This window comes from Arachis stenosperma, chromosome 8 (assembly GCF_014773155.1).
Source record: "Arachis stenosperma cultivar V10309 chromosome 8, arast.V10309.gnm1.PFL2, whole genome shotgun sequence".
Classification (NCBI taxonomy): Eukaryota; Viridiplantae; Streptophyta; class Magnoliopsida; order Fabales; family Fabaceae; genus Arachis; species Arachis stenosperma.
Window position 1 is genome coordinate 17892106 of NC_080384.1, and position 72089 is coordinate 17964194.

General features: G+C 33.9%; 1 protein-coding gene and 1 pseudogene across 7 annotated transcripts; both read left to right on the forward strand.

The window, feature by feature from the left end:
• Nucleotides 1-7440: 7440 nt before the first annotated feature.
• Nucleotides 7441-38590, forward strand: LOC130943465 (BEACH domain-containing protein B). Of its 7 annotated transcripts, XM_057871355.1 has the most exons (43): nucleotides 7545-7661; nucleotides 7837-7916; nucleotides 7995-8053; nucleotides 8128-8445; nucleotides 10009-10072; nucleotides 11192-11411; nucleotides 12099-12275; nucleotides 12706-13026; nucleotides 13947-14169; nucleotides 14692-14760; nucleotides 15140-15601; nucleotides 15765-16080; nucleotides 16752-17216; nucleotides 17348-17506; nucleotides 17633-17782; nucleotides 18239-18394; nucleotides 18600-18641; nucleotides 18777-19121; nucleotides 19998-20171; nucleotides 20365-20525; nucleotides 20630-20948; nucleotides 21410-21848; nucleotides 21954-22281; nucleotides 22429-22617; nucleotides 26881-27136; nucleotides 27352-27543; nucleotides 27626-27841; nucleotides 27970-28146; nucleotides 28999-29111; nucleotides 29240-29701; nucleotides 29814-30027; nucleotides 30498-30719; nucleotides 30841-31311; nucleotides 31403-31714; nucleotides 31820-32266; nucleotides 32348-32394; nucleotides 32515-32608; nucleotides 33384-33590; nucleotides 34692-34817; nucleotides 34920-35291; nucleotides 35411-35642; nucleotides 35938-36705; nucleotides 38079-38590. In XM_057871355.1, exons 4-42 carry the CDS (start codon nucleotides 8327-8329, stop codon nucleotides 36627-36629), a joined length of 9750 nt encoding a protein of 3249 aa, XP_057727338.1. In that variant the 5' UTR covers nucleotides 7545-7661; nucleotides 7837-7916; nucleotides 7995-8053; nucleotides 8128-8326; the 3' UTR covers nucleotides 36630-36705; nucleotides 38079-38590. The 7 variants fall into 7 exon arrangements, with proteins under 7 accessions (XP_057727337.1, XP_057727336.1, XP_057727338.1 ...); XM_057871353.1 differs by lacking the exon at nucleotides 7995-8053 and having other exon boundaries at nucleotides 7540-7661; XM_057871352.1 differs by having other exon boundaries at nucleotides 7837-8053.
• A 17972-nt stretch (nucleotides 38591-56562) lies between these two features.
• Nucleotides 56563-57816, forward strand: LOC130945504 (F-box/kelch-repeat protein SKIP6-like; annotated as a pseudogene).
• The last annotated feature ends 14273 nt before the right edge of the window (nucleotides 57817-72089 follow it).

The following is a 72089-nucleotide window of genomic DNA, read 5'->3' on the forward strand; positions in this document are numbered from 1 at the left end:
ACTCCTACAATCCTTCCAACTCATCTAAAAAGAAGATCTCAACAATCTCCATAAAAGGGAGTAACTAACCTACCAGCAAAGTTAGAACTACTTAAAAAATGGTTATTAACTCTATCTTTACACTTATAAATACCCTGACATCCTCAGATATTCTTCAAACTCTAATCTACTAAAAACCTGCCTAAAACCCTTGCTAATTTAAATATTGGAGTCCCTTGCAAGTACCACCCCTGCCTTTGCTTACAAAGAACTCTGACAACTTCACCTCATCGAAGAAGACTTCGAACCAATCCCTCATAGGAATCTAGACCTCATTTTCAGGCCCAAATCCATCCCTTTCAGGTAACCTTTAGAACATTAGCACCGTTGTTAGGGACATGGTAATCAACATTGCACAATGGCGGACAACATCCTATAAGACAGACACACAACTTCTAACTTAGAAGCCCATATAGAAGAGCAACACAAGGACGATCGCGCACTTGTCATACCTCTCTGCCTCGACAAGGGAAAGGGTGTTGCTGGAGATATGCATCTTTTAAATCAAGGAGGATGAAGAATAAGCTCAGAAGTCCATCAATTGGGAAGATCAGGAGAAAGCGATTATACTGAGCTCATGGGATTGGTTCATGGACATCAAAGTCGGTTAGAGCAGCTTGAGAATGAGCTAGAACGACAACGTGAATCAGAATGAGCTTTATGAAGGGAGGTTCGACGATGAAGAAAATTGGAACAAAAACTCGAAAAGTTGGAATCCGACCTCAAGGATAGGAGAGGCTGAGCTGATTGAGAAAAAACGCCTTTAGGATGCGAAGAACCATTTATAGAAGAAATCATGGGGGCTAAAGTTTCCAGAAACTTTAAAAGTCTAGGCATGGACCTCTATGATGAAATGATTGATCCAAGACACCATCTTAGTACTTTCAAAAGTTGCATGTATTTGGCAGACGCATCGGATGCAACTCGCTGTAAAGCTTTTTCGACTATGTTATCCAAGGCGGTAATAAAGTGGTTTGATAGTTTACCACCCAGATTGATCACCTGCTTCGACGATTTGGTGATAAGTTTTCTTACCCGATTCTCCATTCAAAAAGAAAAGATCAAGCATGTTTTGAGTCTTGTGGGAGTAAAACAAGAGGTTAGAGAATCTCTGCGAATCTATATGTAAAGGTTCAACAAAGCATGCTTGGAGATTCATAACCTACATATCCAAGCAGTCATTATGGGGTTAGTCAATAGCCTCAAAGAAGGCCCGTTCTCGTAATTCATATCAAAGAAACATCCAATATCTTTATATGAGGTGCAAATAGGCGAAGAAATATATCAATATAGAAGAAATAACAAGACTAAGGGAACCTATATTAAGATAGAACAGCTAGTATCAAGTATGAGGTAAGGGAAAAGAGACAAAGAAAAAGGGAGATTACAACTCGAAAAGACTTCAAAGATACCATTCTTATACCCTGCTACGAGCCTTCCTTGTCAACGTGTACAAAAATTTGCCACATTGAAAAGATACCTCCTCCTAGACACATTAAAAGCAAGAATGGTAGAAATTGGTTAAAATATTGTGAATACCACAAGATATATGGCCATTCCACCAGCAAATGCTATGGTTTAAGGAATGTCATTGAACAATTGGCCATAGAATGTCGGTTAGATAGATATCTTGCTGAGAGGTCGAATGATCACAACAAAAGGAAAAGAGATGAAGACCAGGACAGGCGAGGCTGACCTTAATGAACTCCTGAAAGGCACGTCCACATAATTGTTGGAGGGTTCGCAGGAGGGGGATAACAAAATTCTCTCGAAAAAAGCATCTAAAAGAAGTGTACCAGGTTAGTAAAGATGTTGAAATACCCGACCTACCTACAATCACCTTCACCAAAGAAGACACACGATGAGTGATGCCTAGGCACGACAACCTGTTAGTAATCACAATGATACTCGCTAATGCAAATCTTCACAGAACCTTGATAAATCAAGGGAGTTCGACAAATATCCTATTTAAAACAGCTTTTGAGAAGCTAAGCCTAGAGAAAAAGGATTTGAGAGCATACCTATATACCCTCTTCAGTCTGGGAGATACTCTTATCCGACCTCTTGGGTTCATCTCTCTTTACATAACCTTTGGCAAAAGCAAGAACCTTAAGCATAGTCTATATTGTGGTAGATGTGGCGTCTGCTTACAACGCCTTATAGGTTGAGCAACATTAAACCAACTTGTGGCAGTAGTTTCAATTCCTCAATTCTGTATGAATTCCCTACTCCTAAGGGAATAGCAACCGTGAGGTGAGATTAGAAACTATCAAGGAGGTGTTATAACAAAAGTTTGAACCTACGGAGATGTGCGACAGGAAAAGAAGTCAATACCATAGAGCTTGAAGGTGTCTGAGTTAGAGAAGAATTGAGAGCCAAACTTGAAGAAAAGATTGAAGAGGTTCAAATCGGGGATGAAGTCGAAAAGACAATAAATGTGGAGGGCTAACCTAGAAGAACAACTGAAATAAGAACTTATTAAGCTCCTACGAAAAAATTCCAACCTCTTCATTTGGAAAGCCTTAGACATGCCTAGAATTCATCCCGACCTCATGAGGCACAAGCTTGCCGTTTATCCAGGCTCATGACCTAGATAACAAAGGCGACGAAAACTTAGCCCTAAAAGAGCCAAAGTAGTAGAAGAGAAAGTTCAGGCGCGACTAGAAGTCGGGTTCATAAGGGACGTAATGTATCCATTATGGCTCGCTAGTTCTGTACTCGTGGAGAAACATAACGGAAATTAGAGAATTGCATTGACTATACCAATCTTAACAAAACTTGTCCCAAGGACCCTTATCATTCACCTAGTATCGACGCTCTTGTTGACTCAGCTTCGGGCTATAAATACCTGCCATTTATGGATGCATACTTGGAATATGATCAAATCCCGATGCACAAGCCGGATAAGGAGAAAATATATTTCATCACTCCTAGGGCAAACTATTGCTACGTAGTAATGCCATTCGAGTTGAAAAATGTTGGGGCAATGTATCAACGGTGAATGAACAAGGTGTTCTTACCTCACTTTGGGAAATTAATGGAGGTCTACGTAGACGACATGCTTGTGAAGACTAAGGAGGAAGCCATCCTACTGTTCGACCTTGCAAAAGTGTTTAACATGATAAGGCAGCATTGGATGAGGTTAAATCCCATAAAGTGCACATTTGCAGTATAGGCAAGAAAATTTATGGCATTCGTGCTCACTCAAAGAGGCATTGAAGCTAACCCAAATAAATATAGAACTATCATGGAGATGAAAATCCCGACCTACTTAAAAGAAGTCCAACAACTAAACGGTAGGCTGGTAGCTTTGTCTAGATTCTTGGCTAGATTAGCCTTGAAATCCCTATCCTTGTTCGCAATCCTTAAGAAAGGGCATTAATTTCAGTGGACCCAAGAATGTGAACAAGCCTTTCAAGATTTCAAAAACTTCTTGAGCCAACCACTTATTCTTACTAACCCGAAGAAGCAAAAGAGCTCGTGTTATACTTAGCAGTTGCAGACAAAGCATTAGCCTCAGTCCTCATCCGAAAAGATAAGGAGGGGTAGCGACATGTTTATTTCATGAGCAAAGCATTACAAAGGACATAATTGAACTATCAAAGAATAGAAAAATTCATATATGCCCTCGCTTTAGCCTCTAGAAGACTGCGACCTTATTTCCAAACTCACACCATCAAAGTCCAAACTAACCAATCTATGAAGCATATCCTTCAAAAAATGGATATTGCAGAATGAATGTTACAATGGAATGTGGAATTGTCCGAGTTCGATCTAAAGTACGAAACTTGGACATCTATCAAGTCGCAATATTTGGCCAACTTCCTTGCTAAATATACAAGAGAGCTACAAGGGAGCTGTACAACTTGAAACCTATATGTGGATGGCTCATCAAACAAAAGGTAGTAGTAAGGAAGGAATCATTCTTAAGAATTAAGAAGGAACTCGAGTAGAGCTTTCACTAAAATGTGAGTTTCTATCTTTTAACAACCAAGTTGAATACAAAGCTATGATCGCAGGCTTGAAGCTATTCAAAGAGGTCGGAGCATCAAAAATCACATGTTTAGTGACTCCCAAGTGATAACTTCGAAGATAAATTAGAATTATCAAGCCAAAAATCCTAACATGAAGAGGTACTTGGAGAAAACACTAGAATGGTTAGCCCAATTCCAAGAAGTGGAGGTCAGACATATAACTCGGGAGCTCAACTGACGAGCTGATTCCCTCTCCAAACTGGCCAGCACCAAGCTAAGGGAAATAACAGAAGTATGGTCCAGGAAACTCTCCGCACACCATCAGTAGCCAAAGAAGTCGACAAGTCAAGCACACTAATGATCTCCAATTTAAACTTGGGTTGGATGAACCCCATTATCGAATATCAAATTTGATGTCATCCCTAAAGAAGAAAAGGAGGCAAGGAGACTAATAAGGGAAGCCCAAACTATACTCTAGTTTAAAATGTCTTCTATAGAAAAGGAGTGTCTACACTCTTACTAAAGTGTGTCTTGACCTCTAAAATGGAAGAGGTCTTAGAAGAAATCTGTAGTGGCATCTGTGAAAATTATTTAGGAGCAAGGTCACTAGCTAAGAAGGTGCTACAAGTTGGTTTTCATTAGCGACCTTGTAGAAGGAAGCGGCCAACTTCATCAAGAAGTTCCCACTCTGTCAAATGCATGCCAACTTAGTAGGGATTGACTACTCCACTAAGTGGATTGAGACAGAACTTTTGGTATCCATCATATCTCAAAGAAGTCAAAAATTTCTCTACAAAAATATTATCACCCGATTTGGAGTCCCATACTGCATCACTACAGACAATGATACTCAGTTTACTGACTCGATCTTCAGAAGCTTGATGGCAAGCCTTAAGATCAAACATCAATTCACTCCATTAGAACACCTTCAAGCCAATGAGCAAGCAAAAGCTACAAACAAAATTATACTGGTAGGGCTCAAAAGAAGGTTACAATGTGTGAAAGAAACATGGGCAGAAGAACTCCCCCAAGTTCTATGGGCATATCGGACAACTCCTCATTCTACAACTAGAGAATATCCGTTCCGACTTGCTTATGACATAGAAGCCATGATTCCCATAGAAATCAACGGAGAAAGTCCATGAGTGAAATTCTACAATAAAGTGAAAAATATTCAAGCTCAAAAGAAAGAGCTTAACCTCCTTCCAAAAGTTTGGGAACAAGCTCGGATAAGGGAGAAAGCATTGAAACAAAGGATGTTTACAAGATATAATTAGAAGGTCATTAGAAGAAACTTCGCCACAAACGATCTTATTCTGATTAGGAATGATATCGGAGTATAGAGATCGAACGAGAGAAAGTTGATTGCGAATTGGAAGGACTTTACAAGATCATTGAAGTTTTAGAAAAAAGGTTACTACAAAGTATCTGACATGTAAGGGAATCAGCTTCCTAGGTTATGGCACGCATGCAACATGAAGAGGTACTACAGCTAGAAATCAAACTTTACTCTCTAGTGTTCTCTTTTTTCCGACTTCATAGTTTTTATTTTTCCCGAAAAGAATTTTCTTGAAGGGGGTTTTAACAAAGCATCATAGCAAGGGTTAGGAGTCAAAATAGGAAAACTTTTAGTAGCAAATAGCATCTGTAATAATTTCTATTAATGATATTTATTTTTTTATGTTGTTTATTCTACTATGCCCACTAATTAAAGCTCAGCAAAGCGCAAAAATCATTGTCTGACGTTAATGGTCGGTGAGATAAAGCGATGATATCCAAATTAGTGTAAGAAGTTATATAAGCAGATTGTGGTTCGACCTCATCAAGCCACTCGTACAAAAACATGTTGGCAAAAGAGGCAAACCTAAAATGAATCGCAAAAGTAACTTGACAAAACAAACCAAACCATGACCGATCTTTTAAGGATGGCGTAGACATAGTTCTCACAATAAAGAGAATACAAAAACAAGTCAAACCTGGCCTCACAACAATTTGTTTGAAATGGATTAACGAAGGATGCCAATTTCACCTCATCAATAACCTGGCCTCACGGTAATTTTATCCCCCATTTAATGAGACTCATGGTTGCCAATGAAACCAAAAAGACGTTCGAACGGTTACGAAAAGACGTAACATCCAGATTAAAAAACACGTCGAGAATTCGACTTGTCCTCCATGAAAGACCATAAAACCTGACTTGACTGAATAAAAACTACAAGAGATCAAGACTGACTTAGAAATGCTTAGGACTGACCTAAATAAGCTCGACCTCAATCGGTGTCCTGACTCAAAATTTAGCTTGGTCCAAAATGAATAAAACCCAATTAATACTCTACTGATAATGTACTGATGTACACTACCATCTACCGGACCTCATAGAGGTTGGATACGACAACATGGGTCTAACTCTACTTACCTGAATACGTAATTAACTCCTACAATCTCTCCGACTCATCTAAAAAGGAGATGTCAATAATCTTCCTAACAAAAGGGAGTAACCAACCTACTCGCAAAGGTGAAACTACTTAAAAGGTGGTTATTAACTCTACATTTATAAATACCTTGATACCCTCAGGTATTCTTTGAACTCCAATTTATTAAAAAATTGCCTACAATTCTTGCTAACTTAAAGTATATTCTTTGAACTCCAATCTACTAAAAATTTGTTTATAATTCTTGCTAATTTAAGTATTGGAGTTCCTTGCAGGTACTACCCCTGCCTTTGCTTACAAAGAACTCAATCGAAAAAAATGTCAGACCAATTTCTAATAAGAATCTGAACCTTACGTTCAGATCAAAATCCATCCGTTTCAGATAACTCTCGAAATAGTGTTTTTGTTATATTTATATATGTTGTTGTGCAATTTTTTCAATAAAATAATTAGTTATAAAAATAATAAAATAATTCTGAGTGATATTATAATAATATTATTCTTAAATTGATGATGGCACTTTCTTTTAATTATGCTTTTTTATCTTTTTCTAAAATTATTCGCAATTTGTATAGACATAAAAAAATAAAAAATATTAATATAACTAATAAGAAATAAAAATAAATTAAAAAAATAAAAGAATATAATTAAAAAAGAATAACCATTATCAATTTGAGAAGACACTATTATTTTTTTAATAAAATAATAAATTTATCAAATCATTAAATATATATATATATATATTTATATGATATTTATTATTAATATCTATTTAATATGTCAATGAGTTATAATTTAAATGATATATTTTTTTATATTCATTTAAGAGATCAAAGGTCAAATCTCCTAATTTTTGTTAAAAAAAAAAATCTACTTAGCATATTTGCTCTCTTAGCCTGGTAAAAATCGTTTTGACGGAAACCAACCCCACTAGGGGAAAAAATGGAATTAAACCATTTTCCAAGGTTCGCTTTTCAACACTTTCCTAGTTTCCTCTCTTACACGGATTCTTCATTTCGTCCGAGTTCCGATTCTTGGAATAATATTGAAAACAAAATAAATAATAAATAAAGATAAACAATTCTCCTAATTCCATTACCGACGCTATTAAAGAAGCTCATAGAATTATCTTAAAAATATATTAAAAAAGAAAAGAAAAATCGCTATCTCCGATCTCCATCGCAAACCCTAGAACTTCATCATCTCGTCTTTTCAGGTACACTTCAAATCGATTACTGATCTTGATCATTATCAATTAAGTGATTTTTTGTTGTTAGAAAATAGTACAATTTTGGATTATTGAAATTAAAATGTGTCGAATTCGGATACAGATGTATCTGCTATTTTGAATTTACTAGCTCTTCAGAGTTTTTTTTTTTTGAACTTTCGAGAATCTCGAGGGATATTGATGTTAGAGCTGTTTAATGAGTGAAGGAAGTGCTTCGTTCAGCTGAGAAAGGGATGTATTGAAGTGAGTATGAGAATATTGCTTGGTCATTTACTCATTTTCTCAAGTTAGTTCGTAGTTAATATTACATGTTGTGTTTAGTTTGTTTCTCCTTAGAACACAAGTTGAAGGAAGGATCATGGCATGGTGACTACGACCAAGTAAATTTTTTATATTTGACATTATTGGCCCGTGTTAATTTCCTGAAGCTTTACTTTTCTTACCTTGTCAGCAGGTTTGGGTGGCGGTTTTATCATTTTTAATCAGTGGTGGGCCTGGTGGCGTTGGTGGTTTTTAAGCATCTGTATATTTTTTGTTATCTTGCAACTCAACTTGATTATTTGAGCTAGAAACTTAGTCACTCGGGAATGGTCGTTGAAACTTGTAATTGTATCACGAAGTCTTGATGCCAAGTGGGATCTCCGTGAGGGAGGATGAACATCGTTAAGGGTGTTGCTGACCTTATCCGAAGAACTTCGTCGGGCCAAATTGGTGAACCTTCAGGTTACCAAGCTCAAAAATTTTCTCCTCCTGGACCAAAGATTCGCTTCAGGTAACAACACTATATAACTAAATAATAATTAGTTAACAATGAAACATTTCTATATAGAAATTATGCTGATGTACAATGCATGCCATTCATCTGTAGATGCAACAAACTCAAGTTTGGTAGCTTTCCATAAGTTACGTCTATCGTTGTGCTTGAAGTATTTAACTAATGGTCTAGGTTGCTTTCTTTCATAATTAGCTAGAAGTGTTGGAAATGGAGTTTTATGTAACCTTGAGTGGAGTGATCTGTTCATAGAGGCTGAATTGTGTTAGAAACCGTCTGGCGGTTAGTAATAATATAATATCATATTAGTAATATGGAGTGTGACGAGCAGCCATGGGTGTCCAAGTGGTGAGGAGATGACTCAGGTTTCGATAGAAAACAAAGTAGAAGTTACAAAAGGAACTAGGATAAGCTGCTCAAATCCATTTGGATTTAAACAATAGCTACTCCGTAGAATGACCCTGAACAGAGCGTTAGTGATACTAACAGCATAAACCTATCTCAAAGCATGTTTATGGGTGAAACAAGACCCTGAAAGATGTTTGCACTCTGCTTGAACTGTATGAAGTATGAACCAAATAATAAGTAACATGTTGCCAAGCAATTTTCTCCTATCTATTCTTGCAGTCTTGGCAAACTATACTGAACTTTCGAACAATGTTCTAGAAGTAGCAATACAATATCAAGAATTATCTTTTGCAAGAGATTCAGCTGTTGATATAGGCAAATGAATGACTTTACATAACTTAGCAATCACAACAACAACATATGAGAAGAGAAGAGATTTACAAAAGTGGATATAGATATAGCACATATAGCTAACCTAAAGGGATAGACCGTGTAACGATACTGGGGAGTCCCTTTGAATGTTAAACCCTAAAGAGAAAACCTTAAATAGAACATCAACTGTGCACTTAACGGATGCTAAATAGGTAATTCTTTTCCAAACAAAATCAATAGTGGAAAAGGAATCTTCAAAGATACTAGAATTCGCTTCCAATCAAGGACATCAAAGCATTAGAAAAAAAATGAGGGTTTCCATATAATTTTCGCTTCTTTACACAAGCCAAAACCTTTTATTAGAATTGAGTGGCCTAACCCAGCCCCGAAAGCTAGCTTAAGGGCTAAGGGTTGCCTAGCACTTATAAATGCTATCATTGCTATATTCTCAAACAATGTAAGACTTCTAATACCTCTGAACTTAGTGAAGTTGAGACTAATGTAAGTTCATGTACAATCCAAAATGGATCTCCAAAGATACCCAAAATACTGAACCAAAGCGAATTCAACACAGGGCAACATAGAACGAGATGGACCTCCATTCAGAATCTAAACCGCAGATTCTACACATATTGGGCAACAAAGTAAGGAGTATCCTACACATCAAGAGCTTGTCACTAGCATTAATCTAATTAGGATCTGCAAACAAAAGTTTTTTTCCATAATCCGTAGTTGCGACCTTAATTAGCATGCATATATGTTAGCATGCGTATATCTTAGTAATCTTGTTACCATCCATTTTGCTTTCATTTGAGTTCTATTTAATTTTATACTTTTTCCCAGTGATGTTGGTGATGAGGCAATTGTAAATACTCTATGGGAGCGATATGAGAAAGTTGATGATAAGGTATGCTTGGAGTTATGCTAATTAGTTTTATAATTATTGTACATTAAATTTCTGAAGCTTGACAACCTTTTCATGAGCTATATATATATATATATATATTTGCATTTAAGTCATGTATGGTATCCAGGTTATTCTTTTAAATTTTCTATGATTTCTTGGTCTTGTACAGATGATAGATTCTCTATGTCGATTCTCTTCATCTCAAAAATGTTTTTTGTCTGTGCATTCTCTGTCTTCTTTTGTAATCTTGTTGTCTCACCACTTCTAATAATTTTGTTTGCGTGAACACCCAAATTAATCCCTATCAATTTTTAGTTTTGATAAATTAGTCCCTAACAGAAAGGAATTGACAATTTAGTTCTTGATCTTTTTAAATATTAGGCAAGTTAGTCACTAACAAAATATAAAGACAAGTTAGTCCCTTATCTTTTCAATTTCTTGTCAGTTTAATCTTTCTATCATATTTATTTCTATAGAAAATTAGAGATTCATTAAGATGATAAGAAGGATGATACAAATTGGGGATAAGGGTTCCCCTATACAAAAGAAAAACAAAACAAAATATTTATCTATAAAGCATAGCTTTCAATCTCTCAACATCTCTGAGAGGGAAAGTCCCCTACAAAGAATGTGAGCTTTACACCAAATAGATGCTAAACATCGAATCTTACTCTGTAAAATATGCTTGTCAGAAATCTGCCACTGAAAGTTCGTGCATTACACCACTGATGCAATTATCAGGTTAGGCCGTCTACATTACACCCTTTGTGTGTGGCCCTTTTTTGGACCCTGCATGAGATGGCAGAGATGCTTGTGCACGACACTGTCCTTTTTTATTATGGACTAATATGTACGATATTTTAAAATATTAAGGACTAATTTGTCAATTTTATTTCTTTGAGGACCAATTTGCCGAATTCCAAATTTATTAAGGATTAATCTCTGAGGCTACTCATTTTATTTTGTAATCCCTTTAAATAAAGGAAGATGAGGCATATGTGCTTTCTCAGTTGTGGGTTGCTGTATTTCTTGATAATGATGGTTTCTATCTTACTCTATACAACAGTAGTTATTTATTTAGCAACTTGGCCGTATAACATAATTTTCTGAATGTTTTAGGTGGAGAAAAAGAGGTTGCTTCACGTTTTCATCAAGCAATTTGTAGTTGCCTACAAGGACTGGCAACCTGTAAATTCCGGTATATTGTTAGAGTCTGCATCTGTTGAGAACTTACAATCTGCTGATGATGTGGTTGTTGGCTGCTCAGCTGGACATCCCGTTGAAGTTATTCGAGTATTAATTGATGAGATTACTCAGCTAAGCTCATTGGTCACTGAGTGTAAGTTGCAAATCATTGTGTCATCATCATTGTCATCATCATCCTCTTCTTCTTTTTCTTCTCCATCACCTTCTCCTTCCTCCTTTTTAAGTCTATATCTGCTAGAAATATGGCCAAAGTGAAGTGCCTTCTGAATAACTTGGATAATGCTCGTCCTCAGGCTTGCTTTAGGTGGAGTTGAGGAGATCCACTCTATACACTGTAATATTAGAGCTTATTCTACAGATTATTTTTTTGCCACTTATACATGTCTAGTCCTGTTTATGCTACAATCTAGATGTCTAGTTGTGGGCACAGGGTGTGGGTATTAAGTCAGCTTGGGAATCATTCCCCATTAAGTTAACTTGGATTGAGTCAGACCCTGAGAATTCTACTACTAACATCGATTAAGATGTAGTCTGGCTGGGTTTAAACTTTAGTGCATTTTATAATCAATAATAAGCATCAGGCCTTTATTGTCTGTATGTAAAGTAAATGGAAATGAGAAAACAGGCTTTATAGTTATTTCCCATTTCTCCTATTGGGAACAACTATCTTATTTTAATTTGCCAAGTCAGAATTGAGTCCCATTTCATTTACTTGATTTCATGATGATATTGAATTCTTAAAAATTGTAATTTTGGTTACTGATATCGTAACTGCTAACAGTAATTTACAATAATTTTAGTTCTCTCTTGTTCTTTTCAGTGAGCACCAGCGTGGTGCAATCCCCAGAAGAGTTATCTGGGGCCACTACCAAATCATTTATTACATCTGAAGGATATTTTATTTTGGATGCACTAAAAATTATAACCCGTTCATTATATAATTGTCGTGTCTTTGGATACTATGGTGGGGTTCAGAAACTTACAGCACTAATGAAAGGTATGATCCATCTTACATGTCTAAGGGTTTTTCTTATAATTTATGGTTTTGGTAACTCTTTTCTATGATATTATGTCAAAATATTTCTATATTTCCACTTGTGATTTTTGGGTTTTGCATATTGTTTCTTTATAGTCCATGATGTTGTCTGTTTGTATTTTGTATTTTATTTTGCACTTTGGATGTTGTATTGCCATGCATTTTTGAGCTGGCATGGTTCCGAAAATTAGATTTACTTCCATTAGAAGTATATATATGAACTCAATTTCTGGTATTTAATAGGATTCACTTTCTAAAATCTATCTTACTTCCCACTCTACACACTTGCATTTCAAAAGTTAACTTTCGTTGTTACAATGGATCGTAATATGCATTTTAAAAACAATTGAAGTCGATTTTTACTCTGGTTTCATTTTGTTAATTGTTACAGGGGCTGTCGTACAACTTAAAACCATAAGTGGTGCCCTTTCTGCTGATGAAAGTTTGTCTGTCTTTGTGGCAGATAAAATCAAGCTTCTCCAACAAATTCTGACATATGTTGTGTCAATCATTTATATTTTCATTGATTTAGGATATAATATAGACAAACAAGATGAGTTGTTCTGCCATCCTGTAGGCATTACTTTTCATGCTGATGCTCCAATCAGCTCTTCAAACAGTTCAAGGGATTTATCTACTGAAGCAAGGCTACATTGGCGACAGAAAGCAGTTGTTTCTGTGATGGAGGCTGGTGGTCTAAATTGGTTAGTAGGTAAGGTAGGAATCTATTGTTTTGTTACTTGGAAAAAATATGTGCTCCAAATAATTATACATGAATGAGGGTACAAATAAATTCTTTAAAGTTGGTTAAATACATTTATAGGTCACTGGATTTTTCACACACATTAGAAGGTCTATTTCAATTTTTTCTATTTTACTTTTACATAGATTCACAACAGGCTGTGACTGGCAACTATTATCCAAAGGTCATTGTTTGTTGTTATAGGTTTTAGGAATGTTGATTGTATATTTTTGTAAGTGGTGTCCTATAATAATTTTTTTTTGTCCCAAAGTTTAAATTTATATGTAAGGACCTATTAAAGATTTATATAGTTACGGAGTTAACTTATAACAAAGTATTTGGAAATTTGGTGAAATTGTAGGACTCAATGGTTAAGGTAATTTAACTTGATGTTAATGGCTCCCCCCTCCACCTAGGAAAAAACCTTAGGCTTGTTTGGTTTCTAGTTTGTGGAAAAAAAAAGTGGGATTAAGGAATTAAAATCTTGTTGCCTGAAACAGAAAAAAAAAAACCCCGGGGGGGGGGGGGGGGGGGGAGTAAAAACGAAAAATATAAATTTTAATGGATTCGGTCCCTGATTCTGCTGTAATATCAGAAATCAGAGATGAGGATTAGGACAGGGCACGTGTGCCTTTGTGCACCTGTGTCCTCTTATTGTGTAAGCATACAAAAGTCTAGGTGGAGTCTTCTCGAGTAAAAATAGAAGTTAGACAGACCTATTTGCTATTTATTCCAACTTGAAGTTTGAGAAAGTCAATTTGATATTTAATTGCTCCGTGTTGATTGTATTTAATGGGATGTTCACAGACCTCTCCTAGATATCTAGACTTATTTTATATCTTCTTTTTATGAGTGTCCATATTGTATTCATCAGACTTGATTTGTCACAGAGCTATTACGTGTCATCAGAAGATTCAGCTTGAAAGAGCTGTGGATGGATGATTCACTTCAGTACTTGAGCTTGAAAATCCTATCCTTGGCCTTGGCTTTAAATCCCCGGGGTCAAAATCATTTTAAAAGTATTGGAGGGCTGGAAGTGCTTTTGGATGGTCTTGGATTTCCATCGAATTATGCTAGAGTTTACAGTAAATTTGTTTTGGCTGACGGATTGAGGTAATGTAACTTCAGTGGGTTTGTTTATTTATTTTTTGGTTTAGTAGTTTTTTTTTGGGGGAGGGAAGAGAGAGAGGGGGGGGGGGGGGAGTGGACAGTGAGAGGGTAATGTATCTTCACGAGGAAATAAAAGGAAAACATATAGGTTCTACTAGATTGGGCCAAGTAAAACTGCATGTCAATCTCTTTGCTTGTCTACCAAAGAAACCACATCTGAAAAGGTCATTTGCAGAACTTTTTCCTGAAAGAAGCTAGGAAGGTAACCCCACTCCAATTACTGTCAAAAGATGAGGAAGTTTCCTTCAAAAAATCTAGGATTATGTGGGATGTCCAAAGTGTGCTTGGTGTTGGATTTGATGAGTGGTTCTTTCCCCATAACCCTCTTTTTCCTTAGGTACTCACACATTCCTTTCCAGCCAAATATGCCAGTTGCCAGAACATGATCTGCACAGTTCTTCTGCACCTCTTGAAGGTTGAGTCTTTGTGGATTATTAATTGATGATGGGTGTCATGGTTTTGCAGGGATGATAAACCACTGCAGAGAACTTTCCAGCTTCATATTCTTGCTCTGGAAGTTTTGAGGGAAGCTGTGTATCCTTAGTTCGCATATGTTAATTTCTGAGGCTCTACTAATTTGCAAGCACAGTTGTTTTGATGAGTCCTTTTATGTAAACATCCCTATACTACTTAAAATCTATAATCTAAGTAGCAGAGAAATTGCATCCACACCATTACATATGAAAGTTCCAAGAAGTTACATGCATATTAATCTGAGCTGTATTTCTCTGTTTAATATTCATTCATGGTTTTCTTAGTTTTTATTCTGTGGCAGCTAGGATGATTATCCGTCGTGCATGTGTTCAAATTTATGGGGTAGTTGTTGCCCTATTTTTTCCTTAAAGAAGACTGCCTGGTGCTTGATTCTCTTGCTCAAATTTTATGTGACCTTGAGACCTTGACATTTAAACAGCTATGGAAATACAAACAACTTGCAATTTCTTTGTGAAATTGGTAGGGTGCATAAATTTGCAAATAGCTTTTGTTCACCAGCTTTTGTGCTTCAAGATTTGGGGCAAGAGAAGGGTCATCCTCTGCATCAGGCTGTTGGTTTGCTTGATCTTGACACTAAAAAGGAAGAGAATGGTGTTAAACCCAATCCCGCTGCGTCATCAGCTAGCCATCCAACCCATGTTTCCTTTTTTGAGTTTTGGAATGATTATGTTATAAGGTTGAGCAGGGGTCTTTGTTCATTTCTTCTAGTACCTGAAGGCTCAAAATCTCTTACGGTCCAAGTATGTTCTAGTCGATTGTCATTGCCTATTTCTTCGGCCTATTGTGAACTGTCAATCAAATGGGTCATAAGAGTTCTATTTGCAGTATTTCCTTGCATCAAAGCTTGCTTAAGTCAGAATGGGTCGCCAAGTTATTCAAGGTTGATTTCACTAATTGGCCGTGAATTTCTTTGTACATCTGCTTAAAGTTCCAGTCTGTAAAAGCAGTAATTTGGGAACTATTTCTGTTATTATGGTCGTGGAATTGGTGCTTTCATGTATTGAACTAATTATGTGGTATTGTTTTTCTCATATTTACTGCAGGGTTTTTGTCACAATTCTACAGAACACAGTTCTTAATGCATTCAGAGACATTCTCTCTTCTTCTCCTCTCTTACTTGAAATTTTCCGTGAAGAGGGAATATGGAATCTTGTCTTTTCAGAAAATTTCTTTTTCTTCGAATCAGTTTCTGATGAATCTGCTAGACAGATACTTGATAACGATGAGGATTCTGAAATACTGTCTGCTCCAAGTAGTGTAAGCAACATGGCAGAAGTTAGTGGTGTCAATAATCTACAGTTAGAAATAATTTCATTTGTGGAGTTTGCTGCCACTTCAAGTGGAAATGCACACAACATGGTGGGTTCTCTCATTTGCCCCTCCTAGATTCTTTCTGTTAATAATTACTTCCATCATTTGAAAATGAGGTTTGGTAGAAGCTTCAAATCACCTTTTCTTAGATTCACCTTTGTAATATATGCTTGTGTCCAGAGCTTTTGTGACATGAACTGGATCACTGGAAGTTTCATGTGGTTTATATAGATCAGTAGATTGGAAATGACACCATTTTAGCAAAGAGGTGTAGTGATTTGTGAAAGATATACACTGGCAATGTAGTCTCAGCTGCATTGTCGAAACTAATTGTTATATTTAATCACCTGTACCACATATTTGCATTAACTTAACACTAGCAATGTTGTTATTTGACTCTGCCCATTTTTATTTTGCTAAACTATGCTGGCCTTTTTCTTTCTTTTGTGGGAGAGGGATTCCGAAAGTGAAATCAGTTATTTCGATACCATTATTCTAACTAACCTCTAACTCTGTTATCTTGTGTGCCTTTCTTGATGATTTCTATCTATTGATTATCTTGATTTGAGTAAAGATGTATAGTCTTATGGTGCTTGCATTTTTGTTCTTTGTGATGTGTAATTCTTTCTGTCTTTCTCATTGTTTCAATCTAACTCTTCTGTATCAGAAATTGTATGTGGGAATTTTCTAATGCATTTCTACATTTGGTTCAATGACAGGCTGAAATGTCTGCTATGCTGGATGCACTTGAACATTCTGCTTATAATCCTGAAATTGCTAGTGTTCTTTTGAGGAGTTTGGTTCGCATTTTGCAGCTCTCTCCAGAAAAAACAATTGCTTCCTTTAATACATTGGATGCAATTTCCCGGGTTCTAAAGGTTGCTTGTGTTCAAGGACAAGAGTCTAGAAGATCTGGTATCATGAACCCCTCCAATGAGAATAGTAGCATGGAATTATTATCACTGGTGCATGACCAATATAAATCCAATTTGTCTGAGAGTGTAAAAAGTTGGTTTAATTGTATGAAATTATGCCTGGAGTTCTTTTCCAAGTTCTCAGAAGCTGTTGAAGACACTAGGAGTTTGATCTTGCATAATTTTTCATGCGTTGATTGCTTGTTTGATTTGTTTTGGGTAGAAGGTTTGAGACAGGATGTGCTTAGACACATACTTGATCTAATGAAGGTATTGTGTTTTATGTATCCATATGTCGTGATTTTTTTGTGTTAGGATGCAACTTTGGAATCATAGTGCATGCCATAACTATTATGTAAATTTTTCGTATTATATTATGTTTAACACTGCTCTTTTTACAGATTGTACCACACTTTGAGGAAGATAAAAAAGCAATGTTACAGTTATGCTCTAAGTATTTAGAAGTGTTCACTCAAATAAAAGAACGGGAAAAAAGTTTTGTTGATCTGTCTATTGATTTGTTGGGTGGGATGAGAGATTTGCTACAGGCTAACCAAGCAGTATGTTCCAGCATTAATTTTTGTCCCAACTATATTTTGCTAACGTCTTCACATGCATCTGGCAATTTAACTGATTTTCTTTTTCGTTTGTTTGTTTGGGGGTGGGTGGGATTTGTATTGTTTCAGTACTATCAAGCTCTATTTCGTGACGGGGAATGCTTCTTGCATGTTGTATCGCTGCTTAACAGCAACCTTGATGAGCCAAATAGGGAGAAATTAGTTTTGAATGTCCTCCAAACACTCACTTGTCTGCTTGCAAGTAATGATGCTTCAAAGGTACTGATTTTCTTTTTAATTTGTGTTTCGTTTCCCTTAGTTATTGGCATCAATGTCTTTCTCTTTATTGTTTTATTTGACACAAGCACAAGTGGCATCAAAATTCAAATTGCTGTTTCTTAATCCAAAAGTGAATTCTTTTGTTTTCCTTTACTGTAATGTGATCATATTTGCTGTTTTAATTGCTTAATCTTTTTCAAACTAAAATAAAATATTCTTTGTTCAAATTGAATGAATGATGAATAATGAAAATTTGGTTTCCAATATTTGCACTGATTGCCAATTTGATGATTCAAATATCAATAAGCATCATTTGTTTAAGTCAGGTCTAATCCTTTTTTCATTTTAACCAGGTTGGATTTATATATTTATTTTTCTTTTCACCTCACCCTTCACTTGAATTATATCATTGTATCTCCCTTAGAAATTCACTTCGTATTTTTTAATTGCTTCCAGGCTGCATTTAGAGCACTTGCTGGAAAGGGTTACCAGACAATGCAGAGTCTTCTGTTAGATTTTTGCCATTGGCATTCAAGTGAAAGCTTTCTAGATGAATTGCTTGATATGCTTTTTGACGGAAAATTTGACATCAATACTAGTCCAAAGATTAAGGTGATATGCTATAGCATGGCTTCCAAAAACTGTTCGGTGAATGTGCATTGTTTTCGTTTTTGATTCCTATTCCTAGAGCATGGCTTCCAAAAGTGGCATTTGTTGCACAAAATGCAGCATGTTATGTATTTAGAACTATTGTAATTTATTGAAATTTCATGATAGTATTTTACTTATTGTTCTGTTTTTGCATTTTTGATTTCAGAATGAAGATGTAATAATATTATATCTATCTGTACTGCAAAAGGTTTGGAATTCATTTTCCGTTGCCTTCTCTTCGTCAATTGTTAATTTTCTTGATAACTTTTTGAGTATTTGATTAATCTCATTTTGAGAAAATAATACCATCTGTTTTATTTCTCGCTGTCTTGTGATTGGGCAGAGCAGTGAGTCTTTGCAGCATTATGGACTAGACATGTTTCAGCAACTGCTAAGAGATTCCATCTCCAACAGAGCTTCTTGTGTCAGAGCAGGAATGCTTAATTTTCTTCTTAATTGGTTTTCTCAAGAGGATAATGATAGTGTAATCTTTAAGATTTCTCATTTAATTGAAGCCATTGGTGGGCATAGTATATCCGGCAAGGACATCCGCAAAATCTTTGCTCTACTGCGAAGTGAGAAAGTTGGGAAGAGGAGACAATACTGCTCTGTTTTGTTGACAAGTCTCTTGTCAATGCTACATGAGAAGGGGCCAACTGCATTCTTTGATCTTGATGGAAGTGATTCCGTAAGTACTCAAGCTATTCTCTTTTGTGAAGGTTTATGACAAATACAAATAGAACCAGGGATATGAAATCTGAGTGAGCTTCTGAGAGTAATCTCACTTAAATATGGGTGGGTTTGGTAAGCTTACTGGAGAGATATTTGTGATTTTCAAAAGCAAAAGCATGTCATTTTGTGTTTGGTAAATTAAAAAATATTATGTGCCTGTACTTTTAGCTTTTAAAAGCTATGAATATTTTTGAAAGCATCTATGATTATGAAGATAGTTTTCACAATTACCTTGTGTTTTTCAAAATTAAAAAAAATCTATTATAATTTTATATATTAATAACTGTCTTCTTTTGTTCTTATTTCTTATTACGTTAATATCTATTAAAGTCATTTTAATTTTTTAAAAGCTATTTCACCAAACTCTTGTATTGTTTATGGAAAGCCATTTATATTTTGTTTTACAGAACATAACTGTTATAACTTTTGCTAATATTTGAAAAGCCAAGAAACATAGACAACTTTTGAAAGGTACAGACTTGACCAAACTCACCCTATATCATTCACATTTTTGTTGTAGCTTTGAATTACTTTGACTTACTGTTGTTTGTGAATCTTACTAGAAGACGTGTACTCAAAATAATTATACAGAAGGTTCTTTTTGAGCTTCAATTTTGATTCTGACATTTACGGAATTAAGACGTACTGTTTTGTTGGCTGTTAATTGATGCTGTATGCTATTTGTGAAGTATTTGCTTTTTTCAAATGGATGTTTCAACTGCATGCGTTTTTCTTTTGCAGAATTACTTTTGTATGTGCTAATGTAAAATGTAATTTTGTATTGTTCTTATTGCTATGGGACCTTTATCTCATTGTTTTCAAATCCTTGTAGGGTATCATTCTTAAAACACCTCTGCAGTGGCCTATGTATAAGGGTTTTTCTTTTTCCTGCTGGCTCAGGATTGAGAACTTCCCTAAAAATGGAACAATGGGTCTTTTCAGTTTTCTTACGGAAAGTGGAAAAGGAACCTTGGCTGTGCTTGCAAGGGAGAAGCTAACTTATGAGGTAGGAAAACAAATCTTAAGATAAGCTTCTTCATTTTCTAAGATTGGGTTCTGATTATGCATTTATTTGTGTTGGTTTAGTTGGTCTGACCTTCCATTCATTCTATTTTGGGTTTTGCTAACATTATTTTAACATTGATCTTTTTTTTTTCCTCTTTATCCGTCTCCCCCACCCCTCTTTTTCTATGTTGCAGTCAATTAACCTAAAGAAACAGCGTGTGGACCTGAATGTTAATCTAGTTAGGAGTAGATGGCATTTTCTTTGCATAACTCATAGCATTGGAAGAGCGTTTTCAGGGGGTAGTTTGTTGAGATGTTATATCGATGGTGATCTTGTCTCATCTGAAAGATGCAGGTTTATGCCATGTTAATTGTTCTATAATCAATTAAAAATTTATACTGTTTGACGAATTGACCTTTGTGTCACTATGACTTGAGTTACATGCTTTGTTTATTCAGGTATGCTAAAGTGAGTGAATCATTAACAAGTTGTACGGTTGGTTCAAAAATTAAGATGCCTCACTATGAAGACAATGCACTCATCTTTGAATCAATCCGAGATTCGGGCCCTTTTTTTGGCCAAATTGGCCCCATTTATTTGTTTAACGACGCCCTTTCTGCTGAACAAGTTCAGAGTATCTACTCTCTGGGACCCAGTTATATGTATTCATTCCTTGATAATGAAGCTTTACCACTTTGTGGTGATAAGTTACCCAGTGGGATTCTTGATGTAAAAGATGGTCTTGCATCAAAAATCATCTTTGGACTCAATGCTCAGGTCCTTAATTTTTTTTTTTAATTTTTTTTCCTTCTATACATTGCCTGTTGATAGAGTTTGAGAAAGGGAGAGGAGAGAAGAGTTAGAAGAGAGAAGGAGTTGAGAGTGAATATTTATTATGTTATTTCATTACTGAGTCTGAGCTCAGTTCACTGCTTGTATACATAGCTGAGTAGCTTATTCAGTAAGCTAGTACAAAGGGGTAGAAGAAACTTCTCATACTTAAGTTAGTTGTAAGATCTATACAAGCTGGCACCTACTCTAACTCTATAACAGATTCTGCTTCTTCTAGACTCATAGCTCACCTTTCAAATCACCTGATTATCTGTACATGTATATGATTTTGTTCTCTTTGTATTTATTTTGTTTATTTATTTATTTATTTTTTGAATCAAAAGAGTATGTTTAAGCCATATTTGTTCTAAAGTTGAGACTCTGAATGGCTTTATTAATTTTTTCAGGCAAGTGTTGGCAAAATGCTGTTTAATGTTTCACCAATAATGAGTCAGGCATTGGAGAAGAATTCCTTTGAGGCGGCTGTAATTGGTGGAACTCAGTTATGTTCACGACGCTTGCTGCAGCAAATAATATATTGTGTCGGTGGCGTATCTGTGCTTTTCCCGCTTATCGCCCAGACACAGTGTAGTAAATTTGAAATTGAAAAGGTGGGAGAATATGAAAAGACATTAGTAGCACAGACAATGAGGGAATATATGATGACCGAGGTTATTGAGCTGATTGCTTCTCTTATAGATGAGAACTTAGCAAATCAACAACAGATGTATCTTGTGTCTGGATTTTCTGTCCTGGGATTCTTGTTACAATCAGTTCCTCCACGAGAACTTAATATGGAGACTCTTTCTGCATTGAAGCATCTTTTTAATGTTGTTTCTAACTCTGGTATGTTATCTTTTTAAACTTATGTTACATCCAACTTTGGTAATATTTTCTGTCGGCACACAACTTTGGTCTATGCTCCTTTCTGATTCTTCTCATGATTAGCAGAATTGCTTGTGAAGGAGGCTATTTCTAGCATATTTCTTAATCCTCTTATCTGGGTCTACGCAATTTACAAGGTGCAACGAGAACTATACATGTTTCTGATTCAACAATTTGATAGCGATCCTCGATTACTGAGGAGTTTGTGCCGGCTTCCACGTGTTCTTGACATAATTCACCAATTCTATTGTGATAATGTCAAGTCTCGATTCCTTCCTGGAAGTAACCCTGATCAACATCCTGTTAGCAAAGGAAATACTGAGCAGAGACCTGGTGTAGAAGAAATACATAAGATCCGTCTTCTTTTGTTAAGTCTTGGTGAAATGAGTCTCAGGTATAGTTTCTTTTGATTGATTAATTTTCATATTCATACCTTTTAATTTGCTCTCATCTTTCTCCTCTACAATAATTCACCATAGTTTATTAATTCCACTTATTCCTTGATTTATAATTATAAATTTCATTTTCTTGATATATGCAGGCAGAACATTGCTGCAGGCGACATAAAAGCTCTTATAGCTTTTTTTGAGACAAGTCAAGATATGACTTGTATTGAAGATGTCTTGCACATGGTTATTCGTGCTGTTTCCCAGAAACCATTGCTTGCTTCTTTTCTCGAGCAAGTTAATATCATTGGTGGTAGTCAGGTTTTTGTCAATCTTCTCCAGCGGTATGTCACACTTACAATTTTTTCCATGAAATTCCTAATAGATTGTGAACTTTCATGAATCAAATTACATTATACATCACTGTCAGTGTTAAAAAGGCAGTAAATTGTTCTAGGATAAATATTCAGAAAAAAATTTTTTGGTTTGTATTAGAGAGAGTCAAATTTCCCCCAATTCTAAAGGTAAGTTTTGCCCAGTTATTATAATGGTTACTTCTTTTTTTTTTTCCTTTTCTTTGTCTTATCTCCTAACTTTCTCACTTCCTATCTCTCTCTATCACACACACACACATTGTAATCTACCTCACTTTTCTCTCTTGTGCCTTGAGCTTTCTCTCTCTTCCATTGATGCACACCAATAGTATAATTATCGTTATATGTCATGACTCTGATGATTTTTCTTCCACTGTGTGTATTTGTGTTTTATCACACTGCCACTAGACGGGCTATGTTATATGAAACAGTGTTGGGCAGCAAAAGATGAGCATGAACATAAGTTAAATGTGGCAAAGATGAGGATGTTGAGATGGATAAGCGATCACACCTAGTGGGATAAGGCTTTGTAGTTGTTATTGTTGTTGTTTGTTGTTGAATGAATATGTTTTTGGCTGGAAGCAAGTAATTGGGATTTTAATCTAGGTCATAGATTTATGATTTGATGGAGTGGAAATTGCTTTGGCTGTTGTGGCTTGAGCGCATTCCACATCAGAACTGTAGGGTTTTTCTTGGGGATTTAATACCAAACAGAGCAAGCTAGGAATAATGCAAAGGATAGGTAGTTAGAACTACCCTTGCCAGCAAGGATAATTGCCTGTTGTAGTAGCAGGAACAAACTTAAGTCTTGAAATACCTATTGTACCCCTGGGATAGCTTGCTGCACTAGTTACTGCCTTTGTATATAAGCACAAAAATGTGCATCACTTCATTTAGATCAATATTTTTGGTCTGTGTTGGAGGGTAGAGTCTGGCTTTTCTTTGTGCACTTTGGTCTTCTGTCCTTTCCAATGATTAAAAGAAGAAAAAAAATAAATAAAAGGTAAAGAGGTTGATCAAAAATTGTTCTACTACCATAACAACAACAAAGCGTTGTTCTACTAGGTGAGGTTGGCTACATAAATCAAACGACGTCAATGAGTTCTATCATGTATAATGTCTACAGAGAGATCATTTATATATAAATCTTGTTTGACCACTTCATGAATAGTCTTCGTAGGTCTTTCTTTATCTTTTACTCCTTGTCCATCTTTCATCTCATCCAAATCACTTGAGACGTGATTCTACCAATTTTTTCCACAATAGGTGCTATTGCAACTCTATCTTATTCAATTGTATATGACCACTCATTCATCTCAACATTTTCATCTCTGCCATATTTAACATGTTCGTGCTCTCTTTTGGCCGCTCAACACTCTGTATTATAAAGCATAGCCGGTTTGATAGCAGTGCGATAGAGTTTATCTTTAAGTTTTAAAGACACTTTTTTGTCACATAAAATCAGGCGCACTCCGCTATTTTGACCAACCTGCTTGAATCCTATGATTTACATTCTGTTCAATATCTCCAATCTTCACCTTTGTATTAAGATTTTTTCTTCGGCGGCCGGATTTGCATTCCATATATTCTGTATTGCTACGGCTTATGCGCATATCATACACTTCTAGAACTTCTCTTCATAAATTCAACTTCTTATTTAGATCTTCTTTTGACTCTCCCATAAGGACGATATCATCGACAAAAAGCATGCACCATGACACATGCTTTTGGATATACTTTGTGAATATTTCCAAGACTAATGTGAAAATGTATGGACTTAAGAATAATCATTGGTGTAATTCTATACCAATAGATAATTTCTGTCACACCACTTTGAGTCTTCACACTAGTTGTAGTCCCATCATACATGTCTTTAATTGCACGAATATATGCGATCCTTACTCTTTTCCTTTCCAAAACTTTCCATAAGACCTCTCTTGGCACCCCATCCTACGCTTTTTCCAAATCAATAAATACCATATGTAGATCTGTTTTATTATTATGATATTTTTCCATCATCCTTGTTAACATGTATGTAGCTTAAGTGATGGATTTATCTAGCATAAAACCAAATTGGTTCTCTGTTACTTATGTCTTGTCTTAGCTTCCGTTTCATCACCTTTCCCATAACTTCTTGGTATGACTCATGAGCTTGATTTCTTTATAGTTTTTGTAACTTTGTATATCCCCTTATTTTTGTGGATAAGTACCAATGTGCTCTTTTTCCCCTTATCTGACATCTTTTTTTACTTTAAAATCTCATTGAAAAGTTTGATTAACCAATTGATACTTTTCTCTACAACGCTCTTCCAAATTTCAATCAGAATATTATCGGGTCCTATTGTCCTGCTATTTTTTATCCGCTTTAGAGTTTCTTTTACCTCGAAGTCTCAAATCCTTCGATAGTAATCGAAATTTTGATTTTTCTTCTTCGTGCATAACCGACCAAGGACCAAGGCTCGGAAGAGTCTTCTGTTTTTCTTTAATTAACTCATAAAAGTAGCTCTTCCACCTTTCTTTGATCTTCTCATCTTGAGCCAAAACCTCTCCGTCTTTATTTTTTATGCACTTAACTTGATCTAAGTCTCTCGTTCTTCTTTCACGACTCTTTGCGATTTTATACATATTTTTTTCTTCTTCCTTCATGCCTAAAGACTGGTAGAGACCCTCATATACTCTTGTTCTTACTTCACTTACAGCCACTTTTGTCTCTTTTTTAGCCGTCTTATATTTTTCCCAAGTATCTCCCTCCACATCTCTTCCGCACTTCCATTCCCTTCCCACTTTGGCTCTTCTTCTGCCTGTCTTAGGAAATTTCCTTGTTCCTCATCTTTTATTTGCCAAGTTCTTCGTATGACGTCTTTTCCTCAACTTCTGTTCAACGTGAAAATTTATGACGAGCATCTTATGTTGTGTTGTTAAACTCTTGTCCGAAATACTTTTACAATTAATCCAAAATTTATGGTCGACTCTCATCAACAAGAAGTTGATTTGAGAGCTTGTCATACCATTCCTATAGGTTATAAGATGTTCATCTCTCTTTTTAAAACATATATTTGCGATGAGAAGGTCAAAAGTCGAAGAAAAGTCAAAATAGTTTTACTTTCGGTATTGACCACTCCGAAACCATGACCTCCATGAATAGTTCTATACTTCATCACTTTTCTTCTAATATGGCCATTTAAATCTCCTTCTGAGAAAATCTTATCTTGTGTTGCTCATCCGAACCTACTTGTGGTGCATAGGTCCTAATCACATGAAAACTACCTCCTTCCGCCACAAGTTTGATAGAGATGATATGATCACTCACCTTCTTGGCATCCACTACGTCCTTCTTCCATTGCTTATCCACGATAATACCTACCCCATTCTTATTCTTCACCTTTCCTGTATACCAAAATTTGAAACTGGAGGTATCCAACTCCCTAGCCTTTGCACCGACCCATTTTGTTTCTTGTAGCCACATGATGTTAATCTTCCTTCTTATCATGGTATCTACTACCTCCATAGATTTTTTTGTTAGAGCGCCTATGTTCCATGTCCCAAATCTCAATTTTCTGTTACTCTGACCTTTGCCTTTATCTTTTTCTTTGTGAACTAACTTATTTACCATCGTCCGTTCACAAAAACGTGAGAACCTTTGCTCATTTAACACTACACCCAGGCACCGATGCAGCGGCTCTTGCTCATTGACACTGTACGCGAGCCGTACAATGCGTTGCTTCTGGGCAACGGCCTAGCTTTAGCGCAATAACATCTTTGATCAATGTCATGAAGATTCGACTAAGTTTTTATGTTGGTTGTCGAATGCCTAACACAACCCTCCTCTTTTATCCGGGTTTGGGACCGGCTATGTACCGCAAGTGTAGCATAGGTGGAGTTATCAAAAATTGTTTTACTACTAACAGAAAAACTTATGCTGAGAGGGGAGGATAAGTAATCCTCCTTAAGTAACAACAGTATGGAAAATAACAACGAAAAGGGAGGATAGTGTCTGAATTTCTAATTCTTAGGCAACAACCATTTTACACTTTCCAACAGTATTATTATCAATTTGCAGCCATTTGGTAGTTTTGGGTAATATTACTGGGCTCATTGATATATCTTCTTTTTTGATAATAAAAAAAGGGTCAACTAGTTTATGGATTTGAGTTTACATATATAGTTGTAAAAAAGTAGGCATTATAAATATCAGGTTCTTATATTTTCTCATTTTTTTCTTTGTTATCATAGAGAATCTGAATCCATCAGGTTACTGAGCTTACAGTTCATAGGAAGGCTTTTAGTTGGGCTACCATCTGAGAAGAAGGGAACAAGATTTTTCAACCTCCCAATGGGACGACCTAGATCTCTTTCTGAAGGCCAAAGGAAAAACAGAATGCAACCAATTTTCCTAGCTATATCTGATAGACTGTTCTACTTTCCACAGACTGATAATCTCTGTGCCACGTTATTTGATGTTCTTCTTGGTGGTGCTAGCCCCAAGCAGGTAATGTGGAATATAGACCCCCTCATGTTTCTTTTCTCTAATTTGGTATATTCTGACAATAATCATATGTGGAATGGCACTGCTTCCTTTTGCAAGCCTTGGGTCGTGTACTTAAAAATGAATTCAAGTACAGTAATATTGCAAACTACGGAATTTGGCTATTTATTATTTGTTGTCATGTTCTGTTAATCATGGAAGGAACTAATGGCTTACAGGTTTTACAAAGGAACAACCAATTTGAGAGGGTCAGAAGCAAGGGCATTACTACCCATTTTTTACTTCCTCAAATGTTGCCACTGATTTTCAGATATCTGTCTGGCTGTGAAGATGGACTTGCAAAAATTAAAATTATCAGAGATCTACTTGATCTTCTTGATTCAAATCCTTCCAATATCGAAGCTTTTATGGTATGACCGTTGTTAGTTCGTGTTTATTTATATATTTGTTGATACAGTTGACAACCTGTTTCATTGATAATATTGTTAATAGGAATATGGGTGGAATGCATGGCTTTCATGTTCTCTAAAGCTTGATATTTTAAAAGACCACAATGTCCAGTCACTTGATCAAAGTGAAAATAGCATGGATCAGCTGCTATTGGTGAGGAACTTGTTTTCTCTAGTTCTCTGTCACTATTTGCATTCTGTAAAAGGTGGTTGGCAACAATTGGAAGAGACAGTCAATTTCCTTATCATGCACTCTGAAGTAAGCCTGAATCTGACTACACCTTGACATTGTAGATTTTAGTAATGTATGTTATTCTAGTCTGGTTATTATGGTCAGCGCCATATACTTATTCAAGTCATGGCCTTGTTTAAATATTCTCTTTGTAGGATGGCAATTCGTGTCCAAATTTTCTTCGAGATATGTATGATGATATTATTCAGAATATGGTGGAGCTGTCAGCTGTGGATAATATTTTCATTTCACAACCCTGTCGAGATAATACGTTGTATTTGCTGAGACTAATTGATGACATGCTGATATCTGAGATTGACAAAGAACTCCCGGTATTGGGTTTATCTGCATCCTTTATGTATGAGGCTATGTTTGGTATATGGTTAAATTTCTATAGAAAAAATTTCATTAATTAATTACTTAGGGATCATAATTGCTCCTTCCTTAAAAGTTAAACATGTTTGATAAAGAATAAACCATCCAAATTAGAGAGGAATGTTGCACTGGGAGAATGGTTACACGAAAAATCTGAAAATCATCAATTGTAACCGAAATTCAATTCCCTAATTTTCTAGTTTGGTTAACTTTCAAACAACATGTTTTATCATAGAATTCATGTACTCAAATTTACTCTTGTTTGTACGTAGCCTGAGTTTCCCACTAAGTTGGGCATTATTGCAACTCCAATATCATTGAAACAACTGTTTTTTAGGTGTGCAAAATCCATACATCAACTAGATTGCTTAGATGCTAGGTAGACTTGGGTCATCAGCATGAGTTCAAGCCATTTTAATTCTTCTGAGCCATATGCAAAGCCAAAAGTGCAGCACTCTATTGCGACATAAATTCTTGTCTTCCTTCCCTTTATGATGACAATAGTTAACTTTATTCCAACAATGGGCAATTGCAAAGATGAACAGTAACAAAGCACCCTACCTGAAATGTTCAAGCTGAGAATAATTTTAGAAACTAGATGTCTCCAGACTGACTTATGGTGTTTATGATGGCTCAAAGAGATACTACTTTATAAGGCTTTTGAGTCTTTATTAGATTGTGTTTGTCTATTTTTTGGCAGAGATATCCAAATGTTGCATCATGCTCCGATTCTATAAATGAGAATGGCTTTAGAACTTCTGTTCAAGATTTGCTTTTTTTCCCCCCCTTAAAAAGAAAATTTCTTGCAGTTCTTTGGAAGTGACTCTGAATTTCACCTTAACTTGGAAATGGAATCTCACAAAGAGTACAACTCCGCTTTAAAAGAAGTGCTAATAGGAGAGGCTGACGAACAAACATCAAGGTATTGAAATGATGAATCTTGCTGTCCTTCTTGTTTGCACTATCAACACTTGTGAAGAGAAAAGAAAGTGTTTTTTTTTTATGGTTTAGATCACATTATTTACAGTTTGGTCTTTTGTAATCTTTCAGAAAATCAAAGAATTTCAAGCCGCCAATGACAAATGATGATTCGATTGCAGAGAAATGGTGGAATCTATATGACAAATTGTGGGTTGTTATTAGCAAGATGAATAATAAAGGACCTAGCAACATGTTACCCAAAGCTTCATCGTTTGCAGGACCATCCCTTAGTCAAAGGGCACGTGGATTAGTTGAGTCATTAAACATTCCGGCCGCTGAAGTGGCTGCTGTTGTTGTATCAGGAGGAATTGGCAGTGCTTTGAGTGTAAAACCTAACAAAAATGTTGATAAAGCTATGGTTTTACGGGCAGAAAGGTGCCCTAGAATTATTTATCGCCTTGTTATCCTGTACCTTTGTAGAGCTTCCTTAGAAAGGGCATCCCGGTGTGTCCAACAGTTCACCTCACTTTTACCTTCCCTTTTAACTGCTGATGATGAACAAAGCAAGAGTAGGCTTCAACTTGTTATTTGGTAAGATTTTTCTTCTATATACACAGCCTGATCTTGAATGTTTAATTTTAATCACAATGGATTGTATTTTCTAGTTATTGTAGAAACTAAGCTTTGGTTTGGATGTTGCTAGGTCACTGCTTGCAGTTAGGGCACAGTATGGAATGTTGGATGATGGTGCTCGTATTCATCTCCTATCTCATCTGATACGAGAGACTGTCAATATTGGAAAATCGATGCTTGCTACTAGCATTGTGAGCAGGGATGACACCATGGATTCAAGCCATAACTCAAAAGATGCAGGATCCCTACAAAATTTGATTCAAAAGGATCGTGTTCTTGCAGCAGTATGGCCAAAATGCTATATTGATCAAAATAGTGTCTTCTGGTTTTTTTTTGTTCCCTATTTCTTTTGCTGTGTGTGTTGCAATAGTGGTGGTAGGTATGGGTTCCAGTGAAACTTAGGAAATTTTGAGATAGGTAAAACTGATATAGGTGATTTCAAGTATCAAAGATGTTGCACTTGTTCTTGTGGTCAAAATGATTTTTGCTAGTACTAGAGAATTCATAATGTCAAAATATTTAGATGATTTCAGCTAGCAAAGATGACTACAAATAGGAGATACTAGTCACTAGTTGATGGGTCAAATTGGTTATTTCAGCCTCTGCTACACTGAGATACTTCAGTAATTATAATTATATAACTGTTATTATAATGTATTTTTTTTATTATATGACACATTGTCTTTGCTGTATTCCTTTTTCTCTACATTAACTATCGTTATTTTTCACATTTTACTGATTTCTTCGGTTTCAGGTCAGTGATGAAGCTAAATACATGAAGACATCAAAGACTGACCGCGACCAGCAGATACAGGAACTCCATTCTAGATTAGATGAAAACTCATTGGCTGAATCTAGTAACAAGAAAGTTATTGAAGATGAGATACAAAATAGCTTGAACACTGTTCTAGCTTCGGATGAAAGCAGAAGAACGGAATTCCAGCTTACTTATGAGGAGGAGCAGCAGAATGTAGCTGTATACATAACATCCTTCTTTGTTCTTTTACTTATTCATAATAGCACTGCTTTTCTCCTCCTCCAATTCTTTTTGGTAAATGCTAAGTAAATTTGTGATAAAACTTGGATTGTTTTTACAGGAAAAATGGATACACATGTTTCGTTCATTGATTGATGAGAGAGGCCCTTGGTCTACCAACCCCTTTCCAAACCATGCTGTCAAACGCTGGAAACTGGACAAGACAGAAGATACATGGCGTCGTAGGCCCAAACTTCGACAAAATTACCATTTTGATGAAAATCTGTGTAATCCTCTTTCAATCACGTCTGCCGAGGTTGCTAGTCCAGTCAATGATAGTAATCCTGGTGTTATGGCAAACATATCGGAGCAAATGAAGGAACTATTGCTGAAAGGGATAAGGAAAATAACTGACGAGGGGTCCTTGGATGGTAATGAAACCAATACTGAAGTAGGTGGACAGAAGACACCGATTCTGTCTGATAATCCAGATTGTCAATCCTCTGACATACTTAAGGAGAGCAGTGACAGAAAGGATACTGGCCAAGATCGTAAAGACATTTCCTCTTCGTCTGATACAGAAGCTAGTGAGGTATGTGGGGGTACAGGGGAATATGATGCTATTATACTTTGAGGGAGTCTCAAGATGCATTGCTGATGTGATGTCTAATTTCCATTTTCAGGTGCTGGTGTCAGTTCCATGTGTTCTTGTGACCCCAAAGAGGAAATTAGCTGGTCATTTGGCTATCATGAAAAATGTTTTGCATTTTTCTTCTCAATTCTTGGTTGAAGGTACCGGTGGGTCATCTGTTTTCAGAAACTTTGATGCATCAACTAGTTCTGATGGGACCAAGTCTGATCAAAAGAAGTGGCCTGCTTCTGATATGGAACTCCAGAAGGGAATTACAGTTGGCAATGTAGAGGTTATAAATGGGAATGGTTCTTCTAAACTTATGAGATGTGTTAAACGCCATCGAAGATGGAGCATGGCCAAGGTTGATTTTATTGGTTTACATTATTTTCTTTAGTGTTTTTTTTTTTTTTGTAAGTTTGTATATTCTTTCTTTTTTGTGTAATTTTTGGTCTGAAATCTTTTTTAGATAAAAGCTGTTCATTGGACTCGGTATTTGCTAAGATATACTGCCATAGAGATCTTCTTCAGCAATTCAGCTGCCCCAGTTTTTCTAAATTTTGCATCTTTGAAGGACGCAAAAGATATTGGGAACTTGATAGTTAATTCAAGAAATGACTATTTATTTCCCAAAGGAAATGGAAAGAGTGGTTCTATTAATTTTGTTGATCGCCGAATGGCACAGGAGATGGCAGAAACTGCCAGAGAGAGCTGGAGGAGAAGGGAAATAACGAACTTTGAATATTTAATGATTCTCAACACACTAGCTGGAAGATCTTATAATGATTTAACCCAGTATCCTGTTTTCCCTTGGGTCTTGGCCGATTACTCGTCTGAGCTTCTTGATTATAACAAGTCATCTACATTTCGGGATCTCTCAAAGCCTGTTGGAGCACTCGATAATAAACGATTTGAGGTTATTTACTAAAGCATTGATGGAATGCTCTTAAAACTTTTTTAAGCATCATTCTTAGCATGTGCTTCTTCTTGCATTCAGGTGTTTGAAGACAGATACCGTAACTTCTGTGATCCTGATATACCCAGGTAATTATCCAGCATGACTGTAGAATTTACAATGGTCTTTTGTAGGCTGAAACCTAACATAAACACACATCACTTTTATGAATTTTGCTCACATGTTTTGGTGCATGTCTATGGATGCAGTTTCTACTATGGATCTCATTACTCAAGTATGGGCATAGTGCTTTATTACCTTCTTAGATTAGAACCCTTCACATCTCTTCACCGTAATCTACAGGTATCCTACTCTACTTCATTGCATGTCTTGATGCTTAATGTGGGTTGTTGACTTCTGGGAACTTTCATTAACTATACAAAAAATGGACTTTCATTAACTATCAACCCGATGCTTAGTTGGGAAATTTGCATGAAACATTAAGGTTTCAGCAATCTCAACAAGGTGTCTATTCTTTCTCTTTGCTATCCCAGTCTGCTAGGAAGTATGTGGACAAATTGACTGATGCAAAAAATTGCAATGTTACATAAAAAGAAAGATCAAAAGAAAAATATTCTTTCGCATTGTCACTAATAGAGTGAGTTAGGGAAGTGTCTAGAAGAGTGTCAAAGCCAGAAGTGGTTACTGATCTGTTAAGACAGTGCCAGCAAGGACAATTCCATCTAGCCAACTTGGATTTTCTTAACTGGCTTAAGCGTGACCCTCCTGGCCCTCTTCATTCTATACAGACTTTACTTGGGTTTTAATCTCGAATTTGGTCAGTACATGATCTATTATTCGCTTAAGCTTATGTGGGAAACGGGGAATTCGTATTTTGACACGATATTGAGGCCTTTGTTTCCAATGTAGTCATGTGTTCGATCCTTTCCACTTATTTTTCATAATTATATTGAGAGCAAACATGCATTCTGATACTTGAAAGATTTCTCTGGCATACTTTAGTTCTTTATAGTTCTTAATACTTACAGTGATTTTCTCATCCCCTCTGTTTTGGCTATGTTCTTCCCCGTTACTTACATTGTATCATGATTCATATTGCTACTGTTCTTTTGCACAGGGTGGTAAATTTGATCATGCTGACCGTCTTTTTCAAAGCATTGAGGGCACATACAGAAATTGCCTTACGAATACTAGTGACGTGAAGGAGTTAATACCTGAGTTCTTCTACATGCCTGAGTTTCTTGTCAATTCAAACTCGTATCATCTAGGAGTTAAACAGGATGGTGAACCTATAGCGGATATTTGCCTCCCTCCCTGGGCAAAGGTAGCCATTCAGTTTTCTTCAATACTGAGACATGTTTATATATGATGAGATCTGACAAATCTGTCCTAGCTGACTTGCCATTTTCTATCTCCATCTTTCTTGGCATCAAACATTTATTGGATTGTGTCTTTGTTGCAGTGCAAAAAAATGAACAGCTATCTGAAAATGATTTGTTTCAGTTTCACAAAATACAAAAGCTTCCTCTTTTTTTTAAAGATCTACAATAGCATACCACTAGACCCTTCATCATAAACTGTAATCTAGTTTTCATTGAAGAAGCATAAAAGGTAAATAATCCTTGTTCTATCCCATTCCCGTGACAATAAAATTTGTGATAATCAAGATAGGTGTTTTGAACTTAGGCATTTAATGATTCTGGAAACCCTATTACCCTAAGAGGTCAAATTAATAGAATGCACATCTTATGTGCCCCAAGAAAAGAGTTATTGTTAAGCTTTATCATAAACACCAGACCTCTCTAACTGAATATTTATAAGGTAAAGCAATGTGCATTACGTAATCCAAGCCATAGAATTGTGCTAGAATAGATTCTTATGGACCTTACAACCAATATAGAACATATGAGAATATGGAGGACAAGTTTTTTGAGGCTGTTACATAGAGGAAGTTGGTATGTTCTAAAGATATAGCATTCTTGTGCGTGGTTTTACTTCAGATGATAACTACAATTTTTGCACATCAATTAAGGATGAAGTGATTTAATATGGGGAATCAAAAGTGTAGCATATTCCCAGTCTTAATGACATTTTTCCTTTGTCCCCCCCCCCCCCCCCCACCCAAAGAAAAAAAAATCATTGTGTAAGGTCTACGTTTCAACCATTTTATTCTTTCAATTCAAAGTTGCTTTGAATGCAAGTATGACTTTGAATTCATGTCATGGCTAGAAGTCTATAATTATTTACTCTTTAGTTTCCAATGATTATATCCTATTCTCTTTTCCCACCACAAGATGCTTAGTTTCATGCATGCTTCCTTGTGATGGGATCTTTCCAATTTTGAAATTGTTCCGACCCAGATCTCCTTTCACCATTTAATTATAAGTTATGAGCAAAAGGCCTTAGTTTTATATTATTTGCATAGGGTTCACCTGAAGAATTCATTAGGAGAAACCGGGAGGCACTTGAAAGTGAATATGTTAGTTCAAATCTCCATCAATGGATAGATTTAGTATTTGGTTACAAGCAACGAGGAAAACCTGCTGTGGAGGTATGTCTCAATCAAAATTCATGTAAATTAGAGTTGGCTAAAACTTTAGCAGTCTTCAGGAATCAGGTTAGTGAAGCTAACATTTTATCATGCGGGTTATAGGCAGCAAACATCTTCTACTACTTAACTTATGAAGGTGCTGTTGATTTGGAAACAATGGAAGATGATCTGCAAAGAGCAGCCATAGAAGACCAGATAGCCAACTTTGGTCAGACTCCCATCCAGATATTTCGGAAGAAACACCCAAGAAGAGGGCCACCTATTCCGATTGCACACCCTTTACGCTTTGCACCTGATTCTATCAGTTTGACTTCCATCGTTTCTAATACTAGTCACCCGGCATCTGCTGTATTGTATGTTGGTCTTATGGAATCCAATATCGTTCTTGTAAATGACGGCCTCATCTTGTCTGTTAAGATGTGGTTGACAACACAGCTGCAATCTGGTGGAAATTTTACATTCTCCGGTTCCCAGGTTGGCTTTGGTTTTTACTATAGACTGAATTACAAGGTTTTGTAACTTAAATTTGTTTTACATTTTAGTAAAATTATGTCTGGTTTCATGACTAGTGGAACAACCTCAAACCACTGCAGGATCCATTCTTTGGAGTTGGATACGACATACTTTCTCCACGAAAAATCGGGATTCCCGTGCCTGAAAATGTTGAACTTGGAGCACAATGCTTTGTAACAATGCAGACATCCTCCGAGAACTTTTTAGTATCATGTGGCAATTGGGAAAATAGTTTTCAGGTCATATCATTAAGTGATGGCAGAATGGTACAGAGCATTCGACAGCATAAAGATGTGGTGAGCTGTGTTGCAGGTGTGTCCCATAGTGCTTAATGCCTTCACAACCTGGTGACTTTAATATATCACTTAAACCTGATTTGTGACTGCATGATCGATGAAGGTTTTTGTTGTTACTTCGGCCTCACAAGCCATAAGTTTCCATCCATTGTGATAACTTTATTCTAATATTTTTTCGTAGGTTCAATAACTGGCACTTCCCCAATTTCTATTGAGCCTTTTGGTGTTTATCTATTTATTTATATTTGCTGTTTATGGTGTTAAATCTCCTCTTGTATGCTTGTGCCTCACAAGATAATGGTATGCTGCAGTGACATCTGATGGAAGTATCCTTGCAACTGGAAGCTATGATACAACAGTGATGGTTTGGGAAGTTTTTCGTGGTAAAGCCACAGAAAAGAGGATTCGTAACAATCAGCCTGAATTGCCTCGTAAAAACTATGTAATAGTTGAAACTCCATGTCATATTCTTTGTGGACATGATGATATTATAACTTGCTTACATGTTAGTCATGAGCTTGATATTGTAATTAGTGGGTCAAAAGATGGAACTTGCATATTCCATACTCTGCGAGAAGGTAGATATGTAAGATCCTTACGGCATCCATCGGGCAGTCCAATATCAAAGCTAGTTGTTTCTCAGCGCGGTCATATTGTGATTTATGCTGATGATGATCTTAGTCTGCATCTGTATTCAATTAATGGGAAACATCTTGCTGCCACGGAATCTAATGGACGCCTGAATGCTATTCAATTGAGCAGATGTGGTGAGTTTTTGGTAGGTGCAGGTGATCAAGGACAGATTGTTGTTCGCTCTATGGACACCCTCGAAATTGTTAAGAAATATCAGGGAATTGGAAGGGCTATAACATCTCTAGCAGTAACGCCAGAAGAATGCTTCTTGGCCGGCACAAAAGATGGAAGCCTCCTTGTGTATTCAATAGAAAATCCTCAACTTCGGAAAACTAACCAAAACAGAAATGTGAGATCAAAGCTTACTTAACAGGAAAGATAACTACAGCATGCAGAAGATGTATGGAATTTTAACAGTTAGAGCTGACCTGTGATGACTGTTCCAGGTACAACACTGTCATTTATATCATATATATATACAAAACTATTTGTCCCCTTATATCACTTATTATCATATATATACAAGATTCCCAGGTGAACAACTTCCCGTCAATTTTGTCTTGGCCATGTTGTATAAGGAGAAATAGATACAAATTAGTCATTACTCATGCCTTTCAAATGTTACCTAATGGTCGGTATAAGTTTTCCGTGAAGCAAATTGGTGGGGTGAATTTTTTTTAATGGTAACAGTTCCATTTTAGTAGTATTGTTGACATCTTGGGATGCTATTTTCAAACATGCACACTTAGCCCTAATTTCTCTGTAGGCTTGGTAATTAATTTCTTGATAGAAAACAAATTTGAATGAGAAAGAGAAGGGTAAACACAGAGTAGGTAAGGTATTCTCACTGGAAGAAAGGATAGGAAAAATTATGCCTGTTGCATTACTTTTGTAGCAATGCTTGTCAATTTGTCTGCATATTTGCAATTGAACTACTGTAAGAAAACCATTTGCCGAACATAGTATTGAATTTAGAATTTAAAATATTGAGTGAAGGCATTTCTCAGGAATTCCTGTCAATATTTGCTCAAATTTGTCTTGCAATGGTATTTCTTTTATGTCTTTTCTACTGTAAAATTGTAATTCTGCTGGCAAATATTTTCTTTGCTGAAAAGAGAAATGAGCTTAATTAATCAGGTATCTGTTCCAGCAACTATCTAAAATTTAACCTTTTATCAATTAAATAACCTGTTCAATTTGAGTTATCCATTTATGGGTCCACTTAACGATCTTTCTGCTTTAGTCACCCATCATAAGTTGTTAATATGCACTCAAATTTTGTTAATTGAACTTTGCAAAATCAGAGGTGACACACTTAACACTTGAAATGCAAGTTATCATAGAATTTTCCTGGTAATTGTTTGCGAGACATTTGCCACGAAATTAGTTGTAAGCCCATTTTGCTGTAATTGAAAGATCCTCCTGAGATGTATCCTGTACTTGGTTCTCTAGGTTCATTTTATTGTCTTGTAATTTGATGCAATTCAGATTAGGAGCTGTTTTGTGACCATACTCTACTGCTAAGTGTAGTAGCAACTAAGTAGCTAACAAATGCACTAAGCACACTTGATGTCTTGAAATTTTTAATGTATTCAGTTTCGGAAACCTCGAAAATTTGTGGTTTTAATGAATTTGCCCCTTTTGCTTCCTAACAATGGTTTGTAGTGAACTCGTCAGAAACATCCTTTATGTATCTGCCTGTGTATTAATTTGTTATTCCATATGGTTTGAATAATCCACGGTATTTGAGTAATATAATTGCTGACATGCAAGTACGAATTTCCTAAGCATTCGTGAATATCCCACTGTTGTTTCACAGGTGCACGCACAGGCCAGTGATCACAAGTTTGAGGTTATGCCATGTTGCTTCCTTGCTGACCTTGTCATTTTCTTCCCTTCGGGGTTTTTGATGTCATCCCCTTCAAGTACTTAGCCTCTGTATAATGTGAGATAAAAGTGAGACCGCATGGTGGAATATAGCTAAAGCATATTTTAAATTCTTGCATGGAGTTGAAGAACTGGGTTGATTATCTACTCTCAGAAACACCATGATGGGACAGTAATTAGATTCCCTGAATCAGTTTTCTCGTGCCTTGAGTTGTTGAGAGGTGAAGACATGAGGTTTTGTTCATAAATGTACATTATATATATATATATTCGTCAATTCTGAAATAGGATTACTAGGTCTCTTGTGCGCTAAAATTGTAGCTATGAGCAATTATTTTTGTGTTTATCATCTGTTCACATAACACATAATATTATTGTACAGACAGGCTTGAATGCCATATCTTACAGCTGAATGCAAAAGGAGGACTGTTCGGCAGTGTGTCATATCTGCTCTTGTGCTAACAAGAAACAATTGACTTAGCTCTTTATGATAATGATTCTAAGAACAATTTAGGCTCGTTTGTAAAGCTTCAAAAGTAATTTTTTTGAATTTTTGACTTATGAAAAGTAGTAGTATTAATATTTGGTTCAATTTTCAAAATAAAATTGTAGCTTTCTAAAAAACTATTTAGAAACTTATAGAGAAATTAAAAAAATTACTTCTCTCATAATACTACTATTTTTATCACATTTTTATAAAATAAGCTTTTTTAAAACTAAAAATTTAAACACAAAATAATTTATTTATAAGTTATTTTTAATATAGTCATTTATTGTTTAAGTTATTTTTTCAAAAGTAGTTTAATTAAGCTATTTTTTCAAACTGAGCATTTGGGTCTTGAGATTTTGGAGGGATTGCGGGGAAATTAAAATGCTCGTAGTGCAGTGGGCTCTTACTCCAATTTACTCTTGAAACCACTTTCTTGAGCGCGACAAGCGCAAGAGAAGGTGCACGATTGGGTTCTGTCTGGTTTTGCCTCCTGCGAAGGGAGCCCAGGAAGGCGGTGACTAAGCTTGAGACGGTAAGAACATAGAGTGCGACAAGCATGATTCCAAAACGGTGAGTGCTAGACCGAGAGAGAAGTGACACACCAGAGACGAGTGGCGTGAGAGAGGTGTGAAGTTGCAAGAAAGAGGCCCCAGAGGAGAGACGTTGAGGCTTGAGGGCAGGGGATCATCAGATTTGGGGTTGGGGGTGGGGGTATCAGGTATTTGGAGAAAAAAAAAACAACAACAACCAACCAACCAACCAATCCAGACCGAGTTAAATTAACCGGTTGGGTCACCGGATTTAATGAAAACCCGTCGGGTCTCAACGAGTCTGATGTACAGCTGATTCAACGAGTGGTTCGGTCCGGTCAGGTGATCGAATTTTTGGTCGAACTGGCCGGATCGAGCCGGGTTTGATAATTATGCTTTCTTCTCTTCGTTTCCACAAAAGATTTCAACTTTCAAATGCCCCTTTAGTGTCTAAGCACCAACAGTGAATTATCATTCCTAAACTAAAAGAGTATATTATGACAATATGACCCCTTGATTATGATTTTTGCGCATGGCGTTTTAGGCTTCTACTCTTTTCAGAGTGAACAAATGGGTGGGTCCTTATCGACAAAGCGATGGAACTTCTCTTTGAATTTGAGCGACCTAAATTGAAGATTGTTTGCAGTTTGCACTTTGCGTTGCCCAACCAGATCCGTATCTTAATTGTATGGGATGTTATTGAGGAAAGTAAAAGAAGACGAGTCAAGTGTTCAATCCAAAACCATTTCATGTTTTAAACTCAATCGTACAGTTGACCCCCCTAAAAAACTCTTAATCGTATATGATGTTTTTTTTTTTGACTAATTTTGTAGCGCATTTGTAAACTATGACTTATTTATTCAGTTAACAAAGCAAAGAACCTTTAGCTTTGGTTGTTGAATAAGGAAAACCTTGAACCGGTAGAAACCGGTAAAGGAGTAATATTAACGAAAGGTTTAGGTGGTTTTTAGGAGACCTTTTTACAACATTGACATTTGAATCATGTACTTTATCATATTTGACCACATCAGCAATAGCAATAGAATCGTTAGATTTTTTCTTTGAAGAAGGTGAATGTTTGTAACACTTAGCTTTCAAGTTTACAAAATACCAGCAAAGAAAATACAACAGTCAAACACACAGAGCACAAAAAAAAGAGAAAAAACAAAAATAAGAATTAACAAAGAATAAATATTACTTATAATAGTTGAAGGAGAGAGATTACCATTCATAAAATATGGATCCTTGATCAAAATGGAAACAAATGATTTGACATCTAGAGTAGGGATATCCACATATAATCTAATATGCTTCTTCATATGCATAAGGTAATCCACACACTCAATTGTAACTTGTAACGACCCAACTTCTAGCACGCCATGGTCATACTAAAAGTTAAGTGTTACTAACTTGCTTCCCTTAACTTTAGCTATTATTTAATATATGAGCCTGATTCATTGTTATAACGCAGTTATTTTGCGGGGTAATTTTTTTTTGAAAACGTTTGGGGGGATAAGCAAAGACATTCATAATCAAATCACAAATAATAATAGGTAAAACAATTATAAATAACTACACTAATGTGCATCTCAAGAAGTTAACAATATCCAGTTATCCACCCTTTATCATAGTATAGATTTTATCTTAGTGAGACTAGAAATAGCTAGATAATAACTATATACACATGTATACATACAACATCTCAGGCATTGACTTATTCAAAAAGTCCCTAAGTTGGCGTCCAAACTAGCCTAGACTCTATACTCGTACTCACTTAGTCCCTTTGGACTACAAAAGCAAAAGAAGTACATTCTAGGTCTTCAAAACTCGGGTCAAGCTGGATGTTGTCAAAAAAATGGAATGTCCTCTAATACTCATTTGCAAGATCATACGTCGTTGTTGGGTAACTCATTGGTATTTCATCAAGTAGCTAAATAATAGAGGCCTCGTACGAAGGATCTAGATTAAATCCCGTAAATAAGCAGGGTGTATATAGAGGCTGATCTCGCTATATATATATATATATAAACAGAAACTGCTCTAGAATCAGAAGGCTACTCATAGCGGGATTCCTTGTGCGAAATGGTCACTAGCAGATCATGGAAGAGTCTTCCTGTTTCCATTTGAAAGGAAGGATAAGGGATAAGAACTGGAAGTTTTTAATAAGGTCGGAGTTGTTAGTTAAATTCATTACTTTGTTATTACCAGACAACAGAGCATAGCAGAGAGTACAAGACAATAGCACATAGAGAATACAGTAAACAGAATATAAACAGAGAAAATATACCTTCATGTAATAAAACAGAACAGAGGAAAATATGCAACCAAGTATGATTCATGTCTGTCCTATGCAAGCCATGAACTCACGTGACGGTTTACACCCTGCAGCCCGACATTACTCGGGCACGAGTCTTAGATATGCCTTTCCAGATGCATACAGTTGCATATAAGCCTTATAGCCAAAACCATTACAGTTGACTTTAGATTGTATTTACCCCTACGCCATAGCCGTTGTAGTTGACTTTTAATTATATTGATTATGCCTTATATCTGAAAAACAATTTTTAGTATGTGGGCGTTCGCACTGTACAACGGCCTGAGTTTGTCCAGCCCAAGGGCTTACTTAAGAATTATCTCAGCGCGAAAGTTTTCTCGGGAATTACTTTTACCATATCCTTTCTTTGTTTTCACTGGACATTTATTCTTTCTTTGATTCTTTTCGAATCTTAATCAATCATGATACTCTCCTCATACCTTTTCTTAGGTATTTTATGAAGGAAATTATAAGATTTTGGACTTAAAATTGTCTTTCTAAAGTTTTTAGGAAAAATTATCATTTGCTCTTCTATTATTATATTATTATTAATGTTATAAGATTATTAATAAAATAATATTATTTAATATTTTAATATTTAGAGCAATATTATTTAATATTTTATTATTAATCTCACCGTTATTCTTTCTGTTTTCGTTCCCGTTCTCACTCCCAAATGCTCAACGGCCCTAGTAGCAGCTGCTATCTCTCGCACAGCCTCAGCCACGGTGTTCATCGTGGCAATAAAGGCATCCTCATTTCTCGCCTGGTTATTGTTAGGAGTTGCTCCCCGAGCGTTTCGTCTCCGTGAACCCATCGTGGTCCTATATACACCAAACAATCATTATTAAGGTGATCAGTATTAATACTTCAAGTCAAGTGTGAACATTTCCAGAATGAATACACAAAGACGATTAAGCTACACATATCACAGGAATATTCTATTAGCATGAGACACACAAGCAGAGCATACAATGAAGCATTGTTTAGTCCATTCTCCAGGCTCTACTGAAAACGAACTGCTCTGTTACTAAATTATAATGATCCAATTTCTGGCACGCCATGGTCATACTAGAAGTTAAATGTTACTAACTTGCTTTCCTTAACTTTAACTATTATTTAATATCTGAGCATGATTCGTTGTTATAACGTAGTTATTTTACGAGGTAATTTTTTTTTTGAAAATGTTTGGGGTGATAAGCAGAAACATTCATAATCAAATCACAAATAATAACAGGTAAAACAATTATAAGTAATCATACTAATGTGCATCTCAAGCAATTAACAATATCCAGTTATCCAGCCTTTATCGAAGTATAGATCTCAGTTAGAACATCCTTAAAAATATCTAGATAATAACTATATACATATATATACATATAATATTTCAGGCCCTGACCTATTTAAAAAGAGTTAGAGATAACGACTTTAAAGCTCCTACAAAAACAATGCAAGGATTACTCCAATGTCCTGAACTTGTAACATGATATAAAGAAAAAAATAATATTTAAATGAGAATCACAATGACACAAAAAAATTAAAAAATAAATACAACTATTTTAAAAATTAAAAGCAGTATGTGAGATCAACTAAAGGATAGTATATAACTATATTAGGATTAATTTCCAGAAAGAAAGGAGCCTGAAAATAGTTCTCATACATCCTTGACAATATGGAAAGACGAAAATCAACAGATGAGAGGAGAAGATGACAGTTTTAAGGAATAATGTATGCATATTTATTCAACTGTAGTAGGGATGAGCAAACCATGTCATAATAATAACATCTCATGGCATTAAAGTGAAAAGTAGAGACCCGATTTCTTGAAGCAGATGCCACCTAATAAGCTAAAACTCAGAAGGCACGAGGCATAATGGAGTTACGATTATCGAAGGAGATAAAAGGGGTACATGTTGAAGGAATTCAAAAAAAATTATAGAAAAAAAGGAAATATTAATTAAAATCACGCATGTGGCAAGAATATAACATAATGCAATAATCCAGATCATCCATATTGAATCACCAAAAAATATAACATAATGCGGAAGCGTACCTGAATGCATAAATATGAATCATACGATCGGAAGAATTTGGATCTTGTGGTTCTTTCGATCTTCCTCAACCAAAGCCTTATGTATTCCTAGGTGGCTGAACTGCAACTCTTTTGATGGGGAAAGAGTAACAAAGGCGGCTTTGGTATATTGGGGACCGAAACCCTAAAGGTCTATTTATATTTGAGCATGGCACCCATTAAACCCTAAAGCCCAAATAAAATAGTATCTAAAGCCCAAAAGATAATATATCTAAAATCCAAAAAGATAATTATCTAAAGAACAAAAGATAATATCTGGTTTTATTCTCATTTAATTCCAAATCAAAAGTAATAATGACTTATTCAATTAGCATTTATAACAATAAATGAGATCATCATTATATAAGTCATTTAATTTGAAATAACATTATTTGTGATTATAATTGATATATGTATTGCCCACAAATAAGTTAGGAAATTAAATAATTTCCTAACAATCTCCCACTTGAGCTATACATATATTCTTTTTTGACATAATCACATCTTATAAACTTTATGCGCGCTTCTGAATGCTATTTCTCTCATTACTTTAACAATCTGGTCCGTCTCATACATTAGATATGGAACTACCGCAGCTTTTATCACATTAAATGTCGTGACTAAACCACGCCAATCACCATCCTAATATACTTAACAACATAGATCAAATTTGGATGAGTAATATGGAAATTACATGCCAAGTGATCTCATGCATGTCTATTTCCAGCTGGTCCAATTTTATTGAGATCAAACACAATACAAATATTGCAAAATGAACATTTCATATAACATGAAATAAACCATCAACTTAATTCTGCAGAAAAATAACTCAATATCTGTCATAGGACATATAGCATAAAATAAACTCCCACTAAACCAAGGCATCGCAAATGTTGACACCCATCCGAACAGTGCGCTCATGAAAGACTTTAAGGGTCAATCCCTTGGTTATTGAGTCTGCTAGCATATACTCTGTTCCTATATGTCCTATGAAAATCTTGTTTTTCTTGAATTTTCTCCTTGACAACTAAGAACTTGATGTCTATATGCTTCGATTTTGTCAAGCTTTTATTGTTGTTGGAGTATAATACTGCTGACTTGTTGTCACAGAATATCTTTAATGGCTTTTCAATGCCATCTACTACACGAAGCTCAGTGACAAAGTTTCGCAACCATATGCCATGTTTGGATGCCTCAAAGCAAGCAACATATTCTGCCTCCATTGTTGAGGAAGCTACAAGAGTCTGTTTGTTAGACTTCCATGCAACAGCTCCTCCAGCCAAAATGAAGATACAGCCTGAAGTAAAGCGTCTACTGTCTTGGCATCCCGCAAAATCGGAATCAGAATACCCAATGATCTCCAAATTTTCTGATCTCCGATAAGTGAGCATGTAATCCTTTGTTCTCTTCAGATAACGCATTACGCGTTTAACAGCTGTCCAATCATCCATGCCCGGATTGCTCAAGTATCTACCCAACACTCCCACTATAAATGATATATCAGGACGTGTGCAGACTTGAGCATACATTAAGCTCCCAAGTGCTGATGCATAAGGTTTATCATGCATTGCTGTCCTCTCAAGATCATTTTTAGGGCATTGTTTGAGACTGAACTTGTCTCCTTTAGCTACGGGTGTGTCCATTGGTCTACAATTTTTGCGATATACACACTCATCTATGATATTCACCTTAAAACCGTATGAGGTAATGATTTGATGAAACTTGTGATACCATTGACGGGAAGCTTGTTTGAGACCATAGATGGATTTCTTTAACTTACAAACCATAGATTTTGAATCACCTGATACAAAATTTTCTGGTTGTACCATATACATCGTTTTGTCAATGTCACCATTGAGAAACGCTGTCTTTACATCCATCTGATGTAGCTCCAAGTCAAAATGAGCTACTAGTGCCATTATGGTTCTAAAAGAGTCTTTCGATGATACTGGAGAGAAAGTCTCTTTATAGTCTATGCCTTCTTTTTTAGTAAAGCCTTTAGCGACTAGACGAGCTTTATATCTCTCGACATTACCCTTAGAATCTCTTTTGATTTTAAATATCCATTTACAACCAATTGGTTTTACACCTTCAGGTAATTCTACGAGATCCCAAACGTCATTGTCTTTCATAGACTTCATCTCTTCTTTCATGGCATCAATCCACTTTTCAGAGTTAGAACTTTGCATGGCTTGAAGAAAATTGATTGGGTCATTTTCTGTCAAACCAATGCCATCCTCATGTTCTTGGAGATAAACAACATATTCATCCGAAATTGCACTTCTCCTTTCTCTTATGGATCTCCTTAATGGCACTTCTTGAGATTGTTGAGCTTGCTGTATGGGTTGGGGTTGATGAGGATTCTCATCATTTTCTTGTACTGTAGCAGTATCTCGAGTAACAACAATATTCTCATTGTTCTCTTGTACTGTAACTGGATCTACAGTAGGATTCTCATTTTGCTCTTGTACTATAACTGCATCTTGAACAACAATAGGCACAAGGACCTGATCATTGTCAGTTACAGAATCCTCATCAAAAGCAATATTCCTAATATTTCCTTCCCCCCCAAACTCAACATCCTCAAGAAATCTGGCATTTCCCGTTTCAAAAATAGACCTTGATGCAGGATTGTAAAACTTGTACCCCCGTGAGCGCTCAGCGTAACCAACAAAGTAGCAACTAATTGTCCTTGAGTCCAATTTTCTTTCATGCGGCCTATAAGGTCGCGCCTCAGCTGGACATCCCCAAATATGCAGATGCTTTATACTGGGCCTTTTCCCAGTCCAAATTTCATATGGGGTTTTGTTAACTGCTTTGCTTGGCACCCTATTAAGGATGTATACTGCGGTCTTTAATGCTTCTCCCCAGAGTGATTCAGGCAAGGAAGAATGACTAATCATACTTCTCACCATGTTCTTAAGAGTTCGGTTCCTTCGCTCTGCAACACCATTCATGCTAGGTTTGCCTGGCATAGTGTATTGCGGAACAATACAACACTCCTCTAGGAAAAGAGCAAAAGGCCCGGGACGTTGCTCACCTGAGCCGTCATATCTTCCGTAGTATTCACCACCACGATCAGATTTGACAGCTTTAATTTTCTTTCCAAGTTGAAGTTCAACTTCAGCTTTGAAAGACTTGAAAACATCCAAGGCTTGGAACTTTTCATGAATTAAATATAGGTACCCGTAACGAGAGTAATTATCTATGAACGTAATAAAGTACCGTTGTCCATTCCAAGAGACAGTAGGGAATGTGCCACATATATCGGTATGTATTAGTTCTAAGACATCTCTAGCCCTCTCGGCACCTAATTTTCTTTCGTTTGTCCTTTTCCCCTTTATGCACTCAATGCAGACTTCAAAGTCTGCCAAATTTAGGGGTCCAAGAATTCCATCCGACACGAGCCTATGAATTCTTTATTTAGAGATATGGCCTAGGCGTTTGTGCCATAATGATGCCGAATTCTCATTTAGTTTTTGTTTTGTACCCGTTTGCAGTATTTCATTATTATAGGAATTTAAGTTAAGCTTATATAGATTATCCACCAAATGACCAGAGCAAATATTATTCGAATTATAAAAGAGACTGACTTTATTGTCTCCGAATGAACAAAAATAACCTGATTTGTCTAAACGAGAAACAGAAACCAAATTTCGTCTAAATGACGGTACATAAAATGTTTCTAATAAATCCAAATAAAATCCACTCGTGGAACATAATCTAAAGGTTCCTATAGCTTCGACTGCAACTATATTGCCGTCTGCCACGTAGATGTATCTTTCAGCATCACTTGGTGGTCAGCTCCACAGGCAACCCTGCATAGTGACACTTAAATGAGTAATAGCAGCAGAATCTACCCACCAAGTATCAACAGGTGCATAACTTAAACTAGCCTCAGAACAAACGAAAGTGAGAATTATACCCTTCTTTACACGCCAAGTAGCATATTTGGTACAATCCTTCTTCATGTGTCCCACCTTCTTACAGAAGAAACAGGTTGAAACCTGATCCTGTTTCTTAGCCTTTTTCTGCTGAGAAGGCACATCTGCAGTAATATCACGTTTTCTTTTATACTGAGAAGATAAAGCCATGTGAGCGTTGAATTTCTTAGTAAAGAATTTCTCAACATCTTTTAGGAACTATTTGGCATTTTTATCCTCAGTAATTGAGCCCTGAAACGCCTCAGGAATCGAGCGTTTCATAATCATAATGCTCATTCGATTGGATCTTTCCCACTTCTCTATTTTAACCTCATTCAGGTTTTCCGGAGTGAAAGTGGGTTTCTCCTTTCGAAGAGCTATATCTAGATCCATACAACTGAGGACAATCTCCACGGTATCCTTCCAAACTTTAAAGTTTGAACTATTCAGCATAGGAATACTACTAATTTGTGCAGAAACATTGGTAGCTAAAGCCATAGTTTCTAGATTAGAACAAATAAACATGCAGTAAACATTAGTTAATTAATGGGAAAAAATCCATATTGAGATATCTAGCACAACATTAATTTTCAATCTTTGGATAGAAAAATTAACTGTAAGTGATACTCTAATTGCAGTAATCAAATATTGTCAAAATTCATGTCACGCATTAAGCTTTTCTTTGGACCGACTTAATGCGCACATGGAGACTTAAACTTCGCAACCTATTTATTACCGCATATATTTTCTATTAATTGGCCAGATAATAACCTTTCTTTAGGCCGATTATTGACCACATAATTAATAGAAAATAAACAAAAGTGTGCAATGCTTATTATTTGGCCAGACAATAAACTTCCTTTGGGCCGATTATTGTTTGCATAAATAATAAACATTACTTTATTCTTAATTAGTTACCCAAATATTTATTTACCATCAATATGTGTAAGTAATTTGGCCAAATACAGACCTTCCTTTGGACCGACCAATATTCGCATGAATTACATATCACCATATTCCTAATGTTTTGAATAAACCAATTTTCACAAAAGATGCTACTTTGGCAGCATAATGTTCAATCAATTTATTCTAAAACCAAATCTTTATAATAGATGGGTATAATAATCCAAATTGTTACTAATTTCCTTATGTAACAATAAAAATACTTAAATTTTAAAAGAAATTAAATTTTAATGGTATCTTTTCAGATATTAAAAAAATATGAATATTAATTTTCATGAGTATCAATTATATATATAAAACTAAAACGTGCTCAGCATACAGTATAAGCACGCAACAATATACATATATATACATATCGAAAAAAAATATATATGTATAATAAATTACTAACAATATATATATATGCGTAACATATATATAAGCAATCCAAAACGGTATGGAAGGAATACGTTTCATATATAAAGCATATACGTATTGATGCGCACACAATCAGGAACGATTTTATTAGTGTGCAACAATTTCATATATAATGTAAACAACGCATATGTATATATATTGATCCAATGAAATAAAATCAAATATTTTGATGATTAAATTATGGATGGCTCTGATACCACTTGTTGAAATAATTAATTTTCAATAATCCAGATCATCCATATTGAATCACCAAAAAATATAACATAATGCGGAAGTGTACCTGAATGCATAAACATGAATCATACGATCGGAAGAATTTGGTTCTTTCGATCTTCCTCAACCAAAACCTTCTGTATTTCTAGGTGGCTGAACTGCAACTCTTTTGATGGGGAAAGAGTAACAAAGGCGGCTTTGGTATATTATTGGGGACCGAAACCCTGAAGGTCTATTTATATTTGAGCATGTCACCCATTAAACCCTAAAGCCCAAATAAAATAGTATCTAAAGCCCAAAAGATAATCTAAAATCCAAAAAGATAATTATCTAAAGAACAAAAGATAATATCCGGTTTTATTCTCATTTAATTCCAAATCAAAAGTAATAATGACTTATTCAATTAGCATTTATAATAATAAATGAGATCATCATTATATAAGTCATTTAATTTGAAATAGCATCATTTGTGATTATAATTGATATATGTATTGCCCACAAATAAGTTAGGAAATTAAATAATTTCCTAACAAAATAGAGAAACACCGATCAAAAACACATACATCTAACATTAAACTGAATAATTACATTGAAGGTAGGTTACACATAACAGCAACATAAATAACCCATAAAAGGAACATTACACAACTAACGATAACATTAACTTGTAGGATTTAGATCCTCTAAAGTTTGAATTTTGCTTTAAAGAGTAAAGTGTGATCTCTCACCATTAATTTTATAGGTAAGACTAAGAATAAATATAAAAAAGAAACTATTCAAAAGTAGAAGATCATACTTTACTGTCTAAAGTGAAATTCAAACTTTAGAGGATCCAAATCCTAACTTGTAATAGCCAAACTTTATATCTCAGAATTTTAATTACAAAATTGTAATAGACAACCATATAATACCCATCATAGAGATACCTAACCTAATAATATTGACACTTCAATTTATACCTTTTGTAATATTAAGACCAGCCTTTTGTGATGAATATTTCGTTAGACCTCTCAAAATTCCATCTAAGTTTCATCATGCAAAAAGATTTGTTACTTTGTTTAACTTTGATATTATCAAAGTTTAGATGAAAAAATTTTTCTTGCAAATTTGGCTGGCAATAGCTGATAAATTAAAGATAAATAAATATGTAAGAAACAAAGTGTTTTGGATGGCATGAAAATTAAAGTTTTAGACCAAAATTGAGATAAAAAATTCATCAAATTACATACCATTGCATAATAATCAGACTAGTAGGGTATAACAACCTTAACGATAGAATAAACCAAAGGAATTGCATCTAATGGAATGAATAAAAAGAGGTTACTTGAATTATTATTGGCAACAGGACAGATCTACTTATTAATTTATAGAGATAAATGTCTCCACTAATATTTTGAAAAAATATATATAAAAATATATATACAAATATATATCTGATCCCATTAAAAAATTGTATTTCAAATTTTGTATCAAAATATTTCAAGAATTTCATTAATCTATACCATATGGGTATATTTTAAAAATACCATAAAAAAAGGTTGACAAAAATATTAAAAGATTATTTTTGTTTTTACATTTTCAACGTATTAAATATATTAAAAATTTAAAAGCTTTTTGTTATTAGACTCTTAACATGTTCCCGTAGAGTACAAGTTAGCGAATTTCTTTATTATATATATATATTTTTTTAAATATTTAGAATTAAATTTTGATACATTGTCAGTATAAAATAAATTTTTACATTGTATCTAATTATGTAATGTCATGTCATAAAAAATAACTACCATTTACATTGATCATGTAAATGATTATCCAAAAAAATAGATGTAATTAAACAACTTTATAAAATATTTTACATCATCAGTACATCAAAATTAAACTCTAATTTATATCTAAAAGTAAAAGATAAAAATATATATTAAATCAAATTAATAAAAAAATAAAACAAAACATTATTGTAGCATTATAAATTAATAAATTTATTTAGTTAAAGTTTATATCTTTGAGTTTTTTTACTCAACTTTATTATTATTATTATTATTATTATTATTATTATTATTATTATTATTATTATTATTATTATTATTATTATTATTATATGTATTTAATTTATAAAAAAACAAATTAATAACTACATACATTATTACTTATTAATATATCAATATTGATAATGAATAAAAAAATTATTTAATGTTCAATATTTTCATGTTATTTATTTTCATATGTTTTGCTATGTTTATATGAATTTTTTTTGTTATTTTATGTGTTATATTTTGTCCTTATAACTTAAAATTTTTGAATTCATCACTAATTGGCAACCGTTACTTTCAAATAGTCGAATGCAACATAGATGCCTTCTAAAGATACCACATTATTCTCATCTACTACCTCTACATACATTAGAAGGGGTTTTGGGTACATCCTCATTGGCTAAATCTCGAAAAAAAAAAGGTTTATGAGATGATTAGAAAATCCTAAAGTCTGCATGATACATAAATAATTCTGATCAATGAAAGGATCGGAACTTGGTTGCACAGTGTCAAAGACATCAATAGATAATTTTCAGATGAAAATTTATCTAAGAATACAATCATATCATGTGGAAAGTGCTTTCAAAATACACGTGCTACACTATTGAAGGATAAGCCCCCATCAATTAATCCTGATGCATGAGTAGTTGAGTCCACATTGATGTCATCCACAAAAAGTTTCTTCTTATCCAATAAAGACTTGATTGGGACTATATAATTAGAAACTACATGTATGTTGTGATCATTGTTTGATCAACAAGAAATTTGTCACGATCAATGTATTTCTCCTTTAGCTAACCACCATAGTCAAGATGATATCTCTTCAATAGTTACTTATAAGTTATAACCTTGAACTATGATGGTAGTACGATCTCCTTTATGAAATGCTATGTCGATTCCATCGCCATCAGCATCGATGAACAATAAAGAGTTAGAGATAACGTCTTTAAAACTCCTACAGAATAATGCAGGAATCTCTCTGACATCCTGAACTTGTAGCATGACATAAAGAAAGAAATGATATATAAATGAAAATTACGGTGACACAAAAATAAAACTGAAAAATAAATACAACTATTTTAAAAATTAAAAGTAGTATCTAAGATCAACTAAAGGATAGAATATATCTATCCATATCAGGATTAATTTCTAGAAAGAAAGAAGGAGCCTGAAAGTAGTTCTCATCATCCTTAGCAGATATGGCAATATGAAAATTAACAAATGGGAGAAAAAAATGATAATTTTAAGGAATAATGTATACATATTTATTCAACTGTAGTAAGAATAAGTGAATTATGTTGTAATAAAGACATCTCATGGCATTAAAGTGAAAAATGAAGACCCAATATTTTGAAGTAGATGCCACCCCAATAAGTTGAAACTCAAAAGGCACGGGACATAATGAAATTACGATTATCAAAGGAGATAAAAGGGCTACATATTGAATTCAAAAAAAAATTATAGGAAGAAAAGAAATACTAATTAAATCATGCATGTGGCAAAATAAAGGATTGAATTCAAGTGAAAAAGGCAGGCTATATATATATATATATAAGGAAAAATATATGGAACTTAACTCTTAATCAGCAAAAAATAGAACAACTTAATTAATTATAATTATATTAATAATTAATTTTAAATTTTTTAAATTTAAAATAGATTAAATAAACCTAATTAAAACTTATAAAAACCTTCCTCTTCTCTCTCACATTAAGCTACCAACCTCCAATAACACACACACAGATCGCATCCTCACCGCAAAAAATTGGAGTTCCAGTTTTCTCCATTGCTCCAGCGCGGTTATACTCCCTGTGAGCCACTGGCAGAAGCATGCTATAACATGTTAGAAGAGGTCAAAATACCATAGGAATCATTTTTCTTCCTCAACACATTGGCCAAAACAGCATCCTTTGTGAGTGAATTCACATCCAAAATGGCCAGCAACTTCTCCATATCAATCATTTCACATGAATCCGTGTTTCCAACATTCTCAAGCCTAAACAAATCTATATCAGGAATATCAAGTTCTTTCTCGTCTTCCCCAATTGACAACATACCAATCAAATTTTGGGTTTTGTAACATTTTCTTGCAAATTCAGAAACTTTCTGAATGGAATTCTTCCACATTGCTAACTGCGCATCCTCGCTTAAATCTTTACCTGCCAATATACTCCTCTCCATTACAATTGCCCTGGTGACCAAGATTAATGACCCTGCATCAATGTTCTTGGTTGCGAAAAGGCCGCGGCCGCTGATATCTAATTTCCTTATCTTCACCGCACCGATAAATGTCAGAAGCATGCTATCTCTAGATCCTGTTGATTGCTTTATGAATACCCTTAAAATCGGTCTCTGCCTTGCACTTAGTTCAGCTTCAAGAATTGTTTAAGGAAGGAGTGGTAGAGCACGAATTATCCTTGAACAATTATAGAAATATAAAAAAAAACATTTATTATTTAATATGAAAAGAAAACATCCTAATGCTTAACAAAAGAAATATTCAGTTATATTTTGGCAAAAATAATTAGATATCTATAAAATTAAAAAAAAATTATGAAATTCTTAAAGAAATAGAGACATTCACATTTGCAATACAAAAAAATTCAAAAAATATATAAAAGAACATCCATTTAATATGAAAAAGAAATATTTTAATACTTAATAAAAAAATATCTATGTATATTAACTTATTTTTATTAATATGAGTTTCGAGGTTCAGTCCATTAAAAAATTGATAGGAGTTGGCTGAACCCCCTCTTAATTTCCTAGCGAAATTGTATATATTATCAGAAGGTGATAAATCTATGTAGCAATTATTACAAAATACATCGTAGATGATCATTTCATGAAACTCATAAATGCAATAGGAAAAAACAAGGATCCTTTAAGAAGAAGGAACAAAACAAACAAAAGCTGATCGAAAGATAAATAAAATTAAACATGAAATGAATAAATGGTCTAAATGAGGGAGCACAAATGAAGTCTGTAAATAGAAAACACCTTAAAGAATTCAATCCACATGCTCTATATACTTGAAGATAGGTCACCATTCTACTAACTAAAATCCTTCCTTTAAAGGTTTTGTATTAAATAATTCATTTATTTTGTTGTCTTATTTATTATTTATTAAATACTTTAATAATTATTTTAGTTATAATTAATATTGTTTAACTTAAGAGTATAAGTAAAATATATTAAAACATTAAGAATAAAATTGAAACTAAATATTAAAGATAAAATTAAAATAAAATATAAACGTTGAAGACAAAAATAACATTCACTATACAATAATTTTTTTCTAAATCAAAGTCACATTAATAATACTCCTACAACATGTCATTAATTAGATATTTTTTTTAAATAAAAAATATGGTAAATGTCACATATAATTAGTAAATTATATAAAATATTTTTCTAAGTGTATTACTTTTATTATATGAAAAATAACCTTGATGCATTTAAAATTTATCTTTAATAAAATATCTAATACTTTACTAACAAAAATGTGATTATGCCAAGTAACTAAATATTATAAATTCTTATTAGGTAATACCTTTAATAACTTACCTTTAATAATATATTTAATAATTTTAATAACTTACCTTTAATAATATATTTAATAATTTGACAATTCCTTCATAGATATAAAATTTTTAATTATAGTAAAAACTCAAGACACGGTGCAGGAAGAAAAAAAGAAGCTAAAGTGATCGATAAACTTTTTACTTAAAGGAATAAAAATAATGTATTTTCTTACTTATCTTTATTTTTTTCTTTTGCACATGTGTTTAATATAGGCTCTTTATATGTTAATTATATAGGGAACAAATTAAGTAATGATAAAATCTTAATCTTCAAAATAAAAGAGACAAATAGAGAAACACCGATCAAAAACACATAAATCTAACATTAAACTGATACATTAAAGGTAGGTTACACATAACAGCAACATAAATAATCCCATAAAAAGAATATTATATAGCTGATGATATACACTGGCTTTAACTTGTAATAGCCAAGCTTTACATCTCAAAATTTTAGTTACAAAATTGTGATAGACAACTTTTAATCATAATTAACTAACGGCACAAAATAATAATATTTATTACTGTCTCAGTATTAGAAGATATATTAAATCTACCAATACTGACACTTTTCAATTTATACTTTTGGCAGTCTAAACCAATCTTTTGTGATGAATATTTTGTTAGATCTCTTAAAATTCTATCTAAATTTTATCATGTAAAAAGATCCGTTACTTTATTTAACTTTGATCTTATCAAACTTAAATAGAAAAATTTTCGTTGTAAATTTGACTGGCAGTAGCTGATAAATTAAAGATAAATAAAAACGTAAGAAACAAAATGTCTTAGATAGCATGTGTTCTTACCCTGACCTAACACTAGGGTCCAAGTCCAAATAAACTAAAAGGCCCAATCAAAGATTGGCCTCTCCATGTACCCGACCTCTTCAAAAGAAGTCAGACTCAACACAGACTTCTTTTCAAAGAAGTCAGGCTCAAGAGATAGCTGGCAGATAACACTTATTCAAATAAGTAATTGCCCCTAAAATCTCTCAACTCACTTCAAGAAGTCATATCCCAACAATCCCTAGATAAAGGGACGGTTATCCACCTAAAAAGGTGGCACTACTCCAACGGTGGTTATTAGATCACCACTATAAATACCGTGACACTCCTCAGGTATCTCTAAGTTCCAATACATTCTAAACCTGCTTAACCCCATGCTGACTTAGGCATCGGAGTGTCTTTGCAGGTACCACCCCCCATTCTTTCATACACACAAGTCGGACGGAGGCTCCCAGACGTAAACCAAGTCGGAGACCACCCTCCTCTAGCGCTTGGGCCTCACAAACAAGCCCAACCACCATCCGGTTCTAGGTAAGCCCCGGAACATTGGCGCCGTTGTCGGGGACCTGGAGCTCAATCCTTGATAATGGCGGATGAGCAACAAGATGGTCGGACAACCTCTCGACATGAATAAGATGCAAGCATGTTAAAAAGAAGTTGGAATACAGTTTCCATGGATACCAGAAATCCCATAAAAACTTCTCCCAATGGAGAGAAGATATCAAATAGGGATGATGATTCTACTTCTACAGTTAAATTGGATTAAATCAAACAAAAAGAGACGAAAGCACCATCCCAAGGCCATTGTAGAAGGCAAACCAAGACGAACTCGAAAGCCAATTGAATAAAAGAATTTTCAATTCAGAAAATTCAATTGGCAAAAGAAATTACGTGAACCAAGACGAACTCAAAAGCCAATTGAATAAAAGAATTTTTAATTCAGAAAATTCAATTGGCAAAACAAATTACGTGAAAAAAAAAACGAACTTGAAAGCCAATTGAATAAAATAATTTTCAATTCAAAAAATTCAATTGGCAAAAGAAGTTACGTAAAAAAAGAATAAATGACTATTTATACCCATGAGAGATGAAAACGATGACATTTGTACCCATAAAAGCTCGAAACTAATCTTGTACCCATAATAGATGCTGTCCGTGTGACAAAAATGCCCTGACTTGGATCTGAGCTTGGTTCGTGGGTTTTCGAACCTACGTGGCACTCCCAACCCCCACCCCCGAAAGCCATATATGAGCCAACCATTCACCGTCATCATCTTCATCTTCTTCACCATCATCCCCATCCATCACTGTCTCTTCCCAGCCACCATAACCTCCATCACCATCACCTCAGCACCGCCACAGCCACCTCCCTTCACCACAATCTCCGGCGACAACCCACACCGTCGCGCCCCTTACTCTTCTTCTTCCCATCTTCTCACCTTCGCTGAGCCCAGAAACCACAGTGCCAGCTCCCCCTCTCCACCAAAGCCCAGAGCGGCAGCGACCACCTTCTCTATTCCTGGGTCTCCTCTCGTCTGCCACCAAACAGCTGCGACACCCAACCTTCTCCCCCGCTATCGGCTCTGCCTACGCCGTTCTCGGTTCCACCATCTACGTCATTAGCGGCTCCATTAACGATGTTCCCTCCTCTCACATCTGGCTCCTCGACTGTCGCTTCCACCGATGGCGACGTGGACCCTCCATGCGCGTCGGCCACGAGTTCGCCGCTACAGGAGTCGTCGACGGAAAGATTTACGTCATCAGAAGCTGTATCGCCGACAATTGGACCAGGTCGGCCAATTGGGCGGAGGTTCTTGACCCCGCCTCTGAGAAATGGGAGCACGTGGCGAGCCCCGCGGAGGTTCGGGAGAAGTGGATGCACGCAAGCGCCGTGGTGGACGGCAAGGTGTACGCCATGGCGGATCACGGCGGCATCGCATTGGATCCCCGATGAGGCGCTTGGGAGAGCGTGGGAACGGAGCTGGACCTTGGGTGGCGAGGGAGGGCATGCGTGGTGGATGATATTCTTTATTGCTACGATTACTTGGGGAATATTAAAGGGTTCGATGTGAAGAGTGGGGTATGGAAAGAGCTGAAGGGGTTGCATAAGGGGTTGCCTCGGTTTCTGTGTGGTGCTACCATGGCTGATTTGGGTGGGAAGTTGGTTGTGGTGTGGGAGTGTGGTGGTGGGAATGGGAAAGACATGAACATTTGGTGTGCTGAGATTCAAGTTAGCAAGAAGAATGGTGAACTGTGGGGTGAGGTTGATTGGTTCCAAAAGGTTCTTTCTGTTCCCAAAGGCGAGTGGAGGTTATGGTGGTTGGGAAGAGACAGTGATGGATGGGCATGATGATGAAGAAGATGAAGATGATGATGGTGAATGGTTGGCTCAGATGTGGCTTGGGGAGGTGGAAGTGCCACGTAGGTTTGGAAACCCACGAACCAAACTCAGATCTAAGTTAGGGCACTTTTGTCACACGGACAGCATCTATCATGGGTACAAGATTAGTTTCAAACTTTCATGGGTACAAATGTCAGCATTTTCATCTCTCATGGGTACAAATGGTTATTTATTCTAAAAAAAAAAAGAGGAAAAGGGAACGTGACTAATCCCAACCTCTTCGTGGAATAGAATGGATAACAACATTTGTGCCGACTTACAACCTCAGAAAAAAAATCATGATACCTACTCATGATAATGGAGCAGTTGCATCTTCCAAATACACAGGTTTTATAAATAAATAAAATGTCTCATATTGGTCAGTAATTGAAGAAGGAATGGAAAACATTGTTGATAAAAGCAACGAGACCATTCTTCTCAATTTATGCCAAAAAATGCAGCATCAGCCAATTTGAATGCAACCCAATCCGATAATAGATTGATGAATCCAGTTTTTTATTCATTGGATTCACATATCAATTACAACAGAGCAGTGAATAACACGAAAAATTCACATGGCACATCTTTCGTTGGTTGCTCACAAATTACATCACTGCCAATGAATATGGAAAGAAATAATCCTGTGGTAGAATTTGATGTCGTTTGCACACCAATAAAGATGGATGTCTTCCAGGAAGAAAACTGGAATCCGATCCAAAAGACAAAGAAAGTCGGGGTGACAAAGGCCCAGTCTTCATTGGAGGGGATGATCTTTTTTCTAAAGAGGTCATGCGTGCAAAGGTTCCAAAAAATTCTCAACATTCCAACATGGATCCCTACGATGGATCTACTGATCCACATAACTATCTCAGTAACTTCAAAGAAGTCCACCAGGTCGGAAAAAGCTGTACAAAGAAAATCCGACCTCTTTAGAGAGCTTATAAAGAAAAGTCCGACCTCTTTTAAAGGTCCGACTTTACAACAAGGTCGGCTGAGCTGGAAGCTTACAAAGAAAATTCGACCTCTTTTAGAGAGCTCATAAAGAAAAGTCCGACCTCTTTTAAAGGTCCGACTTTACAACAACGTCGGATGAGCTGGGAGCTTACAAAGAAAATCTGACCTCTTTTAGAGAGCTCATAAAGAAAAGTCCGACCTCTTTTAAGGTCCGACTTTACAACAACGTCGGATGAGCTGGGAGCTTATAAAGAAAATCCAACATCTTTTAGAGAGCTCATGAAGAAAAGTCCGACCTCTTTTAAAGGTCAGACTTTACAACAAGGTCAGATAAGCTTGGAGCTCACAAAGAAAATTCGACCTCTTGCAAAGTTCATGAAGGAAAAGTCTGACCTCTTTTAAAGGTCAGACTCTACAATAAGGTCAAAAAATCTCGAGACTAATAAAGAAAAATCCGACTTCTTTTAGATCCCACGAAGAAAGTCCGACCTCTTTTAAAGATTAAACTCTACAAATGAGGTCTAAAACCTCATTTGCTAAGAAGAATCCGACCTCTTTAGAGCCGACAAGGGAAAAATTCGACCTCTTTTTGGAGTCTGTGAAAAAATCCGACCTCTTTCATGATCAACTCTGCAATGAGGTCGAAAATCTTGAAGATTACCAGAAAGAAATTTTGACTTCTTTTAAAGATCAGTCTACAATGAGGTCGAAAACCTCCAAGCTTAGAAAGAAAGTCCGACCTCTTTCCAAGCTTAAAAAGAAAAATCCGACATCTTCTAAGGATCCAAGCTTATGAAGAAAATCTGACCTCTTCTGGGGATTCAAGTCTACAAATAAAATTCAACTTCCTCTAAGAGCTTACGAAGAAAATCCGACGTCTTTTATAAGTCAGACTATAATGAGGTTGAAATCTCTGAATTTATAAAGGAAAATCCGAATGCTTGAGCTCGACCTCATGAAAGCTCGGACTCAAACAGGGACACTGTTCCTACCCTGACCCAACACTAGGGTCCAGGTCCAAATAAACTAAAAGGCCCAATCCAAAAATTGGCCTCCCCACCCGACCTTTTCAAAAGAAGTCGGACTCAACACAGACTTCTTTTCAAAGAAGTCGGGCTCAAGAGATAGCTGGCAGATAACACTTATTCAAATAAGTAATTGCCCCTAAAATCTCTCAACCCACTTCTAAAAGTCATATCCCAACAATCCCTAGATAAAGGGACGGTTGTCCACATAAAAAGGTGGCACTACTCCAACGGTGGTTATTGGATCACCACTATAAATACCGTGACACTCCTCAGGTATCTCTAAGTTTCAATACATTCTAAACCTGCTTAACCCCATGCTGACTTAGGCATCGGAGTGTCTTTGCAGGTACCACCCCCTATTCTTTCATACACACAAGTCGGACGGAGGCTCCCAGACGTAAACCAAGTCGGAGACCACCCTCCTCTAACGCTTGGGCCTCACAAACAAGCCCAACCACCATCTAGTTCTAGGTAAGCCCCAGAATAGCATGAAAATTAGAGTTTTAGACCAAAATTGAGATGAAGAATTCATCAAAATACATACCATTCGACCTAGTAAGATATAACAACCTTAATAATAGAATAAACCAAAAGAGTTGTATATGATAGAATGGATGAAAAGATGTTACCTGATAATGGATTCGAATTATTGTTAGCAATATAGACGGATCAACTTATTCATTTGTGGGGACAAATGTCCCACTACTATTTTAAAAAAATATGAAAGTATATATATAAATATATATATGCTCCCATTAAAAAATTGTATTTGTCCCACATTTAAAAAACTACTCATCAACTTTTGTGTCAAAATATTTCAAGAATTTTGTTGACGTATACTATAAGGGTATATTTTGGAAATACAATAAAAAAGGTTTGACAAAAAATATTAAAAAATTATTTTTGTTCTTATATTTTTAACATATTAAATATATTAAAAATTTAAAATTCTTTTATTATTATACTCTTAACATGTTTTCTTTGAGTACAAGTTAGCAAATTCTTTTATTATATATATATGTATATTCTAATTTTAGAATTAAATTTTGATATATTATCAATGTAAATAAATTTTTACGTACATCCAATTACGTAATGTCATGTCATAAAAAATAACTACTTTTTACATCGGTCGTATAAATGATCATCCAAAAAAATAGACTTAATTGAATAATTGTATAAAATATTTTACACTAGTAGTATAACAAAATTAAACTCTAATTTATATCTAAAAGTATAAGATAAAAATATATATTAAATCAAATTAATAAAAAATAAAAAAATCATTATCATAGCATTATAAATTAATAAATTTATTTAGTTGAAGTTTATATCTTTGAGTTTTTTTTATCAAACTTTATTATTATTATTATTATTATTATTATTATTATTATTATTATTATTATTATTATTATTATTCAATTTATAATAAAATGAATTAATAACTATGTTATTACTTATTAATATATCAATATTGATAATGAATAAAAAAATTATTTAATATTCAATATTTTTATGTTATTTATTTTTATATGCTTTGTTATGTTTATACGATTTTTTTGTTATTTATGTGCTATATGTTTTCTTCTACAACTTAAAATTGCTGGATTCGTCACTGGTTAGTCACCTTTACTTTCAAATGGTTCAATGCAACATGGATGTCTTCTAACGATATAATATTATTCTCATCTAGTCATCTACTACCTCTATACATAGAGTTTTGGGTATATCCTGATTGGCTAAATCTCTGAAAAAAGAGTTCATGAGATGATTAGAAAAATCTTAAAGTTTGCATGAAAAACAAATAATTCTGATTAATGAAAGAAACTTGGTTTCACATTTGTTAAAGACATCAATAGATGATTTTCAAATGAAGGCTAATCAAAGGATATAATCATATCATGAGAAGGTGCTTTCTATTAAAGAATAATCATAATCAATTTAGATCAATTAGTATCGTTTATATTTATATAGAATATCTGTATATTAATTGTAGGATTGTATGTTTTTATTACTTTGATTCTTCTGACTCCTATATATACTCCTATGTATTGTACCTTTTTCACAGACTGAATAATACACTCTTCAGATAACTCTTTTGTCTCAAGCTAAGTATGCTTTAGATCTTCTTACTCACGTCGGGATTACAGATAATTGCACTGAGTTTATTCCCCTTGAGCCTAATGCTCGATTTACCCCTATGGATGGTACTGTTTTGGATAATCTCACTCTTTATCGACAGTTAGTTGGGGGTCTCGTCTACTTGACTGTCACCTGACCAGATGTCACTTATCCAGTTCATGTTCTTAGCCAATTCTTGTCAGTTCCTCGTACTAGTCACTATGCGGTAGTTCTTCGCATTCTTGGCTACATCAAAGGCACCTTATTTCATGGCTTTTATTTTTCTGTCCATTCATCTTTATCCCTTCAGGCGTACTTAGATGCTGATTGGGCTGGTGATCCCACTGATCGTCGTTCTACTACTACTGGTTATTGTTTATTTTTTTGTGACGCTTTCATTTCTTTGCGAGCTAAGAAGCAAACGTTCACTGCTCAATCAAGCACAGAAGTTAAATACCGTGCTCTCGCTGACACCACTGCTGAGGTTATCTCGATTCATTGGCTTCTTACAGATTTGGGTGCTCCTCAGTCATCCCCAACCGATGTTTTTTGTGACAATCACAGTGATATTCAGATTGCGACAATAATGTGTTTCATGAACGCATCAAACACATTGAGATTGATTGTCATTTTGTTTGGCAATGTCTCCTTATTGATGCTTTTCGTCTCGTCGTTGTTAGAACTCTGGATCAAAATATTGATATCTTCACGAAGGCTCATCATCGTACTCGTTTTCGGACTCTAATATCCAAACTCAAGATGGTATCCTTATCTCCACTTGAGTTTGAGGGGGGATGTTAAAGAATAATTAGAATCAATTTAGATCAATTAGTATCGTTTATATTTATATAGAATATCTGTATATTAATTGTAAGATTGTATGCTTTTATTACTTTGATTCTTCTAACTCTTATAATACCCCTATGTATTGTACATTTTTCACAGACTTACACTCTTCAAATAACTCTCTTGTTTCTAACACTTTCGAGATGCATGGGCTACACTAATTGAAAGAACGTATAAGTCCCCATCAACTAATCCAGATGCATGGCAGTTGAGTCCACATTGATGTCGTCGACGAAAAGTTTCTTCTTATCCAATAAAGACTTTATTGAGACTATATAATTAGAAACTACGTATATGTTGTGGTCATTGCTTGATCAATAAGAAATTTGTCACAACCAACGTATTTCACCTTTAACCAATCACCATGGTCAAGATGATATCTCTCCAATAGCTGCTTATAACCTTGAATAATTATGGCAGTACGATCTCCTTTTTGAATTGTTATGTCGATTCCATCACCATTAGTATCGATGAACAACAAAAAATTAGAGATAACGTCCTTAAAGCTCCTACAGAATAATGCAAGAATTTCTCCAACGTCTTGAACTTATACCATGACATAAAGAAAAAAAATATATAAATGAGAATCACGGGTGACACAAAAATAAAACTAAAAAATAAATACAACTATTTTAAAAATTAAAAACAATATATGAGATCAACTGAATGATAGTATATAATCATACCAGAATTAATTTCCAAAAAAAAAGAAAGAGCCTGAAAGTAGTTATCATACATTCTTGACACATATAGAAAGACAAAAATCAATAAATAGGAGGAGAAGATGACAATTTTAAAGAATGTATGCATATTTATTTAAGTGTAGCAAGGATAAGCAAACCATGTTATAATAATGACATCTCATGGCATTAAATTGAAAAGTGAAGACCGAGATGTCACCAAATAAACTTAAACTCAGAAGGTACGGTACATAATGAAATTACGATTATCGTAGGAGATAGAAAAGATACATGTTGATTCTTCAAAAAAAAATTATAAAAAAAATATTAATTGAAATTACGCATGTGACAAAATAGAAGATTAGGCTCAAGTTAAAAAGGTAGGCTATATATATATATATATATATATATATATATATATATATATATATAACCACATACAAGTTATTTTATTATACAAGTCCATATAAGTTTTTTTTTTCTAAATCACTCTCAGGCACAGATCTTACGCATGACATTTCACGCACCTCTTAATTTAACAGATTTCAATCAACGCGCGCACGTTCTTTTGTTATCGTCGTCACCAACACCACATCTTCCTCCTCCTCCTTTTTTTTATTGGAATTTCTTTTCTTTCTTCCTTTTCTTCCTTCTCCTTCTTATCTCATTGTTGGAGATAGTGAATAATTCAAGTTCAGATTACCAATTGAACCAAAACAAAATTGATTATTGTTTTTAATCCAATCAAGTAGCTGAGGTGTGGTTCGATTATAGTTAATTTTTTCGTTAGAAGTTTATGATTCTGTAGGTGAATAATGTTTCATCGTTGATGGTTTGAATTGAATGTAATGTAAAAGTTCTGTATTAAAGAAAATATTTTTTTGTATTTGCAGCAAATTTGGGTGTAACAAGAAGATATTTGGGTGTATTCTTTAAGAATTTTTTGTATACGTGTGTTGATAAATTTTGCATAATTCAAAACTCATCTTCTCCCTCCTCCTCATCTTCTGCTGCTTCTTCTTCTTTTTTTTTCTTCATCGTCATCATCTTTTTTTTTTCATATTCATCTTTTTTTTTCTTATTTTATCTTCTCAAGTTTCTTCTTATTTTACTCTTTTAACAAGAATAAAAACAAAAAAATCAAACAAAGAAGAAGAAGAAACACATCATGGTACAAAATTACTTGGAAGAGGATGAAATTATATTCATTCAACTAAAAGAAAGAAAGAAATAAGGAAAAAAAAGAAGAAAAATGCAGCATTAGAGGAAATACTTTTCTGTATTTGCAGTAAATTTGGGTGTAACACGAAGATATTTGGGTGTATTCTTTAAGAATTTTTGGTGTATATGTGCTGATAAGTTTTGCATAATTCAAAACTCTTTTTCTCCATCCTTCTCATCTTTTGCTGCTTCTTTTTTCATCATCATCACCATTTTCTTCTTTTTTTTCTTATTCATCTTTTTCTTTTTGTTTTATCTTCTCAAATTTCTTCTTGTTTTACTCTCTCACCAACACCACCTCCTCCTCTTCTTCCTCCTTCTTTTTTCATTACAATTTCTTCTCCTTCTTCCTTTTTTTCCTTCTCTTCCATCATCAATTATCTCGTTGTTGAAGATAATGAATAGTTCAAGTTTAGATTGTCAATTGAACCAAAATGAAATTGATTATTTTGAATCCAATCAAGTGGCCGAGGTGTGGTTCGATTCTAGTTAATATTTTCATTAGTAGTTTATGATTTTGTAGGTGAATAATGTTGTTTTTATTTGTGAAAATTATTGTTCATCGTTGATGGTTAAATTGAATGTAATGTAAAAGTTCTGCATTAAAGAAAATATTTTTCTGTATTTCGGTGTAACACGAAGATATTTGGGTGTATTCTTTAAGAATTTTTGGTATATGTGTGCTCATAAATTCTGCATAATTCAAAACTCTTCTTCTCCATCCTCCTCATCTTCTGCTGCTGCTTCTTCTTCTTCTTTTTCATTATCATCATCATCATCATCTTCTTTTTTTTCTTATTCATCTTTTTTTCTTGTTTTATCTTCTCAAATTTCTTGTTTTACTCTTTTAATAAGAATAAAAATAGAAAAATCAAACAAAGAAAAAGAAGAAATACATAATGATACAAAATCACTTGAAATAGGATGAACTTACATTGGTTCAACTAAAAGAAAGAAAGAAATAAGGAAAAGAAGAAGAAGAAAAAAATACAACATTAGAAGAAACACATTTCTGTATTTGCAGCAAATTTGGGTGTAACACGAAGGTATTTGGGTGTATTCTTTAAGAATTTTTGGTGTATGTATGCTAATAAGTTTTGTATAATTCAAAACTCTTCCTCTTCCTCCTCCTTATCTTCTGCTTCTTCTTCTTCTTCTTTATCTTCTTATTTCATATTTTCATAATTCTTTCTGAGAGGAAAAAATCAAACAAAGAAAAAAATATATATAATATTGCAAAATCAATAGAAAGAGGAGGAGGAAAAAAATGCAACAACAACAATAATAAAAAAAACCATGATGATGAAGATGAAATACGCGAAGAAAAAGGAGGAGAAACACAAATAAGAAGGAGGAGGAGGAGGAGGAACACAAAGCGCGTTATGAAAACTGTTGACTAGCGTGCATGTTAATAGCTCGTATGGGTGAGCGTCATTTTTGTTAGATTTAAGGTCCGTTTGAATAGGTTCATAAGTGACTTTTTTTAACTTTTAATTTATAAAAAGGTGTAGTATTAATGTTTGGTATAATTTTCAAAACAAAATTGTAACTTTCTAAAAAGCTATTTTAGTGCTTAAGGAGAAGTTAAAAAAATGACTTCTCTCATAATAAAAAGCTTTTTATCATTTTTCTCTTAAAATAATTACTTTTAGTACTAAAAAACCAAATACAAAATAATTTATTTATAAGTTATTTTTAATATAAGTATTTATTGTTTAAACTATTTCTTCAAAAGTGATTTAATTAAGTTATTTACTCAAATTGGACTTTAGTCTAATTTATATAACTTATAAACTAAAATGACTTGACCGTGTAACACTTCTCGTATGTATATATATATATATATATATATATATATATATAAAAGTCCTAGATCCATGTGACAATAATTACAAAATACATTATAAATGATCGTTACATGGAGTTCATAAATGCAATAGGAAATAATACGGATCTTTAAGCAAAAGAAACAAATCTATTCTATTATATAAAAATCGAATATCTGCATTTAATGATGAAGCTGACGTGGCATGCTTCAGAGAGTGTTTCCTGATTTAATTATTTTAACCCATTCAATACAATTTATTACACTGACTTAATTATATCAACTAATTGATTTGATTAGATATTTAAATATTTCTTTTCTTAATATAATTTATTATAATTTATATTACTTAATTAATTATACTACATTAATTATAATTCGTTATATTAGTGAATTAATCTTTTCATTTATAAAGTCTAAAATAAAATAAATAAATTATTATTTATTCTAATTAAATTTGTTTATATACTATATATGAATTAACGTCTATTCTATTATATAAAAATCGAATTTCTACACTTAATGGTGGAGTTGACGTAACATGCTTCGGAGAGTGTTTTTCGATTTATTTCTTTTAACTCATTAAATATAATCTATTATGAGATTAATTATATCAACTAATTGATTTGATTAGATATTTAAATATTACATAATTATTATAATTTATATCAATTTATTTTAATAGTATTTTCTAATTTTTTTCTTTTAATATTTTGGTAGTATTTTTTAATTTATTAAATCAAATTAGGTATAAATTATGTATATTAATTAATTGATTTGATTAAATTATTAATAATTAAAATAATAAATCTATAAATAAAATAAGCAAATGAGATATTTTTAACTAATAATTAAATCAAATTAAATTATATGTATTGAGTCAAATTCAAATCATGTGAATTAAATACTAAACTAAAATATGATCATTTCTTGCTTATTCAAATTAAATACAATAAATACAAATTAATTTTATTAGATAATTATGATTTTCTGGTCTTCTATATATAGACAACCAAACAAAATGATAAGAATCATCATTTTTATCGCTCTTGCTATTTCAACTCTTCTTTTCTTCTTTTTTTTTATGTAAAATTTCTTTTATGGATAAATGAAAAGGTATAGATGAATAATATTTCGTTGATTGTTTGTTTATAACTCAAAAATATCTCAATTTAAGCCTTATCGTTGCTGATGGAATTGGATGACAATGTGCTCGGCATACTTGCGGCTTAAGAAATCAAGTCATGTGCTCGAGGTGCACCGATGCAAACTTTTGGAGCACTGCCGTTGAATTCATTGTATAGCTACAGCAAATTATGATATAGTTAAAAAACGTTTATGCATGCATGCTATTCTTCTTTATATATGTACCCCTCTATTTTTACAATTCACATCTTTATATATTAGATTCTTTTTGACATCTTTATAATAAATAATTAATTATTTTTATAATTACTATTTATAAAATTTATTACATAATTTTCTCCTCTTAATATCAATATTTAATGAATATAAGATACAAAATATTATTTATATTATTTAACATACAAAACAAATATCTTAAGTCATTATGTAGAACAAGAAGTATAATAGTGCAAATACTTACTTACTTATTTATTTTATTTATCTATTCTATTATATAAAAATTGAGTTTCTACACTTAATGATGGAGTTGACATAGCATGCTCCACAGAGTGTTTTCTGATTTAATTATTTTAACTCATTCAATACAATTTATTACAATGACTTAATTATATCAACTAATTGATTTGATTGGATATTTAAATATTAATATAATTTATTATAATTTATATTACTTAATTAATTAGACTACGTTAATTGTAATTCATTGTATCAGTGAATTGATTTTTTCATTATTTATGAAGTCTAAAATAAAATAAATAATTTATTGTTTATTCTAATTAAATTCATTAAATTGGATGACGCATAGCAACGCATACGGTGGCGGAATAGACACAACAATGGTAGTGACTGGGCAGGTGGAATAACAGCGACGAGATGGAAGTTGCATGTTCTTCTCTACTGCATTCGAAAGCAAGTCAAGCAATATTTTATTCTTCTGGGTTTTTGGGAGTAAGGTCACAGAATTGAGGGCAAGAAAAATTAGGTGGCTATTTAGTTTTTCAAGGATTTTTTTTGTTCTAGATTTCTAAATACCTAAAAGAGTACCGTGTTAAAGATTGTATATCCTTTATTTCTTTCTTTTTTTTTAATGTAAATGAATATAAAATAGATTAAAAATTGTGTACGAAAAAGTTAAATTAAGTTAGACAAATATATTATTATTATTATTATTATTATTATTGTAATTGAATAAATTAAAAAAATTAATTAAAAAACATCGTTATCCTTGAATTTAACTCTATCTATTATGCAAAATCTCTATTTATATGATTTATTTCTCATTATATCTAGATTACATCTCATTAATAATTATAGATAAAAAAATTTTATTAATTGCATTTTAAGTTTTTAATTATATGTCAGAATTAATTTTTTTAATCTAAAGTTAATGTAAAAAATAAAAAGAAATTCACATCAAATTATTTAGACTCTAGAGTCATTAATAAGTTTTTTGACCAATAAGATGTCATTCATAATTTTCTCTAAAAGTTTAAGTTGTATAAATATAATTAGATAATTTTAATAAGAATAATATTATACATTTAAATTTATCTATTCTATTATATAAAAATTGGATTTTTGTACTTAATGATGAAGCTGACATAGCATGTTTCTAAGAATGTTTTTCGATTTATTTCTTTTAACCCATTAACTATAAGTTATTACGATAAATTAACTATATCAACTAATTAATTTGATTAAATATTTAAATATTATATAATTTATTATAATTTATATCAATTTGATTTGGTAGTATTTTTTAATTTATTTATTTTAATATTTGTTAGTATTTTTAATTTATTCTTTTAATTTATTAATCCAAATTTATTGTGTGTACTAATTAATTAATTTGATTAATTTATTAGTCATTAAAATAATAAATCTATGAATAAAATAGGCAACTGAGATATTTTCAACTAATTATTAAATCAAATCAAATCAAATTATATATATTGAACTAAATTTGAATCATGTGAATTATGGACCAAATTAAAATAAAATAATTTCTTACTTATTCAATACACTTTTTGTATTTATAAATAAATTGTTGTCTACTTCAATATATGAAATTTTTATGAATTTTTTATTACGCAATTCACTTTAACACAAATAAATTAATTTATAAAAATTTAAACTTGAACGCTTGCTATGATTAAACTCAAACTTTAATTTATTTTGTCATATTATTATATAAATATTAAATTCTTTGATTAAACACTTATTTGATTACGAAATGATATTGTATATTACTTTATATTGACAATTAAATTTCAGTTACTACACAAATATTATATTTTAGGTAATTGTATATTTTTTTGTTATATTAAAAATTATTATATAATTTTAAAATCATTTAGTTATGTTTATTTTTTTAAAAGTATTGTCATTATTGGAGAGTAACTAATGTTTGTGATAGTATAAAATTAAAAAATAAAAATACAAAATATTAATAAGTGTGTTTTTGAAGTATAAATCTTGAAGTAAATATATGTAATTATAATTAATGATCATAATTAAAAGTCTTTATTTTATTTCAATTTGTTCAGGACATGTTTATCTTAAATTTTATTTTTTTATTAATTAGTATTTTTTTGTACATTTAATTATCATTAATTTATATAAATCAAAATGTATAACTTAAAAAGATAGATACGTGTATAAAAAATAAAAAAATATATTTTTTGTTCGTTAGTAAAAAATGTATGTCATTTTATTTTTTTTGGCATCAAATTTTACATTTTTACCATAAGTTAGAGTAAATTATTAAATATAAATTAGATTTACTATTTATTATCCTAATTCGAATTCATTATATTCGATTTATATGGAAATGTAAATGGAGACAATTAGATAACGTTATTGGGTTTAGGGGATTCAGGTAATTTTAGGGTGACTTTGGTTTATTAACATAAATTAGCCTAATATGTGATATTAGTTATTGTTATATATAATAGAATAGATGACATATTTATACATTGTTTAGATTAGAAGAATTTGTAGAGGAATAACATGCTGGAGAAGAAAATAGATGGAAAAATTAATTTTTCATTATTTGGTTCAACAAAGAAATTGAATGAAAAACATAAAAGTGTATATGGAGCTCACGTAAATTTTTTTTCTTCAAAGTTGCGAAAAAAACTGATTCAAAAGTGCAAACATGGATAAAAATACAGAGTTACCATTTGAATTATAATTTATATATAATATATAAAAACATTAATATAATTTTTCTCTATTATGATTTTTTCTCTTCTTACTTTTTCTTCCATTCAAGCAAAAGAAATTTTTTCCTCTATTTTCTTTTCATTCATTTTTTTTTCATCTAAACAACACACACAAAAAATATACATTTCTTTTCATTTTCTTTCCTCTTATTTTTTTATCTTATATCCAAACAATAGTTTAGTGTTTATCCATTTATCTTTTATTAATATTGTTATAATAAGGATACATGTAACTTTATAAAAATGATATAACCTAGACTTTGATTATCTGAGAATTTATTGAGTGGCTAGAATAGCTCCACGTCATGAACCAATGAATGCTAACAATAAGGATGATCACAAAAACAGCCGAAACGGGTATTTGCAGGAATTACTCGCGTTTTGGAGCTAGATGGGGACTCCCGAAATCCTCACGACCTGCCATGCGAAAATGGATGGGGACTAGGAGTGGCAAACGGGTCGAAACCTGTCGAGTTGGTCGCATAACCCGCCAAAAAATGCGAGTTGGGCTGAAAATTTATGACCACCAAACTTAAAATCCCGCCTACCCTGCACCGCCTAATCCACGGGATTTGGCGGATTTCGACGGGACGGGACATGCTTTCCCGCTGGGCCAAGCTTTTATTTTGGTAGAGACATTTTTTTACAAATTTTTATAATGTTATTGATCTACAAGAGGATGAAGATGATAATTGAAGGAGTTTTAAGTTATATTTTGGATTATGTTTATGTTTGATTGATTATAAACTTGAAGATGTTTAATTATATATTTTGGATAATATTTTTTTGCTTTGGACAATGCTGATTTTATTATTTTGTTTCAAAAAAATTGATTTATAAGTATATTTATTACATATTTATAATTATAAAGACGTTAATGTGCGTGAATTTAAAAATTATAATTTTTTTTATGTTTTTAGAAATTATAAATTTATTGAAATTGTTGTGAAATTATATATATTATTTAATATTTAATGGTTTATAAAAAAAAGGAGATCCCGCTAGCCTACCATTAGGTAGGCGGGGAAAAAATTCAGAACCGTTTTACTAGGCGGGGCGGGCTTTTGGCAAGACAGGGCGGACTTTCCCATTTGCCACTCCTAATAGGGGCACGGACATAAGTACCCGCCCCATGAAACTTATTAAATATACGCGAATATAAAATTATTAATTTATCCTATTTTATATATATGTAAAT

Excerpts from the sequence above, each read along its gene's own strand:
- LOC130943465 (XM_057871354.1), top strand. The coding sequence starts at position 8,327 with ATGAACATCGTTAAGGGTGTTGCTGACCTTATCCGAAGAACTTCGTCG. Across the intron at positions 17,783-18,238 it reads CAAGTAATGATGCTTCAAAG|GCTGCATTTAGAGCACTTGC; the intron begins GTACTGATTTTC and ends AATTGCTTCCAG. Across the intron at positions 31,312-31,402 it reads CTGATACAGAAGCTAGTGAG|GTGCTGGTGTCAGTTCCATG; the intron begins GTATGTGGGGGT and ends TTCCATTTTCAG.